This window comes from Cupressus sempervirens, chromosome 4, assembly GCF_028749045.1.
Source record: "Cupressus sempervirens isolate cs-2001-9-10 chromosome 4, ASM2874904v1, whole genome shotgun sequence".
In the NCBI taxonomy this organism is placed as follows: Eukaryota; Viridiplantae; Streptophyta; class Pinopsida; order Cupressales; family Cupressaceae; genus Cupressus; species Cupressus sempervirens.
Genome location: NC_143121.1, coordinates 148245366 through 148317454, shown reverse-complemented (window position 1 = coordinate 148317454; position 72089 = coordinate 148245366). Strand labels below are relative to the sequence as shown.

At 34.6% G+C, this 72089-nt stretch overlaps 1 pseudogene across 1 annotated transcript; it reads left to right on the top strand.

The window, feature by feature from the left end:
* Window positions 1-40331: 40331 nt before the first annotated feature.
* On the top strand, window positions 40332-41964 carry LOC149560396 (isoflavone 2'-hydroxylase-like; annotated as a pseudogene). The gene is made up of 2 exons (XR_016363350.1): window positions 40332-41255; window positions 41344-41964. The product of XR_016363350.1 is annotated as an isoflavone 2'-hydroxylase-like (transcript).
* Window positions 41965-72089: the final 30125 nt, after the last annotated feature.

Sequence of the window (72089 nt, the reverse complement as noted above, 5' to 3'; positions counted from 1 at the left end):
ATTTTGGCAAAGGCTATAGGAATTGAGATTGATTCTTCTCAACCTATTTTGTATCAGCTAGCAAAAGCATTCCAAAAATTTAATGAAGGCATTGATGGACAAGATAAGCTAGTGCATAAGGCTAAAAGAAGTTTTCCAATAAAGTGTTGGAGAACATTGCTTAGAAAATTTCCATTCATCAAGTAGAGCTCTCTACAATTGTGCGCAATTTAGAAACATCATGTTCAAATGTGTCATCACTTTTTGGGAAGCTATGTGATGTTTCTAGTTTTACAAAGGAAATAAAGAACAAATTGCCCAAAATAGATGAAGATCTAAAGGCTAGTGCTCAGCAGCTACAACTTGACCCTAGTTCAAGCTCTACACACTTTAAGAAAATAAGTTTCTTGTCATAAATGCAAGTAGAATTGTTAAGGGAAGAAGCAAGGATCAGATCGACATTGATTGACATATAGAACATGATCCTTCCCAATATGGATGCACTTCAAAAACATATTGCATATTCAAAAACTCTAATCCATGACAATAACTTCTTTATTGCAAACCATATGATAGAATTATCAGCAGAAGTACAAATTCCTACAGGAAAATTGGGATAAAACTTTGACAATCATTCTTAAGGTACACTATGAATTTTTCTCTCATTTCGGTGTTTCTATGTACATAAAATAGAATAAATCTTTGGCATTACTGTCAAAAAGGGTGAGAAAGAATATATTGGAGAAAGCCATATGTTATTGGGGAGTGAGACATATAGAGAGACACATAGTCTGAGGAGAAATATGCTATGGGGGAGAACTTTAAATAAGTAAGAAATAAATAGAAAGAGAACTTGTATATAGCAAGAAGATGTATAGTATACTATATATACCTTACAAAATTAATTTTGAAAAATCCCAAAAATAGTATACTCTACCAAAATAGTATCACATCATGATGGATATAGGGTATTTAGTTTTGGTTGATAAGTGTTTTTGTCACTAATGCCAAAGGGAGAGATTGTTGACATACCAGTCAATTTTGTTATTAGTGACACACACTTATTCAAATTGTATATAGCTACTAAGCTCAATGTACAGCTCATATTGTTTTCCATGTAATTCAGTTGTTCACCAAGTTTTACAATTTCTACCAATCCTTCAGATACATCTCAGTGGTTACCGAGAAGATTCAATCAATGTGAAGACTAGCAATGTAAACCATACATTTTAGTTGATGTCATGTTTATCAATGCTTATCGAGTAGTGTAGTGTTCACCAAGTTCCCAGTGTATGTGATGAGAGTCTACTGTTAATCAAGCTTTTTAGTGTTAACCAAGAGACTCAATTTATATTGAGCTTGAGGTGAGAATGTTTATTGAGTCATATAGTGTAAATCAAGACACTTAGTTTATATGATGAGTTTCCCAATGTCTATTGAGTCACTAGTACAGATCGAGTTTAGGACTACTTAGAAGTGATCTATATGGACCGAACTTCTACGTCTATCAAATACATGCTGATGCCAACTATTGATGGTGGATACCAAGTATTAGAACCTCACTAAGTCAGTTTTCAGGACCCGAATGTCTTCATGTGGGCCAACTTTGTAACATTTGTGGTATCTTGTATGATGGCTGACTTTGTAATTTGTATAATTGGATTGATATATATGTAATGCATTATTTCATATCCAAGAATGTAATGTGTGTGAAATATGAAGATGTGATTGCAAATTACATCAGAGAAGAGTAGGATGAGTGAATTGTAAAGGCTATAACAACATAAGGAGCAATAGAGACATATCTATCATAGAAAGGTGATAAGTACACAAAGGAATCTCATTTAATAAACAAAGTTGCAAATCAAAGATCTACTACTACTTCATCCTAATAGGTGGATTAGTCAAATCCTTTCATAAGGTAGACCTAACAGTATTTTGTAAATCTCTTTATTGAGTGCATATTTAATTGTATATCTGTAAATCCTTTCATAAGGTGGACCTAGTAGTCCTTATTGTTACTAACAAGGCAAATCATCAGAAGTGATCAATGTAAGCTTTAACATGCTAACTTTATACTATAGTACTAAAGTTGTGGGTATCATCTCCACCCTAGTTTTACTTTCTATTTGGAAGGTTTTTGGGTCACCAAATCTTTATGTCTCAGTGTTATGAATGCTTTTTGTTTCTTATGCCTGCAATTAGATCAGAATCTATATGATAGATTAAGTGCTAGTTGAATGGTTGGATTAAAGGTTGTAATTGTTGAAGTTTTAGAAGTTACAGATTCACCCCTCCCCTCTCAATAACTTAGCTTAGTTTTGAATATTTTCAACATCCCTCACCTATCTTGGCCCTATTGTTATTTTATCTAGTTACATAGTAAAGTTAAGGGTAGCCAAACATCCATTATCTATTAGTATAAACATACTTTACCTTCTTCTAATCATAAATTTCAACAATTTCATAGATGCTTAAAGTCTTACTATATCTTCAATCAATTATCTAGTGTATTCATTGGTAAAAAAGGTAGGAGTGACATTAGTTATGTATTCTTCTTTCCAACCATCATTATTGTCATATCAAGACCACTTTTTCTTAAGTGCATTAAATTTTTCTAATTATTATTGTGGAGCCTAATCAGACTTAGAGGTTAATTTTTTCCCACTTTATTCAACATGTTTTCCACCTAAATTATTACTATGAGTCTTTGGGAGCAACTTATTTGACAACTTATTCTAGACCTAATTTTGTAAGCGGCAAAAAATGATTGTATAACATATCTTAGGGTTAGGGAATTCATTATATATGATGAGATTATAGCTTTTTGTGGCAGTATTGAGTTGTAAGGGATTATGGATTATAATAACTCAATAATAATAATATTGGACTTACTTTTGGTGGGTGTAGCCCAAGGATTGAGTGAACCACACTAAATATTTATGTCTTTTGTTCTCTTCTATGTAATTTATTATTTTTTGATATTGGTTATATTTGCATGTTATTATTATTTATGTCCATGGTTAGTCATAACAAGTGGTTTTAGAGCAAGGTGTCATAGGTTTTTTTCCCCTATCCTCTACAAGAAGGTCTTGTAGATGAGTGGTCGTAATAGAAGACTAAGTTAAGTTATAAGTTGAAAAGTTTAATGGGAAGAACCTTTGGTTATGAAAAATGAAAATTGAGGACTATGTTTATGAGAAGGATTTGTGGTGGAAATTGGAAGGAAAAACCAAGAAACGAACCCTATGAAAAATAAGGACTAAAATATTTTGGATAGAAAGACACTTGGCAATATTCATTTATGCCTAGCACAATAGGTGGCATTTAATATTACAAAAGAAAAGGCAATAGAAGTTTTGATGTAAACCTTAGTAAAGTTGTATGAATAGCCCTCCACTTCAAATAAGGTATATGTCATAGAAAAATTATGTAATATAAAGATTGTAGAAGGTAGATTTGTTGTAGATCATTTAAATGAGTTTAATATGGCTACTAGAAAGTTATCTTCTGTAATTGTTAATTTTGCTGAAGAAATTAGGGCTCTCTTGATTGTGTGTTCTTTGCCTAAAAGTTGGAACAGATGTGAGTAATTTTATTTCTAGATATAATACCCTAAAATTTGATGATGTAATTAGTGTTATTCCAAGTGAGGAAACCCATAGGAAAAGATCAAGAATATCTATAGTAGGAAGTATTTTGAACACACAAAACAGAGGTAGAATGACTAAAAAAAGAAGTTCAATTCTAGAAATGATGGGAGAGAGGAAAATCAATCAAAAAGAGGTCTCAATCCAAACGACCAAGAGATTTATGGTACTGCAGAAAATTAAGACATAAGAATAAAGATTGTTGGACTCAAAAGAATAATGAAGGCTACAAACAAGAAGGGAACAAGGAGATAAATGTGGTAAGCGATAATTCTAGAGAGGATGTTTCCATTATTTCTTTAGAAAGTGTTCATGATTCATGGGTTTTAGATTCAAGAGCTTGATTTCATGCTACTCCTCATAGATATTATTTTCTTGATTATGCCCAAGGATATTTTGGCCTAATCTATGTTGGGAATAAAGAATATTGTCAGATTGTTGTAAAGGTAAAAATTAAGGTTGAGTTGTAGAATGTGAATCATTGGCTATTACAAGAGATAAGATATGTTCCATGACTAAGTAGGAATTTAATTTCAGTAGGGAAACTGGGTGGTGAGGGTTGTAGAGTTACTTTTAATGATAAAAAATAGAAGGTTTTAAAAGGTTCCCTTGTAGTAGAAAAAGGTGTGAAATTAGGCACTGTATATCTTTATATATGTCATGATACTATTCCTTCAACTTTAATTGTTTTAGAGAAAATGAGTCTTCAGGAAAATTTGCTAGACTTTAGTAGGGAGAACAAATAATTAATGTATTCTGATACAACACTATGGAACAACAAACTTGGACACATAAGTGAGAAAAGTATGAAATTAATTCATTCAAAGAAATTTTTTTACCTTGTCTAGAATGTGTCAATAAGGATTTCTATAAAAGTTGTGTGTATGGAAAACAAAAGAGAGTGAATTTAGTGAAGAGTGAGAAGGAAAAGAAAAATAAGAAATTGGAGCTTGTGTAAACATATCTATGGGGACCATCTCAAGTATATTTCCTTGGTGTCTCTTATTATTATGTTACATTCATTAATGATGCAACTGAAAAAGTATGTGTTTATTTTCTTAGATAGAAATCTTATGTATTTCTATCCTTTAAGAAATAAAAATGCTTAGTTGAAAATGAGACTGGTAAAAGATTAAAATGTCTCAAATCTGAAAATGCTATCAAGTATTGCACCAAATAATTCAAATATTATTTTTCAACTTATGGTATTCATAGATGGAAAACTATTCCGAAGACCCCATAGGAAAATGGAGTGGCTAAATGCATGAACAAGACAATAATGGATTCTGCAAGGAGTATGAGGTCATATTTTGGGCTTCACTTAAACATGTAGGATGAGTCTATCAGTATTGCTATGTATTTTATTAATAGAGGTCCCTCTAATTTTTTAAATTGTGGTATTCCAGAGGAAGCATGGACTACTAAGAAGGTGAGTGATTATTTTCTTAAAATATTTGGTTGCGAAGCATTTGCACATATAGATTCTAAAAATAGAAGCAAGATGGAAGAAAAATCAAGAAAGGTGTATTGGTTGGATATGAAATTGATAACGTTTCTTGCAGGCTTTGAGATTTTGAAGATCATAAAATTATAAGAAGTGAGGATGTCATATTCAATGAGAAAGTGTCATACAAAGATTTGTTGTGGAAACATTAGAAGAAAGAAAATGATTGTGTAGTTTTGGAAGATACTCTAAAACATGATGTTCCATCGGTCCCTTCTGCTATGCAACAATAAATACAACATACCGTAGTGAATTTTGGATGGTCAACAAGGCTAAGCATACCTCCAAAAAGATATTCTCCTTCTTTGTATTCTATTTTATTAACAGATGCTAGTGAACCTGAATTTTATCATGAAATCTTGCAAGTAGATACAAATATTTAGTGGGAGTCTGCAATGAAAAATGAAGTGGACTCCTTGCTAAAAAATTAGAAATGGGATTTAAGAAAGTTGTCTACATGTAAAAGGGCTTTACAGAACAAATGGGTTTATAGGTTGAAATAAGGGAATGGATGTAAGAAAAGATTTAAAGCCACACTAGTTGGAAATGGATTTATACAACAAAAGGGCATTAATTTTGATGAGATATTTTCCACTATTGTTAAAATGATTTTTATTCACATTTTTTAAAGTATTGTCGCTACTAGAGATTTGCATTAGGAGTAGCTTGAGGTTAAAACAATGTTTCTTCTTCATCATTTTGATTAAGAAATATATATGGTACAACCATAAGGATTTGAGGTCAAAGGTAAGGAGAACTTAGTGTCTAGATTGAAGAAACATTTGTATGGCTTGAAGTAAGCACATCAGCAATGGTACATCTTAAATTTGACAATTTTATGCATGAGTATGGCTATACTCAATATCATTCTGACTATTGTATTTATTTAAGTGGTTAGATGATGACAACTACATTATTATATGTTTATATGTTGATGATATGCTTGCAACTATGTTTAACATGGATCACATTAAGGGTTTAAAAGAATAGTTAGCACATTCATTTTCTATGAAGGATTTGGGAGTGGAAAAACAAATCCTTGGTATGAAAATTTGTAGAGATAGAAAGAAAAAAGAATCTACATTATCTTAGGAAGATTATATCAAGAAGATATTCTAATGTTTCTCTATGAAGAATGTTAAAGGTTTTAGCACACCTTTACCTGGTCATTTGAAATTGACTAAGGCAATGTGTCCAAAGAATCCAGAACTGCAGGCTAAGATATCCAAGGTACCTTATGCCTTAGTTGTAGGAAGTTTAATATATGGTATGATATGTACTAGGATAGATATTTCACATGCAGTGGGAGTTGTTAGCTAGTATATGAGTCATCCTGGGATTGAACATTGGAATGCAGTCAAATGGACTCTTAGATATTTGAGAGGAACATGAAGTGTTTTCATTTTGGGGTTTTTGCTACTAATTTAGAGGACTATGTTGACTCATATTTGGTAAGTGATATTGATACCATTCAGAGTACTATAGGTTATGTATTTAATATTGGTTGGAGAGCAATGACTTGAATTTTTTGAGTGCAAAGGTTAAGGATTTATCCACTATAGAGGTAGGGTATGTTGTTGCTACAGAGCCAACTAAAAAGATGATATGACTTCAATTCATGGTTGAATATTTGGGAAGCTAACATATGGAAAATTATTTTCTTGCAAATAGCCAAAATGCAATTATCTTGCAAAGAAATCTTATCTATATTCAAAGACAAAGAACATATAGTTGTGGTACCATTTTATTTGGTTAGTTTTGGATGATGGATAGTTAAATCTAGAGAAGATACATACAGATGATAATCCAATAGATATCTTTACCAAGACAATAACAAGGGAGAAGTTTAATTCCTCTTTAGCTTTGACTAGTCTTTAGAATAAATAGAATAAAAGAACACCAAATTCAAGGGTCATTTGATATTCTAGTGGGAAATATAGATTCGATGGTGCTACAATCAATCTCTAAGTGGGAGGTTATTGGTTTGGATTATGATTAGTATCCAAGTGGGAGATTTTTGTGATGTGGAGCCTATTCAAAATTGGAGTTTCATTTTTTCCCACTTTGTTTGATGTGATTTCCCCACAGAACATTACTATGGGAGTTTAGGGGAAGAACTCCTAATGTGCTCCCTACTATAGTATAGGGTGGGATCGAGGGGCAACACCCTTGTGGGGACTTTTAGGGGTAGTGCCTATAGAGGCTCAAATAACTTTATGATTGTAAAAGGTAATAGCTACTATTTTCCTATTGGATAACTTATTCTAGCCCTAATTTTTTAAGTGGGAAAAATGATTGTATAAAATGGCTTAAGGTTAGGGATTGCATAATGTATGATGAGATTGTAGCTTCTTGTAGTGGTATTGAGCTGTAAGAGATTACAGATTGTAATCATTGGATAATAATAATAGTGTTCTTGTTTTTGCTGGATGTAGCCTAGGGATTGGGTGAATCGTGTTAAATCTATGTGTCTTGTATTCTCTTTTGTGCAATTTATTATTTTTTGACATTGGTTATATTTGCATGTAATTTTTATTTCAGTTTGTAGTTAACCCTAATAGTTACAATACCTAACTCAGAAATAAAACTATTTTTTTTAATATTATCCACTTTAATAATTAATTTAATTTACCTTATTAGCATATCAAATTCACTATATAGTCATCAATACCTATGAGCATCAAATATCCTCTAGTGGCTATGCCTAATTCATAAACAAAAAAAATATTTTATTGCAATGTCGTTTCTAAGAATTTACACGATTGACAATCATCTAATAAGTTAACCAATCATATTCATGGAAAAGTGGCTATCATGTGCTAATATAAATATATTGTGTAGGGTTATTATTTCCCCAAGTGTAATATCCATAAAATAATTAATTAGCTAAATTAAGGTAATTTTTTTAATAGCCCCAAATTTATTAATGATATCTTATTGGCCCTTTTTATTAATTCCTTATAGAATATCAAGTCTTGTTCGCCCATTTGTGACCCTTCCAAAAGCTTATAAGATCCCTATATAAGGATGAGTTTGGAATTGATATAGGATTTGTCAATATAATACTTCCATGTATTTATGATTCTAATTTAAAATATAGAGTGTTTCTATTTTAGAGGTGAGATGTCCTTCCTATTCTAGAATCTAAACCTTTGGAGGGAGTCATTCCACGCCCTATTCTAGCTATTGGACAAAATATGTGAGTCTCCACTAGGAGGAAAATTTATAATTGTTGGAAATATTCAAGATATGATAGGTTATTGAGAGGGGTGGGGTGAATTAGTAACCTTAAAACTTTTTTATTAATTTACCATACGTCCATCTATGCTATTGCATGCACTAGTTCTGAAACATAAAACAATCATTACACAAGTGAACACAATATTTGGTGACCCAGAAACCTTCCAAGTAGAAAGTAAAACTAGGGTAGGGATGATACCCAAAAAACTTCAATACTATAGTATAAAGCTGGCCTATTGAGGCTTACATTGACCACTTCTAGTGATCTGCCCTGTTAGAAGCACAAAGAACTGCTAGGTCCACCTTGTTAGAGGATTTGCAAACATACAATGAAGTATGCACTCTGTTAGGAGATTTTTACAAAGATTGTTAAGTCTACCTTGTTAAGGGATTTGAAAAATTGATTCCCCTGTTAGGATGAAGTAGTGGATCTACTTGCAACTGATTGTTGACAAGATTCCTTATGCACTGATCACCTCATGTGATGGATATAACTTTTCAGTCTCTGAATTGACCTTGCTTTGTACCTTGAACTACTGTTGATGATCTTTTGCATATACTTCACATTACTTTACAATTCCTTCTCATTCCATGCATCATACATATATCCATCTATTCATTCATACATGATATCTTACAATACATCTTACATATATACCTTTCAAACTTACAAAATTACAAGGTCGGCCAAAATACAAGTAAACAAATACATTATAGAGTTGGCCCAATAGTAAATAACTCGGGTTCACTGAACTGACTTGGTGACCTTTTGATACTCAACATCCACTACATTACTTGACATCGTCATGCACTTGGTAGAAGTGAAGGCTCAGTCCATACTAATCACTCAATGCAGTTCTGAACTCAGTAACCACTGGTGACTCGATAGATGAAGCGTCACTCGGTAGATACTATTCACTAAGTTTACCTTGCTTCACTCGGTAAACACTGAAGACTGAGTTTACCTTGCTTCACTCGGTAAACAATGAATCTTTTCATAATTTAGTTTGCACTGAATCTTTATGACACAAACTATCTGCCCAATAGACACTATGAAGCTTGGTAGACACTACTGGACTTCACATTGTATGTATTTTCTCGGTAGCCACTGTCTGCTTGGTGTAAACCGTTGAATTACTAAGTTTAAAAGTTAACCACTTAATGCTCGGTAAGAATATAGAATAAGTGTTTTCACTAATGACAAAATAATCATAATGCCAACAATCTCCCCCTTTGGCATTACTGACAAAAACACTTATTAATCAAAACTTACATTTTTATTTACTCTGCTATTTAAATATCTTACATATCTCACTCATATATATGGTATGCATAGCTTTTATTTGTACAATGTCTTTCTTATTCCTTATTCATCTTATATTTTCAATAAAAATAATCTTATCTCTTCCTATCAACAATCTTATCTCCCCCTTTTTGACAAAATGCCAAAGAATGTATATACAATGACTTTAAATTGAGACACCTAAATGTGAGAGAAAATCTAAGTGTACCTTGAGAATAAGAGACAATCTCTTACCCCAATTGTCTTCCAAAATCTTGTAGGTGGAGAGAGCCACTTGAACTTCTACAAAAATTTCAATCATATGATCTGCTATTGAAAAATTGTTGTGACAATGTCTATCCCAATTGTCTTGCAAAATCTTGCAGGTGGAGAGAGCCACTTGAACTTCTATAGAAAGTTCAATCATATGATCTGTTATTGAAAAATTGTTGTCATGAATCAATTTTTTTGAATAGCCAATGTGTTTTTGCATTTGATCCATGATTGGAAGAGTCATAGTCTAAATGTTAGTCAGTGTAGACCAAATTCTAGCTTCTTCTCTGAGTAACTCTGCCTACATTTTAGACAAAAATTTCACCTTTGTGTGATGTAATGAGCTTGAACTATGGTCAAGCTGCAACTTTTGAGTGCTATCTTTCATTTTCACATCTAATTTATTCAAATTTTCCTTGACTTCCTTAGTGAACTCGATAACATCACAGAGCTTGCCAAAAAGTGATGTTACATTTGTGAATGCTTGCTCAAGATTGCTCGAAACTGAGGTTAATTCTACCTACTTTATTGCAATGTGCTCAAGCACTTTATTATCAAATTTCTTCTCTGCCTTTTCAATGAGCTTCTCTTGCCCAGAGGTGTCATCGTTGAACTTATTTAAAACCTCTTCTAATTGCAACAAAATGTGTTGAGATGAATCAACATCAACACCAATAGCTTTAGTGATTATATTTTTAGCATTTTCAATTATAGTATATTCTTTATCTCTCTCTTCTATGAGTTGCTTCTACCTTTCCTTTTTCTCTAGAAGCTAACTAACCATTCTCATTTATCTGGCTAAGGCATTGTCCAATTCTATCTTAGGAATAACAATTTCTGTATTCAAATCTATGTCTTCATCAATTTGTTTTCTAGTAAGCGAAAGTTTTAGAGGAGTCTTAGGCTGTACCTATGTGATTACTTCCTTGGATTTAGAAGTCGAAACAACAATTGACATAGATGGACTAGTAAAAAATACTTGAATAGATGCAACTCGAGGAAAGATGAGAGAAGTACTAGCTAAATCCAAAATTGGTGTGCTTCCCAAAAATGATGTACAAACAAGTAGTGTATAGACTAGAATATTCACTATTGGAGTAGACAAAATTGTAGAAAGAACTGTAGAACTTATCGTACATGTAACACAGGAGGTAGACATAGTTGATGCTCCAGTGATTGATTGCTCGGGTGCTAATGAGGAAGGTTGCAGCTCGGTAGATGAAGTAATGGCTACTTCCATAGATGATGCTCAGAGTTGTGGGGAAGTAGGAGTAGATGATGTTTATGATGTGGCCAATCCAACTAAAGTTGTCTCCAACCCTGATGATGTTGTAGTCCTAGGTGGAGAGTGAGGAACAAAAGCAATGACTTTTGTTGCTATCCTGACCGGATCATCTTCATCCTTTTCTTCTTCCACTGTTTCTTCCTCCTTCTCCTCTTCTTCCTTCTCCTTCATCAATTCTTGCATATGGGTATGTGCAAGATCATGGTCTGCCAAAAAGTGGCGATGTGAACAAAAAAAAGTTTGAACACGTATAAAAGTGCTTCAAAATCTGCTTTGAATTTTTTTCACCTATCCAGGTACCAAAACTGGAAAGTAAAGCCCAAGCCTTATCGGATATTCGATATGAGATCAGATATCTGATTTGATATTAGATATCTGATCTCATATCGGATATCTGATCTGAGATTGGATATCCGATACTGGTGGCACAAACACATTGGAGGGAAAAATGAATTTGTGAGTTATATGACTAATTTGAGTTATGAAATATGTAAATATATAATATATAATCTATAAATATATAATATATATATATATGAAATTATATTATATTATATTATTATTATTTAATATAATAACGTAACTATTCATATATAATAATATATTATGTTATTATTGTTATAATAATCTATAAATACAATATAAATTATTATATTATATTATTATTATTTTTACTATATTTCTATTAAATATAATAACGTAATATATATTATATATATGTTATTGATATATATTATTATTATTATTATTATGACCTATGTTATTAATATATAATAATATATTATGTTATTATTATTATTATCTATAAATTATATATATATATATATATATATATATATGATTATTATACTATATTATTATTATTATTTTTATATTATTTCTATTAGAATTGTTTATATGGGCCAAATGAGGTCATAGGTCATTCAACACATTCTATGACGACATATGTCCATAGGGATCCTATGACCCCTAGGGACATATTAGAATAATTTATATGGGTCGAAGGGGGTCACAAGATGATCTATGACCCCTATCGACAAATTCCATGATGACATATTTCTCTAGGGCTCCTACAACCCCTAGGGACATATTCGAATCATTTATATGGGCCAAAAGGGGTCACAAAATGACCTATGACACCTTTTGACACATTCCATGATAACATATGTCCCTAGGGATCCTAAGACCCCTAGGGACATATTAGAATTGTTTATATGGGTCAAATGGGGTCTAAGGATGGCCTATGACTCCTTTCAAAACATTCTATGATGACATATGTCCCTAGGGGTCCTAGGACCCTCAGGGACATATTAGAATCATTTATATGGGTCAAAAGGTGTCATAGGATGACATATGACCCCTTTCGACACATTCCATGATGACATATGTCCCTAGGGGTCTTATGACCCTTAGAGAAATATTAGAATTGTTCATGTGGGTCAAAGGGGGTCATAGGTTGACCTATGACAACATTTGACCCATTAAATGATGACATATGTCCCTAGGGGTCCTATGACTCTGAGGGAGATATTAGAATCATTCTTATGGGTCCAAGGGGGTCATAGGTTGACCTATGAGCCCCTTCAACCCATTAGATAATGACATATGTCCTTAGCAGTCCTAGGACCCCTAGTGACATATTAGAATCATTCATATGAGTCAAAGGGGGTCATAGGTTTACCTATGACGCCCTTCGACCCATTAAATGATGACATATGTCCCTAGGGGTCCTAGAACCCCTAAGGACATATTAGAATCATTCTTATGGGTCCAAGGAGGTCATAGGTTGACCTATGACCCTCTTTGACCCATTACATGATGGCATATGTCCCTAGCGGTCCTAGGACCCCTAGGAACATATTAGAATCATACTTATGGGTCAAAGGGGGTCATAGGGTGACCTATGACCCCCTTTGACCCATTACATAATGACATATGTCCCTAGCGGTCATAAGGCCCCTAGGGACATATTAGAATGCTCCATATGGATCAAACAGGGTCATAGGTTGACCTATGACTCCCTTCGGCCGATTAAATAACAATATATTAGAATTGTTCCTATGGGTCAAAGGGGTTATAAGGTGACCTATGACCCCCTTCGACCCATTACATGATGACATATGTCCGTAGGGGTCCTAGGACCCCTAGGGACATATTAGAATGCTTCATCTGGGTCAAAGAGGGTCATAGGTTGACCTATGACCCCTTTCGATCCATTACATGATGACATATGTCCCTAGGGGTCCTAAGACCCTTAGGAACATATTAGAATTATTCTTATGGGTCAAAGAGGTTCATAAGTTGACTAATAACCCACGTTGACTCATTAAATGATGACATATGTCCCTAGGGGTCCCAGGACCCATAAGGACACATTAGAATCATTTTTATGGGTCAAAGGGGGTCATAGGGTGACCTAGCACCTCATTCAGCCCATTACATGATGACATATGTCTCTAGGGGTCCTAGGACCCCTAGAGACATTTTAGGCTGCTTCATATGGGTCAAAGGGGGTCATAGGTTAACCTATTCACCCTTTGACCCAATAAATGATGACATAAGTTCCTAGGGGTCCTAGGATGCTCACGGTGATATTAGAATCATTCTTATGGGTCAAACGGGTTCATAGATTGACCTATGACCCCCTTCGACCCATTACATGATGACATATGTCCCAATGGGTCCTAGGACCCCTAGGAACATATTAGAATCATTCTCATGGGTCAAAGAGGGTCATAGGGTTACCTATGACCCCCTTCAATCCATTACATGATGACATATGTCCCTAAGGGTCCTAGAGGGTCATAGGGTGACCTATGACCCCCTTTGACCTATGACCCCCTTTGACCCATTACATGATGACATATGTCCCTAGGGGTACTAAGTTTCCTAAGGACATATTAGAATCATTTTTATGGGTCAAAGGGGGTCATAGGGTGACCTATGACCCCCTTTGACTCATTACATGATGACATATGTCCCTAGGGGTCCTAGGACCTCTAGGGACATATTAGAATCATTCTTATTGGTCAAATGGGGTCATAGGTTGACTTATGACCCCCTTTGACCCATTACATGATGACATAAGTCCCTAGGTGTGGCCTAGGACCCTTAGGGACATATTAAAATGTTTCATATGGGTCGAATGGGGTCATAGGGTGACCTATGACTTGTTTCAACCCATTACATGATGGCATATGTCCCTAGGGGTCCTACGACCCCTAGGGACATATTAGAATTTTTTTTATCAGTCAAAGGGGGCCATAGGTCGACCTATGACCCCCTTCAACCCATTACATGATAACATATGTCCTTAGTAGTCTTAAGACCCCTAGTGACATATTAGAATCGTTCTTATGAGTCAAAGGGGGTCATAAGGTGACCTATGACCCCCTTTGACCCATTACATGATGATATATGTCCCTAGGGCTCTTAGGACCCCTAAAGATATATTAGAATCATTCTTATGGGTCAAAGGGGGCCATAGGGTGACGTATGACCCCCTTCAACCCATTACATGATGACATATGTCCCTAGGGGTCATAAAACCCTGAAGGACATATTAGAATACTTCATATTGGTCAAAAGGGTTTATAAGTTGACCTATGACCCCATTCGACCCATTACATGATGACATATGTCCCCAGGGGTCCTAGGACCCCTAGGGACATAATAGAATCATTTTTATGGGTCAAAGCGGGTCATAGGGTGACATATGACCCCCTTTGACCTATTACATGATGACATATGTTCCCAGGGGTCCTAAGACCCCAAGGGACATGTTAGAATCGTTCTTATGGGTCAAAGGGGGTCATAGGTCACCCTATGACCCCCTTCGACCACATGACGATATAGGTCCCTAGGGTTCCTAGGACCCCTAGGGACATATTAGAATAATTTTTATAGGTCAAAAGGGGTTATAGGGTGACGTATGACCCCGTTTGATCCATTATATGATGACATATGTCCCTAGGGCTCCTTGGGACCCTAGGGACATATTAGAATCATTCTTATAGGTCAAAGGGGGTCATAGGTTACCTTATGACCCCCTTCATCCCATTACATGATGACATATGTCCCTAGGGGTCCTAGGACCCCTAGGGACATATTAGAATGCTTTATATGGGTCAAAGTGGGTCATAGGCAGGGATTACTTTAGCAGCAAATCTTTGCCTTTTGGCGATCTCGTCTGATGGGTCGATCGTCATTTGGCAAATATTTATCATATTTGGGTCCAACTGTGTCGCTAGATATTTATCATATTTGGGTCCAATGCTGGGGGTGGTCACCCATTAGTTATTACATGATTGGTCAAAAATATCAGTGTAATCACCAATGCGATATACAGTTTGGATACATTTATTTTAAATATATCACCAGCCTTTGCATGTTGTTTCTTATTGGTCGATGTTATTTTGACATTACTACAACCAAATAAATTATCCCTTGGGTTGGGTGTCACCAACCAATTTACCGACATGTGTCGATCACCCGCCGCATTTAGCCAATTGTTTCCGACTATAGGCTGGCATCGTAAGGTGTATTTCGCCTGCATTTGACATTCCCGCTTGTTAATCCCACCTATATCGCTAACCTAGATTGGACTATAAGAAATTATTATTCTACACAATTCACTATTTTCTGGTCTGGAGACTGGTATTTCTTATTGCTGCCAAACTTTTAGAGTGCTGAGTGCATTGGCCATTGACTCGTGGACCTGGTTTTTGTAAAAGGAAAGTGATTTTTAAATTATTTTGTAAGTGGTACTGGTTATTTTTTTAGTTTCACTATCCATTGTTCGCTGGTGACTGGACATCTCACATGCTAAGATAGCCTATAGGTATAGGTTTGCGAATTATATTGGGTAGTACCGTAGACTGTAGTACTGTAGTAGATTAGTAGTGGTACCCTTTTTTTGAGAATGAATCATATTATTTTTATTATATGTAGTCTGAGTAGTTAAGTCTTTTGTTCAACAACTAAGTTAATATTTATTTACAACCTTTATCAGTTTGCCTTTATCACAAGTTGGAACCTCAGACAGTATTGAAGTTCAAGTTGGTGAACCTGATATCTCAGTCGAGGATGAACTTGAACAAGATTAGGAGGAACTTCCCCCGAGTAGGGAGTCACAAACTAAGACTATAGAGTTGGAGTCAGTCCCCGACCAGTCGGTTGAGAAAACCAAAAATGATTCCATAACTCAGGTTCATACACAAAAGGGGAAAAAAAGAAAACTGGAATCAAAGAAAGATCGATCTCACTGGGATCTGTCCAAAAGGATTTTTTAGTTAGAATGGGTGGAAAAGTATTGGTTCATTGAACTAGTGCTCAATCCAAATGATGGTGAGCCTCCTGCAGAATGAAGATGTAAGATTTGCACAGAGATAACAAAGAAGGAGAAGAGGTTGTAGCTTAAAATTGATACCATAGAAAAGCATGTCGGTAAAGTTTACAAGAAGGAAATTATAGATGGAGTCAAAAAATTTGTGCTAACTTGGAAAACAAAGGAGAATTGCCTGCATATCAGGAATGCCGAAATGTATGAGTTACACCAGCAAATACAGGAGAAGCATTCTACAGTAAAAGGTTCCATTGAACATTTCATTGGGAAAGAAATGAAAGTGAAAAATATGGGAAAATTAGTTCAATTAGGTGTGGTCTTTTATATATTGAGTAGAGGATGCCCTATGATAGACTACCCTATAATGACTGCATTATTGCATCTTTTGAAAACTCAAAACTATCCTAACAGTCACTGGTCAGTAAACAGCAGGTGGGAATGGGCTAAATGTCTTACACAGGTTGAAATAGAAGATATGAAGGAATCTATAAAAAACTCAAATTTCATTGCATTGTCTCTAGATGAAGTTACAGCAATTGATAATACTTCTTGGGTGTGCATGCATGTTTATACTGTAAACAATCTTTGTCGTCAACCATTTCTCCTATCTGTTGCTAAATTGAATCGTAGTGCGACAACTGAAAACTTATATGAATTATTAAAGACTACTCTAATTGAATCTGGAGGTTTGGATAGCATGGAGATTGCCAAAAAGTTGGTGTGTGTTGGAGCAGATGGTGCTTCGATTATGCAAGGTCATAAAGGCGGTCTTTGCAAAAAGATCAAGAATGATTTGGCACCTATGCTATTCCCATTCATTGCATGGCCCATCGAATGAATCTAGCTTTTGGAATTGTCAACAATTTTGGTTGTGTAAGTAAAGTAGAATCTCTAATCAAAGAGATTTACCAATACTTCTGTTGAAGTCCAAAATGAGTCCAGGAATTTCAACACTTTTCTATAGGACTTACTGATGGGAGGAAGCTTCTTAAAGACAATGATACCAGATGGATCTCTTTGGATGGACCAGCGCATCGAGTAATGTTTGAATACCCGTCATTGCTTGGACTAATCCACATTGTGTGAGACAGATTCCCTCGGCTATATTCAAGCCTAACTAATGTTAAGGTACTCTTAACTTTAGCAGCTATTCTCCTCATGCTACAGGACATGAGAAATATTATAAAAAAAGGTTCAACAAAGAGCTATGTACATTGCAGAATATAATAAGCTGCATAAAATGACATGTAGTAGCCTAGATACTTTGTACCGATTATTACCATTAGATGAAACAAAGTTTGCAAAGTGGTTAAAAATCTCAGATTTGAACAATCCTAGGAACTTTTTACATATCGGTACAAATGATGAGGTATATGCCAGGGTACATGGAGTTGACATACCAATGCAGTACTATGCCCACATCAACCCCAACGAAGGAGGAAGCAAAGTTGAATCAGAACCAGAGAAGGTAGTTTCATGTGTTACAAGTGAAGCCTTCAAGAAGATCAAAGACTCGGTCCTTGACTCTGTCAAGCATGTTTGCTACAATCTATCATCAGAAATCATATTCAAATTCCCTCCAGAGGAATTGATGGAAGCAATGTCAATTGTTTTTCCACAATATTGGTCTCTAAATAGTCCAACTGATTTTCAAAGAAGGATGATGACTTTGATTCAGCATTTTTGCACACCTAAAGTAATCAATGGATTCACCATAAATGAAATTTTAGATGAAACTCGACTGAGAGATCAATCATACTCTTTTACAAACATAATGAGGGAACAATATGCTATTATGGAGAACCCAAATGAAGAGGGAGCGGTAACAAAGCTTTGGAAAAACCTTGGTGAGAGCAATCAGTTGAGAGAGGCAATACCAAAATATTTCAAGCTTACCAATTTATGTTTGACAATGATATTGGGTTCAGTGGAGGATGAGGGAGTTTTCAGTACTTTAGGCTTCCTTAAGTCAAAGGTTAGAAACAAATTAGACAAAAATTTGGATAATTGTCTGAGGCTCGATTATCCTAGGTATGAGCTAGAAAGTTTCCCTTATGACAGGGTTGTCAGCATTTGGAGAAAGCGATGTCAAAAAAGAGGGATTGTCAACATTTCAAACACAAGTGGCAGTGGTAGTGGTTCATATCGTGATATTGAAAGTCAAATCAATGAAGATGATGTTGAATTTGGCATTCATATTGAGTCTGACACTGATAGTGAATCTGAAGAAAACACAACAAACAATGAAATGTTGTATGCAATAAATGAGGAGGATTTTGATGATAGTGATGCTGAGCTGATCTAGGCAGAATGGAAACTATAGCGGCTTCTCAACCTTCTGCATGAGTCAAGTAGTAGGCTAGTAGCTTTGATCTAAGACTTTGCCTACTAATTAATTATGTAACTTGTTTGTAGAAGTTAATTTATAGCCTTCATTAACTATCCCTTTATAGATGCTTACTTTTTTTTTTTTTTTTTTTTAACATGATGTTACAAACTTAGTACTTACATGTGGAGATTTCCATTGATTGTATTTTTTTTAAATGTTGAGATTTTCATTGATTCTAGTTTTTTCTTTAAGAAACTGTAACATAATGCATTTAACAGAATAAGCTCCATTTTTAAAAAATTGTATTATAATTTATAATTACAAATCAGCTTGTAATATAATACATTTAAGTTATGATTATCAATTACAAACAATTACAACCCTTTGCAAATGAGTCAATGTCAAATTGCAATGATCGTGAATTCCCTTTTGCAGATACAAGGGAGCAACAATAGCTATACGTCGGTTTGTAATTGTATATATGATCAGATATTATTATGTTGGCTCTTGATTCCTGATATGCCATAGTATGCTACTATGCTAGTGCCTAGTTGCCCAACTATCCTGATATGCTGGCTCTTGATTCCTATAACAATTAACATTAAACAAAGTTAAAATTAAATCCAAAATTTGAAATTAAAGAGCAACAAGTAACAAAATGATTATAGTTCTATCACTTACTAAGTTGTTATAGTGTTACTACTTAGTGCTATCAGCTATGACTACCACTCATAGCAACAGTAACAGTTTGAGAAGATGACCCAACTTCACTGAATTTCTTTAGGGCGCTCCATTCTACATCATTTCGAAGCCCCATTTTTTTGAGGTTGTAGCTAATTAGTTCTAGTCTTGTCAACAAAAAATACTTCTGAGAGATAGAATCATATGATAGGAGGGATCTATCTATAGCATCACTCATTGTTGACGGTGGTTTGATGCAACTTGCAATTCTCTCTGGAGTGAATTCCTCAGGCAATTCCCCTAAATGAGAATTCATCTTTCCCTGCAACTTTTTCATGTAATTTTCATTTCCAATGAATGTGCTTTCTGAGTTAGCAGGATTTGGTAATCCAACATTCAACAAGTTCACTATGGTGTTATTCATCTTCATCAACTCTTTGGAAGCAGAATTGAGTGATTCACCAATTCGCGTTACTTCTTCACAATGTTGAGAGACATTAATGGCCATTACACAGGCATCCAAGCGGTTGTTTATTCCATGGTTTTCCAAATCCCTGTCACTAGATCTCTTTACTTTATTGAGAACTTGGTCAGAAAGATCTTTTAAGGAACTGGTGAAGATTTTTCTTTTACCCTGAAAACCATTTTTTACATTTTCAAAGACAACTCTGAGATTGCTATTTAAATCAAGCCATTCAACCAAACCATCACTGATCGTCATTATTTTGTCCCAAATTTCTTGTTTCATAAGCTTAAGTGTGTTTATTATAGTATCCTTCACATGATGGTCTTTGGAGGAGATCGTTCTATTTTCTACCATTACATTCTCCACCTTTTTCTTCATTTTAGACATCTCTTTTTCACTCTTTTTCTGCATTTCCTCTAGTTTCCTTTGGCAATCAGTTGCTCTCTTCCTCTCATCCTCCAATTTCTTCTTCAAATCTTGGATTTTATTTGCATTAGTTACCTCTTTTTTCTTGTTTTCCTCAAGTTCCCTTTTCAAATCATGGATTGTCTTTGAAGTGGACTCCTCCCTTTTCTTCGCACTGTCCAATTCCTTCTTCAAATCATAGAGACTTTGAGTAGACTCCTCTTTCTTCGTGTTCTCCAATTCCTTTCTCAAATCGAGGTTTTTCTTTGTAGCTGACTCCTCTTTTTTCTTTGTATTCTCCAATTTTCTCTCCTCAATTTGTGGATTGTGTTAGTGCTTGTAGTAACACTAGACTCCATTTTCTTTGCATTCTCCAATTCCTCCTTCAAATCACTGATAGTTTTTGTAGTTGACAACTCTTTTTGTTTCATATTCTCCAATTGGTTATTCAAATTGTGGATTGTGTCTACAGTAGACTCCTATTTTTTCTTCTCATTCCTCAATTCCTTTTGCAAATTAAAAATCATACTTGTCATAGAATCCACTTTGTTTATTTCCTTCTCCCATTCATCCTTCAAAAATTTATTTTCCTTGGCAGTAGATTTCAGCTCAATTTTCAATTGATTCATGACCTGTGCACTACTCTCTACAGACTTGAACAACTGTGTAGTAGACGCTTGTTCATTCTTAAGTCTTTTTTGGCACTCATCCAATTCTTTAGTCAAATGTTACACTTGTTCATTCATCTTTTCTTGCCGAACGATTTCCTCTATAGGAGAAGATTTCTTTATCCTGTTTTGCAATTCTTTGAACCTATTGTCTACTACTTTCTCCTTCGCCTTCACATTATCAAGGTTTGCCTGTAACTTTTCTATTTGCTTTGTAAGCCTTTTGTTTTCCCTCTCTGCTTTCAGAAGTGTAGAGTAGACCATTTTGTTGCTCTCTTTTGATATATTGATTTTGTCAATATTTTTCACTTTTGACAAATCCATTTGAAGACTGGTAACTTGTATATCATTACGATTTATTCAATTTTGTGGTGGATTATTATCTCTATCCAGGGGCATAACAGCCATGAAGTTCATCATTTCATTGTTTGGATCATATGTTGGAAATATTCTGTTAGTAGATCCCTGACATTCGGCAACTGCATCACTTTTCAAAGTCTTCATAATTTGCCTATTTCTTTCCCTTGTCTGTTCAAACTTTGATGCAAACTCTTTCAAACTAAAATTCGAGTTTTCTGACATAATTGAGTGTTTGAAAGGTGAATTATCAACTGTATCATTGAATGTTGATGCTCCTCCATCTCCAGCTAAACTTTCTCAACCTAAAACTATATTTTGAGGATTGCCAACATACTAAAGGTGGCTAATTCCAAATCCTGGCATTTTAGGACTATTTTCAGGGTTTTGTACAGAAGCCACTGGTGCATACATTGCTGAAGTAACCATTGACATTTCTTGCAGTGTAATTGTCATAAGTTTTTGTTTTTTTGCACAAGGTTCATCCATGCTAGTGCCAGTGTTAGTGCTAGTTCCAGTGGGATCAACTACAACTGGATTTGAAGATTTAATAAATAAAGTGTTGGGATGACCTTTAGAAGCAGAAGTATAATGTTTTTTGCCCTTTTTACATGAATCATCTTCAATCTCAGAGCTTCCAATGATTGGTTTACTTCCTCTTTTGGGTGGGTCTGGTACTAGAACTGGATTCCAAATCCCATCACCACTTGCACCAATGGACCCTATACCTGCATAACTCATTTTTTGTATCATAGTTGCTCCTTTACCATATGTTTGTTTAATAGAATCACTCATTTGAAGTTTAATGCTATCTCTACCCCTGGTTGACCTGGAATCCTCAATACCTTGAATGTCAGTATCAGACTGGAGGGCCTCCTGTCTTTGAATATCACTGTCACTACAAGTCTCAAGTTGATATAGTACAGTTGGATGCTCTTTATCCCAATAAGTGCTGAAAAGGTCATCCTCGTCAATTTCCTCAATATTTGATGATGTCTTTGGTTCACCCAAATTTTGCCTCATTTTCCAAAACTCAGTTATCTTGGTTTGACACCACATTTCAGATGTGCATGCCTCTTTAATTGCTTTCGGCATAGACTTCTTAGAAGGTTCACGTGCTTTCTCATAAAAAATTAAGTATGTCAGAGGCCCTAATTCGTGTGACTCTGATATGTGCAATGTCATAATTTGGGATGACAGTTGTTGCATTGAAATATTATTCTCTATTGCATGTTTCTCCATCTCTTTCTTAACCTCATCCCACAAATCCTTGTTTTTTAACATTTCTATCAATGGCATCTCCTGCTGTTGATATTTGCTCCCAGAGTTCCCATTGGCAATAAGTCTTGTTTTTATTATGTTTAGTGGATCATAATTCCAGTGACTAACAAAATGAAAGCCAAAAAAAGTTACCAAATCATTTGCCACTTTGAAAGCCTTTCTCTCAAATGTGAGGCCTCTAATTGCGAAAGGCAAGGAAGTAAATATTGTTTTCTTTTGTTGTCCACTGAAAAGTTCATCTGCGCTCTCCATCTGCCTTACATATTCCAGTGCAAAAACCCTTTCTGTAACATGCATTGGAAGTTTGCAGGGTTTAACCGCTGAACCGTAAAACCTTAAGATAGTGTACTCTTCCATGAAGAACCAGTCAGCCAATTGAATCTAACTTCCCAATTGAATGCAATCTTTACAAGACATAGGCAATCTAGGCATTGTAGTGCCTGTGATTTTCTGGTAAATAGGTGCCAAAAAGAAGTCTACAAAATGGTTGTAGTTTTTATTGTTAGTAGTCATCCTCATCTTATGTGTCCACTCATATACAGGACTTGGTGTCTCTGATTTCTTCTGGGTTTTCTCATCAAACTTATAGACCTCAATATCAAGCTTGTTGTTCTCTGTCTCAAATATTGGGTGATGCTTTGCTAAAAGAAGGTAGCACAAGTAACTTGTGAACCTAAATGTCTTCATCTTGCCTATAACTGTACTTTTTTTATCATTAGTAATTATTGTTGCATAGATTCTACAATGTATCGAACAAAATCATATCTTACTGCTACATTGTCAACTGACTGACCTTGACAATGGATATTATAAATCATTTCAAGAATATTGGCCCCCACTTCCTTGTTACTATCCAATCCTAGGCAAAATGATAACAAAAAAATAGTATTCTGAACCCATGGCACAAAAATATCATACTAATAAGGAGGCTTATGGTCTTTTTCCAGTGTAATAGTAACACTACTAGTGGATGCTGAGGGTATTAAACCCTTAATATATGAATCCTGAAAACTTCTTTCCAGCTTGTCATAAGCCTAAGCTAGCTTATCCAATTCAATGCGCTCATTAGAGCTTTCTATTCTAAACCCTAACCCTAGGTCTAATAGAGTGAAAAATTCAGTCTCAGTTATTGATAAAATTTCCTCCGGAGAGTTTTGGTTTACAATTGCCTTTCTATTTTCATCATAATTTTGAGCGCATAGCATTACAATTTCAGGGCAGGGGAATACTTCGGGTGCAGCGAGGTTTGCTAATCCAGTAACCAAAGCAGCTAGTTTATTTGTATATGCACCAATACTGTTGTTATATTTGTAATAAATTCTCCCCTTCTGGGGATCTTTCCACTTACTAAACAATGAATGTCTAATTGCCATGATTGCAAAATCTCCATGGATAATAGGATCAAAAATATCATGACATTCATTGGTGAAACCTGGGGTTTGTAGCACTTGTCTGAGTTGTATAATGGTGTTCTTTTCCTTTATGGGTGCACTCGTTTGGGAGGTTTTTGACTTTGTTTTGCCCATGCCTGGCTACTACTGGTTATTAGACTTTAGACCCTATTCAAAATAATTGTAAAGTGTAAACCTAAGACAATTAAAATCATTTTTCTATTGTTGCAAATCGCAATGGAATTTTTTTGAAAAAAATAAAATGCAATTGAGATTGGGTAATTGGTGTTGTCGTCTGATACCCAAGTTTCACACTTTCAGTCTTCAGAAACTAGAACATAACTGCCAGTCTTTGAAAATTTAATATTTGAAAACCCTATGACTATTCTATCGGACTCTCGTCTAAGTCGTCTTACATTCCAGAACTCTCAATTTCATACTCTAAAAAGGTAATACTTGAAGTTTAATAGTTAAAATGAAAGTAATAAGAAATTAATGGTTTTAACTTTTATGTACAATGTACATCTAACCGTGGTCTGTAATAAATTGTCAAGACTCAAAATCAATATTAAATAATGTAGTGATGTACATAAGTTACACGTGTCACGATTCTGGGTGCATCTTGGCAGATGGGACAACATTCTCCAAATCGGCCCGAAATTCATCTCGGGCCATCGATCTATAGACTATAAAATGGTTATTAAATGTATTATTGTTACTATATTAATATATAATATTATATTAAATAATATAAAATAATGATAATAATAATGACCATCTCAATCTGATTGATCGAGATTCATCCCGGGTCGTCGATGACTCCATTATTATTATTATTATTATTATATTATACCATATAATATTTATATAATATTATATTATATTATATTATAATATTATTATAATATTATAATAATATTATATTATATTATAATATTATTATTATTATTATATTATACCATATAATATTTATATAATATAATATAATAATAATAATGACTTGAGTCATCGACGAAATTATTATTATTATTATTATTATTTATATAATAATAAATAATAATTATTAATATTTATATAATAATATAATATTTATATTATATAAATAATAATAACAATAATAATAATAATATTTATATTAGATAAATATTAATAATCACATAATATTATATAAATATTAATAAAATAATAATAATAATAATAATTCCATCAATGACTTGAGTCATTATTATTATTATTATTATTATTACATTATATAAATATTATATGGTATAATAATAATAATAATAATAATATTATTATTATTATTATTATTATAAATATTATTATTATGAAGAATAGTTTATAAACAATTATCTGAATTTTCAGTATATGTTAAATTTTAATAATTTATAGAATTGTAACTATAAGATCTAAATAATAAATATGAATAAAAATAGAGCATTTGCAATTATATTTTTAAATTGTAATTATAACCATATCATATACATATAATATAATTAATTATACTATACTGTAATATAATATAATATAATTATAATTTATAACCATATAATATTTATATAATATAATAATAATAACAATGAGTATGTGATGCAAGAGCATCCAGAGGTATAAGGGCAATCTTGTGTCGCCCAAAAAAATGTACTTAGACTTAGTTTCTATTTGATGTGTTTTCATTTTTGGATACCCATTTGGGTCAAATAAAGATTCCAACTCTCACAGTTCAACTATCAGTGTGCTAGAAAATCTCAAAAAAATAGGAGCATGCAATTTGGCAATCATTTTGGTGACCTAGAAGGTGTGAATTGGCTAGATGAATGTAATTGTGATTTAGAGCATTCCAGAAAAAGAATCAGGTCAAAAGGCCCCACGGTTTGAAAGTTATTGCAGTTTTTCGAGTTTTGGAGACCTCCTAAGAATGCTTCAAAGTCAGGTTAGGGGCATTAAATGACCTCAAAAAGGGCCAAAATATGGGGGACGAGAAAAGATGGTCCATAGGACTATAGAGCACTTTGAGAGCTTTTTGAAAATGTAAACGGTTCGTCAATCGGAGCTATGGTTCAAAAGTCATGCCTTCCAGAAGTTTGATTACCGTTTTTGGATTCTTCTAGATTTGCACCGACTTCTACCACAGCTTCTAGAACCTTCTATTTGGTCGGTGGGTGCCTACTAGCACTTTCTAGAATGTACTCCTAGTCCTTAACCCTCCGGGGTCTATTTAAGGAGATTTCTGGCATTGTAAAAGGCAGTTCGGAGTGGAGTTTGAGAGGAGGTACTGAAAGGAGAAATTATCTCCAGATTTATGCTATTGTAAGCCCTTAGGGCATGTTTTGAAGTTTATTTTCTCTGTACTGTTGTATTAGCTTATTTTCTCAGTTAATATATTTCCCCCTTTTCTGTTATGTCCATTCTTTTCTTGGGTTGTGTCCCCATTAGTATGACCATTTCAGATAATCATGGATTTCGTGACACGTGTCACGATTCTGGATGAATCTGAGCAGATGGGAAAAGATTCTCCAAATCAGCCCAAAATTCCTCTCGGGCTGTCGATGACTCGAGTCATTATTATTATTATATTGTATATATATTATATGTTATAGTTATTTATTATATAATAGAACATATACTATAATATAATATAATATAATATAATTATAGTCATATGATATAATCTTAACCATATAATAAAATATAAATATAACTATGTAATATAATATAATAATATAATATAATATAATAATAATAATAAATTTAATAAAATATATAATGACCATCTCAGACAGTAGACTCAATCTGATAGATCGACGGCCCAGGATGAATTTCGGGCCGATTTGAGAAATCTTTTCCCATCTGCCCAGATTCATCCGAAATTGTGACACATGTCACGGAATCCACAATTATCTGAGATGGTCATACTAATTGTTATTATTATATTATATAAATATTATATGGTTATAAATTATAATTATATTATATTATATTACAGTATAATATAATTAATTATATTATATGTATATGATATTGTTATAATTATAATTTAAAAATATAATTGCAAATGCTCTATTTTTATTCATATTTATTATTTAGATCTTATAGTTATAATATCTATAAATTATTAAAATTTAACATATATTGAAAATTCAGATAATTGTTTATAAACTATTCTTCATCATTTAAAAGATTTCATAATGAAAAAAAAGTTAGGAATAGGTGACAAGATAGGTATGAAATAAAAATTTGACACATAAATTTGAAACAAACTTACAAAGTCGTAGACTAAGAAGAACAACGATTTGAGATTCGAGAAGCCAAAAACTATTGTTTTCATTGATAATATTTTAGACTGTACAATGTACATAATACTAATTGATAGCTCACATATTCAAAATCGCTGATTAAATCACTAATCAGCCTGGTTTTACTATTTCGTAATTTACAAAAAAGGGCAGGGCCCAATCCAAAGAAAAATACAAAAATCTTGAAAACATTTTTTTGCCCCAAAGGGCCAAGGGAACAGGGAACACCGAATGGGGAACCAGGGAACCAAGGAGGCTGGAAGCATGAGCGGGCTGAGGGGCCGAGGGATTGAAGCTTTTAATCAGAAAGGTCTTTAGTTCCATCCGTGAGGAATCTATTCGAGAAAATGATGTCACTGAACTTGTCCAGCCATGTGAAGTTTGTCTCGCTGATGTCATCATCCAACAACAACCATTTTCATAGAAAGTCCCTTCCAATCCGCGCCCACTTCCGATGGCGAGTCAGTTACCATTTGTTCATGCCGAGCAAGAAAGGATGCTTATGTATAATGCACCCTATGCCTTCCTCCCAGCACTTGTCTGCTACATCTGCAAAAGGGATGCCAATACTTGGACCCGATACCTGCTCAGCCAATACATTAATTTTGACATCATCTTCAAAAAAATTTCCTTTAAAACATTACGCAGAAGCATCAACATGTCTATTTTCCTGCCTCCAAGGTTGAGAAGAGACGTGAGGAAGCAGGAGGTAATATCCGTAGACACATGGTACCTCTTATCATTTCTCAAGAATTCATGGCCGAGTACCATGCATATAGCATGGTGGATAAAAGGACTTCGGCCATCTACCTTGCAAACCATGGCAAGGATGTCATCAAGCATTTTTCCCAAAAAGGGCTTTTGCAGAGACATATCAGTGCATTTCAGGCGAATTGGCGTATCCATGACTATGATTCAAGAAACTGAAAACTCTGAAAAGTGCAACTACAAACCAAATTCAAATTGAAGAAATTAGAATATGAGAAATGATATTAAAAGAGGAATTGAAGAGCCTATTTATTGGCAAACTGTAATTGCATTTAATTCTTTGGCGTTTGCAATCTTCCATATCTTATCTTTTTGTATTCCTATTAATTTTCAAGTGTGTGAAATGCCAAAATGTGCTGACATTAATGTCAGATAGCCAATAGTTCCTGACATGATTAATGATTTCCATGTAAACTTTTCCACATGTCTCCATTCCAAAAAATTATGTGCGACTCCAAGTCTTTTCAAGCGAGTGGCCCTGAGATGCATCTACTATCGTTGATCTCTAACTAATCAATGGTCAATAAAACTATTGTATTTACTATTAATGTACCAAAAATGACGATAGTCGACTTGGTAATTGTGACACTGACGTAACGATGTTACGACATTATTAATAACACACCTAACACAATACACAAGTTGAAACTTGAAAGTGACTACTCAGCAGTCAATACAGTCACTAACCAATACATGTGCAAATTTCACTTTCAGATTAAACAATTTTTCAGTTTACCACTAAAGATTAGCCACGACCATTATTATTCATTTTTCTACAAAACAAGTAATTCGCCTCTGACATTATTAATTCATTTTTGACAAGTGAAAAAATAGCCATCATTTATATATCTGTCAATGAAAAAAAATATTAATTCGCGACATTTAAAATGATTTTTCCTAGGGAAAGAAACAAATCGCTAACATATAATATTTTATTTCCCTACATGGAACAAAAAAAATTTCCCTCGATATTAAAATTTTCCTGCCCCCAAGATGTTAGATTCGCCAACATTTTAGGCTTTTTTTTCGGGAGGGGTTTCTTAAAGTTATCCCTAGTCATAAGGTGACCTATGACCCCCTTTGACCCAATACATGATGACATATGTCCCTAGGAGTCCTAGGACCCATAGGGACATATTAGAATAATTCTTATGGGTCAAAGGGTGTCATAGGTTGACCTATGACCCCCTTCAACCCATTATATGATGACATATCTCCCTATGGGTCCTAAGACCCTAGGGACATATTTGAATCATTCTTATGGGTCAAAGGGTGGCATAGGTCAACCTATGACCCCCTTCGACTCATTACATGATGATATATGTCCCTAAGGGTCCTAAGACCCCTAGGGACATATTAGAATGCTTCATATGGGTCAAAGAGGGTCATAAGTTGACCTATCACGCCCTTCGACCCATTAAATGACCACATATGTCCCTAGGGGACATATTAGAATCATTCTTATGGGTTAGAGGGGGTCATAGGTTGACCTATGACCCCCTTCAAGCCATTAAATGATAACATATGTCCCTAGGGGTCATAGGACCCCTAAGGACATATTAGAATCATTCTTGTGGGTCAAAGTGGGTCAAAGGTTGACCCATTACATGATGACATATGTCCCTAGGGGTCCTAGGACCCCTAAGGTCATACTAGAATCATTCATATGGGTCAAAGGGGGTCATAGGGTGACCTATGACCCCCTTCGACCCATTACATAATGACATATGTCCCTAGGGGTCCTAGGACCCCTAAGGAGATATTAGAATCATTCTTATGGGTCGAAGGGGGTCATAGGTTGACCTATGACCCACTTTGACCTGTTACATGATAACATATGTCCCTAGGGTTCCTAGGACCCCTAGGGACATATTACAATCATTCTTATGGGTCAAAGTCGACCCATTACATGATGACATATGTCCCTAGGGGTCCTAGGACCCCTAAGGACATATTAGAATCATTCTTATGGGTCAGACGGGGTCATAGTTCTCCCTATGACCCTCTTTGACCCATTACATGATGACATATGTTCATAGGGGTCCTAGGACCCCTAGGGACATATTAGAATGCTTCATATGGGTCAAAGGGGGTCATAAGTTGACCTATGACTCCCTTCAACCCATTACATGATGACATATGTCCCGAGGTGTTCTAGGACCCCTAAGGACATATTAGAATCGTTCATATGGTTCAAAGGGTGTCATAGGTTGATCTATGACCCTCATCGACCCATTACATGATGGCATATATCCCTAGAGGTCGTAGGACCACTAGGGACATATTAGACTCGTTCTTATGGGTCAAAGGGGGTCATAGGGTGACCTATGACCCCCTTCAACCCATTACATGTCAATTTTATATCTAATAATTATATTATATTGTATATTTTAATATAATAATATATTATTATTAGATTATATAATAATAATAATCATATATGTAACTAGATTATAGATTTAATAATAATAATATATATCATATATATCACTATATTATATTTAATAATAATAATCATATATATTAGTATAATGTAATAGTAATTATAATATTAATGTTCAGACATGAAATATATAATTTCTTCTAAAATTGTCTAATGTTATTGTTTTATGTTTGTTTCCCTTTAAATTTGTTTCCCTCCATATTTAAAATTAAAAAAAACTTGCCTTTTGAAATTTCCCACCAAAAAGGGATGGGAAGTCACTAAGCCATATTAAATATCCAATCTCAAATTAGATATTTGATTTGAGATCAGATATCCGATTAGGCCTGGTATTTACGAACCCTACCTGGTCAACCCAAAAAACATGTTTGAGGAGGGTTTTAGTGACACTCAAACTTTAGGTAGCCATCTAACAATGTTATTTTGATCGAAATTGAATGAAACGAAAGAGATTTTTTAATATCGCTCTCAAGATTCCATTGATATTATTGCTATCAAATTCTGAGTTCGATAAGTATTGATTAGTTAATTATCAATAAAGATTATTATAAAGTGTTGATTCACATACTAATTGAAAAATAGTTATAACTTTCAAATGGTATAACATTTTTTTAATTCTAAAAGTTCTGTCACATTATATATGCTTCACCTAGTATAAGAAAAAAAATTAAAAATTAAATTTGGTAAAAATTTCTATTAGTTAAGGTGGTCAGAAACAAGATTTTTTTCGAAAATGTTTTGGTAGAAAATACATATTTAATTATTTATTTGGAATAAAAATATCAAAAAATATATGTCACATCCAGGCATGAGTCTACTTTTTATATCTATAATTATATTAAAAAATATTATCATTTGATTTTGATTAAGGTGGTCAGACATGCACCTACTTTTTATTTTCGCCCTAAAATTTTTATAGTACTGCATTAAAATCCAAACTTTTGACTGGAATCAATTATTTTTTTCCCCTGATAAGGCCTAGTAGTTTAGAAAATACATTCAATTTCCTACAGATTATTTCTTACAAGTTTTTGATATAAAGTCCATAACCACTTTAAAATTATGTGTCAAGTTGACATAACCCCGATTTGCTGATTTTTCACTGACACTTAAGGCCATAGTTTGGTACACCATGATCTTGCATATACCCATATCTTCATTAGTTATTGTGACCGAGGGAGTGTTATCATCTTCCTCATCCTCTTGGTCACTTTCATCATCCTTGATTTCTACAGGATCATCACTGGGCTTTTGCAAATGATAGATGCCCTTCCACATGTTTGTTGCATCATTATGATGTTCAATATCTTTGATTAAAATCAAACATGTATGGAATCTAATCATCATTATTCCTTCATTGTTCTTCATTGATGCCTTTATTTCTACCTTAGTAAGACTTAGTAGAAGATTCTTCAAGGATTGCTCATATATGTCCTTGGGTGCTTGGGTGGCTGACTCCCACCTTGGTTGCAATCTTACCAACAACTCTTTGGAGATTTGAGGGGCAATCTAGTCTGGGGAATACTTCAATTTTCCCATCTTATTAAGTACCAGTTCCTCAATCTACATCTTCTCTACATCAGCCCTTGTTTCAAAGTTTAGAGCTTTGAAATTTGTGATGTCTGCTCCTTCTTCCATCTATTTCAATCTTTCTTTGAAGGTAACTTGGGGCTTATTAAATACCACTTCACCTTTATTCTTACCTTTTCCTCTTCTTGTTAGAATAGTTGTGGAGGCCTTTGAGGGTTTTGTGATGATAACCCTTCCTTTCTTATTGGCTAGCTCTGCCCCTTTCTCTGATTCTTCCTCTTCATTATCTAGTTCTTGCTCCTCCTCTTCATCCTCACCTTTTCCTTTGGTAATCATTAAAGGCTCGATAGTAGTTTTCAAGTTGGCAACCTTTCTCTTACCTTTACTGATTGCTTGGGGAAGTTTGATTTCCAATTCTATTCTGGCTTTAGCCTCATCATAGGTTCCAAAAATTGGTTGCTTGGGATCTACTAGTTCATTTACCAATGCTTCAATAATATCCCTAGTTTCATCAATGTTTACCTCATAAGGTAGAGGTTTTACCCATGCAACTCGGGGCCTGACTGCCTGAATGTATACTATGTCATAGTCAACCATAAAACAAACATCATCTTTGTAATCTTCAACAAGTTTAGGAGGGATTATGAACCTGTTGCTCATTCTCTCCTTGAAGTCCTCAAAATAGTTGTCCATTATACTATCAAAATTGACACCCATTTCTGGTATAAACTCATTAATCTAATATAGAATAGGGACATCCTTTCTCCATACGATAGAACCTTTGGAGGGAAAGAATTTTTGTACATAGAAGAATAAACATGTCAACAAGGAACTGAATTTATAGGGGTTATTCTTGGACGATCTGATACTATCCATGTTCTTGTTTAGTTGCCTTAGCAATTTCTCAGATAGGTCATACTCCAAATTCTTCTTCACAACCTTAAATGCTAGGTTTATGACCTCACACGGTACACTGTTCAAATGACTAGAACTGTAGATATTGTGAGCTATCACATTAATTCCATATCTAAGTTCAACGTTGGTAACTGTGTTAATCTTTAAGCCTCTATCATCCTACTTAGCTAAGGTTTTCTTCTGAAGTTCATCCCGACCTAGGGTTTTGGTAGTTTTGACTTTGCTGAGTATGGGAAGTCCAGTAATCTTGTGAATCATCTTCTTGGTGATTAATATAGGTTCTTCCAACCATAACTGACCATTGTGAACACAACTAAGAATGTATCTGATCCATTTTATTTGGAAGCTTCTTGGCATATGGGAGATGTGGGTCAACCCTTTTGTCTCCAGATTTTTATACTCGGGTTTTAGAGAGCCATCAACACACATTTCTTCTAACACACTATCTATTTCTAGGGTTCCTATTTCTTGAATAGAACATTTGAAATGAGTTTGGATATCACTGATTAAAAGTACCTTTGGTGGAGTTCGCGATTGTGCACCATTAGGGTCGAGTGCCTCTACTACTGCGAGAACAAACTTGAAGTTTGATGCTTCCCATTCTACACCCTTGACCAACATTTCTAATTCACATTTTGCCTTGCTGGTGCTTATTCTTGTGGATGCCATAGTTATTCAGTAAGTGATGGAAATCTTTGAACAAACTTCTTTATCTACAAATTTTCTCGAAATCACTTGAATGCACTTTGAAATCTTCTAGCTCTGAGAATACGATGAAAATGAAGTTGAATTCTTCCCATTTTGATGAAGAGTTCACCAGTAATGCTAGGTACCATGTTGTCATAATGCATGACTGACTATCATCCACTAACCTAACTCGGCATGAGTATCAACTCGGTAGATGAACAAAATTCCTTGACTCCCATCCTTGCTCGATAAATTCTTTAACCACTTTGCTCGGTTAAGTCTGATGCACTCAGTGAAAGATAACTTTTCTATGATCCTGATGTATCTACAATACAAATTGGATCATTTTCTCTCTTTCATTTGGAACTGCTCTAGATATAGCTTAATGATATAGTTCCAGATCTTCCTTTATGAATCTAATTGAAAATGGTGGAGTCACCCACATCTTGAGTGATGTGGCCATCATTTGAATTGTTCTACTTGGTAGATTTAGGAATCCACTATTGTCTCATTTTTAGCTATATGACCGAGTTCAGTGCATGTATAGCACCTTATAGTAGTGTCCTTTCTTAGGTGATGTCTTGCATAATTTATACCAATGTGTCCATATTCTCCACAATAATGGCATCTGCACCAGGTATTGTAGTCCCATCCAAATATTGCTTTAACAAGTTGTTTAGCTAGATTGAATGTTTTGGATCTGCATTGAGATGCCTTGTGACCATGCTTCTTGCATTTGTGACAATTACCTTCAAATTTTGGTTTCTCCTTGCATTCATTGGCTTTGTGACCATGCTAATTACAATTATAGCACTTTCCTCTAAATTTTCCTTTTCCATTATTCTAGCGTTTGTTTGATGTGTGACTAGTTTTTCCACAATGATTGCATGAGGGTTTTAAATTCATTTTTACACCTTGCTTGGAAGATTCACCTTGTTCTTCATCGTATCCAAGTCCTACTTTATCTTTTTTCTTATGAAGATTCTACTCATTTTGCTAAATCAATTGATTCATGTCTTCTTGTGACTTCATCATTCTTTCATTGATTTGCTTTCTAGTATTTAGGTCACTCTTTAATTTTTCAAAAACAAAAATTTCACATCTTAGTTCTCTCAGTATTCTTTCATTAATTTCCCTTTCACTATTTAGATCAGTTCTTGCTCTTTCATTTTGTGCTTTGAGAATCTTGATTTCTTCATTTGCTCCAGAGATTTGATCCATGAGGTCTTCATGCTGATTGGATTGAATATTTCTTGCCTCCAAGTCTTCATTTGCCTTGTTTCTTTTTTCCAAAACTTCACATAGCTTGATTGATTGGATTTCTTGTTCTCTTTTAAGTTTTCTTACTTCTTCCTACAGAGAACTATTCTTTGCTAGGAGTTCCTTGATTGCCTCATTAGCTTCATCTAAACTGCTTAATGGTAAAAGGTCTTCAATCTCTTTTCTTCAACATACTGATGGTCATTCATTTGTCTTGCAAGTTCTTTCCTTCTTTGCAGGGATTGAGAAAGATGCTCCTTTGCTTCTTTGAGTTGAACCATGGCCATTTCCAAAACTAGCTTTTCATTTTCAATTGCCTTGTCAAGTTTGAATATCTCCATCTGTCCTTAGATCTTTGCTCAAGCTGCTAAACTTTTATCCTAAGAACCACAAAGCTTTGATACTAATTGTTGTAAATATTCAGGATATGACAGGTTACTAAGAGGGGAGGGGTGAATCAGTAACCTTAAATTTTTTTATTAATTTACCATATATCATTCTATGCTACTGCATGCATTAGTTCTGAAACATAAAACAATCATTACACAAGTGAACACAATATTTGGTGACCCAAAAACCTTCCAAATAGAAAGTAAAATTGGGGTGGGGATGATACCCACAAAACTTCAATACTATAGTATAAAGTTGGCTTATTAAGGCTTACATTGACCACTTTTGGTGATCTTCCCTGTTAGGAGCACAAAGGACTACTAGGTCCACCTTGTTTGAGGATTGTCAAACATACAATGAAGTATGCACTTTGTTAGGAGATTTGTACAAAGGGTGTTAAGTCTACCTTGTTAGAGGATTTGAAAAACTGATTCACCTATTAGCATGAAGCAGTGGATCTACTCGCAACTGATTGCTGATAAGATTCCTTATGCACTAATCACCTCATGTGATGGATATAACTTTTCAATCTCTAAATTGACCTTGCTGGGTACCTTGAACTAATAGTGGTGATCTTTCGCATATACTTCACATTACTTCGCAATTCCTTCTCATTCCATGCATCATACATATATTCATCTATTCACTCATACATGATATCTTACAACACATTTTACATATATACCTTTCAAACTTACAAAATTACAAGGTTGGCCAAAATACAAGTAAACAAATACATTACAGAGTCAGCCCAATAGTAAATAATGTGCGTTCACTAAACTGACTTGGTGACCTTTTGATACTCGATGTCCACTGCATTACTCAACATCATCGTGCACTCGATAGAAGTGAAGGATCGGTCCATACTAATCACTTGATGCAGTTCTGAACTCGATAACCACTGGTGACTCAATAGATGAAGTGTCACTTGGTAGATATTGTTCACTAAGTTTACCCTGCTTCACTCAATAAACACTGAAGACTGAGTTTACCTTACTTCACTCACTATACACTGAATCTTCCCATCACTTGGTTTGCACTGAATCTTTATGACACAAACTATCTCCTTGATAGACACTATGAAGCACGGTAGGTACTGAGAAGCTCAATATACACTGTTGGACTTCGCATTGTCTGTATTTGCTTGGTAGCCACTGTTTGCTTGGTGTAAACTACTAAACTACTAAGTTTACAAGGTAACCACTTGATACTCGTTAAGCATATAGAATAAGTGTTGTCACTAATGACAAAATAATCATAATGCCAACAATAATCATTGAGGATATTCATATTATATAAAATTATAGTTAAATTTATTTGGTAACAAGATCACTATTGTTATATTCTTGTATCAAATTTGTTTATTTTCATAATAATAACATATCCATGTCTATAGAAGACAATGATTGAAAATGGAAAAAGCACATAAAATTAGAAGATTAGTATATTTTATTCACTTTTCTTCATTGGAACTCCCAATAATTCCACCTATCATCCTTTCACAGTGGAATTATTTTAGTTTTTTTAAATGAAAAACCATTCTTGTCATCTAAAATAAATAAATAGTAACCCTACTCTTCAAATTCCCTTTTTTTGATGTCTTGACATTATTTTTTCGTTTTTTTACATTGACAACTTTTTGTTGATGTGATATTTTTTCATCAACTTGACAATATGCCCCCAAAACTTGATGATTAACCCTTTTACATTCCACAATGAAGAATTTTATTCCTATTACCTCATTTCTACTCATTTTGGATACAATTGAGTGATTTGATGATGTTTGAGACTATTAGTGCCTTATAGGTCTTCAATGCACAAACTACTTTAAATGGCTTACAAGATTATTTGAATTCATTTCATGTGGCCTTTCATAATTTACTCAACCCTAAAATAACATTAAAAAAATACAAATATTTTTCATGATTAATTGAAATAAATAGGTGCTCATGTACTAGAGAGGACATAACCCAAGAAACTCAACAATTTTCTCATCATATTATGGAGCATATCTCCAATAATATTAACTCCCCCTAACTCACTCCACATAGTAAGAATATTTTTAATTAACACATAAAAAATCTATGGTAAGATTAGAGAAGAAACATGCTTCCCATTAGTAATGATTTTCATTCATTCTCTTTAGTAATACTTTTATTCTTTTCTTTCTCTTCAATAATACATTTTTCTTTTCTTTCTCTTTAGTACAATTTGAAACACTCCAAAATGTAGCTTGAACCTATCTAGATGCATTTATATGATTTTTTCTTTTTTTTAGTAGATGAAGGAACCTCTATAGAATTTTTTTTCCATTTTTGTGTTCTTATCTTTATCTTTCCTTTCATTAGTAGAAATTGATAATTCTTCCACAACATGAATTCTTCTAGTAGTAGTGTTTGAATATTGATCATTTTAAAATTATTTTCATACATTTTTTATCAGATGACCCTTAGCAAAGGCACATTATGGCATCATTAGATCATCTATAATATCTTAATCACACCTTCATGGCATAAATTTACCTACAAAGAAGACTTGTGATCCACATCCATAGAATAACCATGAAGGTTGGGAGACAAAAAGATAAAATAAATAGAAGAAGACAAAGGGACGCTCTCAAAGCCCACATGATGAAAAACCCACCCCATAAAAGAGGGGAAAAAACCATTAAGAAAAAATAAATCAATATAGAAACTACTTCAATAGATATGGGAGCTACCAAAATACTATGATGAGAGACAAAATATCTCTTCTAATGAAAATTGAGAGTCAAAAATAGGCCCCAACCAAATTAAGGCCAATGATATATTTTTGGCTCACAAGGGGCATTAGTAGGAAAGAGATGGTAAAGAAAAAAATATGGGTTTATACATTAAGGCCAACTATATTAACTTGAATGTTATTTTCAATACATCTTTAAAAAATTAAAATATAATTCAATTAGATGGTAGAATTTTTTTTTAAAACTAGATTATAGCTTAACATGATATGATAATTAAATAAATGAATGGTTGACAGAAAACAAGATTTTTTTTGAAAAAAAAAAAGAGAGTGTGTTAGAATATAATGTTTCATCCTTTTATCTAGGGGCCTTGGTAACAAATTGGCTATTTTTTATATTTGAATCACAAATACAAGATAAATATTACATCAAAGATATATATATGTATATATATATATCTCAAAAAGTTAAATTTTTGTTTATTTGTACAAATAATTATTAGCAATTAATCTAGCACTACTATTACGATATTATTGTCTAACATTTAATTCTAATAACTCAAATTGATTTAGCCTTAGTTTATGTTTAATATAGCATTTCTTTGATTTTGTGCACCTATTTCTTGTGAATATGGGATTTAATCAATCAACTTTAGATGGAGAGCGGAAAGCTGGCTATCGTCAAACCTTTACGTTATGCCTACTCGACTTTCGATTTATTCGCAGTACTTTTATTTTATTTCATGCTTAATAAAATTATTATATTCTTATAATTTAATTAGCATATTAATTGACATAATATATTATATTACTCAAAAGGTGAAATTGTTACGATTTTCATTTTTAGAATTTCAATTTCAAGTATATTTCTATAAATTTTACTAGTGATTGAAAATTAATCAAGCAAGTTTTTAAAAATTATCTACAAATTATTTCTTCGTCAATACTCTATACATATTTATTTTATTAAACAAACTCAACACTAATATAATGAATAGTTTCCTTATCCAATTGCATGCCTAGTGAACTCAGGGTGATGTGTGTGTATGCACGCGCATGTGCATGTGCATGTGCATGTGTGCCTACTATAGCTTCATCTTGATACTAAGAACCTTTAAAACATATACTATTTATTAACCTAGTATAGCTAATATAGTAAAATATTAGTTATTACTATTCTTGAGGTCATTGATGACATCTTATTATTTGTCCTATATCATATCCTTGTAAGATGTCACTCTGTTGGATAATAATCCAACAATACTATGTAATGAGAGAAATATATTGGATATTAAAAAAATTATAATAGACCTTAAAACGTTTTGACCATGTCAATATATTATAAGAACCATTTAAAAACTCTCAAAAAAATCTTATATTCAATTATAACACAAAAAGAAAGAAAAAGACCTCAATTTAATCTATAATATTTAGTCTTTTACCAACTAAGAGTCTAAATAGGATGAATAAAAAAATTATTATAATAAAAACTTTACTAATTACGATTCTAGAATGTCAAGACTTCCATCTTATCTGTGTCTTATATTCCTTTAAACAATAACTCATTAGCATAAATATATTAAAATTTTAATAATATTCAAGACACCATCACATCAATTGAACTTTTTCCCCCTCACTTTCCAAAATACCATTACAGAACTTGAACTTTTTTCCCCTTTACCACTTGTCATAGCTGAGCTATAATCTTTTTATGACTTAGAGCTTTGATAGCCCATGGTTTTCATTTTCTTGGATCATTGGTGACATTATAGAATAGTATTTAGTCATATGTTATTTTTGATAGGGCAAAGAAAGAAAAAGTACAACTTATGTAATATTTTTGATTAAAATTAATTTGATGGAGATTAGACTAGGATGCTAGAGTCCAGATTAGAAGTAACTAAGCTTCATATTAATATGTATCCTTGACTAAATTTTAAAATACAAAATACAGTAGATTTCAGATTTAAGGCAGATATGAAAAAGAAAATAATTCACAGTTTTTAATCTTATATGGATTTTTAGCAGGGCCGTCCAAATCAACAAGCTAATCCATTGGAACGTGTAGTAAAAACAAGAAAGGCTATTCTTTAAAAATGCAGAGAGAGAAGTATATATTTTCTGTTCCGGCCAAGTTCTTTCAAAAAGAGTAAAGCGTGCCTTTGCAGAAGGATAACTGGGGAGCTATGGCGCTTGAGGCAGTTTCCATTCTCGTCGTTACTATAGTCCTGACTTCACTAATTTTGTCAATTGCAATCTCTGTCAGACGTAGACTTAATTATACGGCAAAGACAAAGCCACCGCAGCCTCCATCATGGTCAATAATTGGACATCTCCCTCTCCTAAGTACAAGCAAACAGCCCACTCACAGATTTATATCCTCTCTTTCACAGACCTATGGCCCCATAATGCGTCTCCAACTTGGAGTACGCCCAGTTTTGGTTGTCTTCTCTTCAGATCTTGCAAAAGAATGCTTCACAACAAATGACAAACCCTTTGCATCGTGCCCACCTTTCTATGAAGCAAAGCATTTGGGGTACAACTTCAAAATTCTGAGCTTTGCTCCTTACGGTTCCTACTGGAGAAACATCAGAAAAATTTGCAGCCTCCAGCTCTTCACTGCACACAGAATCGAATCCTTCAGGGAAGTCCGCACAGAGGAGATTTCCGGTCTCATCCGTTCCCTGTTGGAGAGTTCTCAGCGAGGGACCAATCCAGTTAATATCAAGTCAAGGCTCTCGGATCTCACTTTTAATATCATTGTGCGAATGGTTGCCAGCAAGAGTCGATTCTCCCCAGATCTCTGTTCGGACGATTTTAAACAGGTGCGGCAGTTCAGGGAGGTGATCGAAGAAACTTTCTTGCTAGCTGGATCATTTGATATCTGCTACTACCTGCCTTTCCTAAAGTGGCTTGACCTGCATGGAATAATGTCCGCCATGAAGAATCTGCAGAAGAAGAGAGAGAGTTTTATGATTAAATTGCTGCAGGAGCACCGAGAGAAGAGAGGGGTCCACGCTCGAGACTTGATCGATGTTCTCATCTCTGCAACAGACAACCATGAAATTCAGTCAGACAATAACGAAGATGTGGTCAAAGCCACCGCCCTTGTATGTTCTCATTTCCCCAAATTTGTTGATGGTGTTAGGGATACACAAGCTTTTTAAGTTCTTTTAAGATTTGTCTTTGGTTTTGCAGACCTTGATAAGCGCAGGTACTGAAACATCCTCTGTGACCATCTAGTGGGCACTGTCAGCTCTGATGAATCACCCGGACATTTTGCGCAAAGCCCAGCAAGAGATCGACACACATGTTGGACGGGAGCGATTAGTCGAGGAATCAGATGTGCACAAGCTGATATATTTGGAGGCCATTGTGAAAGAAACTCTCAGGCTTTATTCCCCGGAACCTCTTCTGCTTCCTCATGAATCTATCGAGGCGTGCACTGTTGGGGAATACCATGTTCCCGCAGGAACACAACTGTTAGTCAATGCGTGGGCGATTCACCGGGACCCGGCTTTGTGGGAGCGCCCCACGGGATTCATTCCTTATCGTTATCTCAACGGTGACAAAGAGATGGAAATGAAAGGGCGCAACTTTGAATTGATTCGGTTTGGTTCAGGGAGAAGAATTTGCCCCGGGATGTCTTTGGCGTTGATTATTGTGAGCCATACATTGGCTCGGCTGCTTCAGAGCTTCGAGTGGACTGCTCCAGAGGGAGCTGAAATTGATATGACAGAAGGGCTTGAGCTGACAATGCCCGAATTAATTCCATTGGAGGTAATTATAAAACCTCGCCTTCCCCTCCATCTATACTGATATGAGTGCAGAAAAAGAGTTTTACCCCTGACCATAGATCATGTATTTTAATCTTCATGTTACCCGTTCAATGAAAACAAATTTGCTTTGCTTATTCAAGGAGTAGGTTATATGTTTTATGGTTTTGATGATTTGAAGTGAACTGAATTTGATTGGTTAAAATAAATAGTTAATTTTGATTATATCGTTTAAGAAGGAACTACTAGTTCAGGAGGCTGATATGTTGTAAAAATAAGGAAAATGCTAATTGTTTTTCATATGATTCCTAATAAAAATTATCTATTCTAAGGAATATGAATATGTAGCTTTAGTTCTTTCAACAGTTCACAAAGTCTATATAAGATTTGAAGAAAGTTTTCCATCTTGTGATATTGCTATTAGAGTTTAATTATATAGCTTTTAAATTTGACTCAAAAATTACACATTTAAATTCTGATAGGAGTATCACAATTTATCAGTTTTCAATCTTACTTCCCATTTTACACAATTAAAATAAAACTACTTTATTCACGAACTAGGTTATATGTTGTGATGATATTAGATCAATTGAATTGGATTAATTAAAATAAATAATTGATTTTGGTTATATCTTTGTAGCAGGATTTAGCAGTTTAGAATGCTGATTTTTCTTTTGCTAAAGAAGTTGCAGGATATGTAAAGCAAGATCTTTGCTCAAAACAAGGCAAACATCAACTGTTTACAAGAATGAACGGGTGCTCTCTCTTCGCTATTAAAATTATACGTTTTATGGAATGTGCTCAAAAAGTCACACACAAGGCCGAAAGGAACATTTTCAGACTTGTTCTCCATTTTACAAAACTCTCATCACAAGTGTAACCAATAGCATGTAATACATAATAGTGCAGATCATTACAAAGTTTACATCAGTGGCATTGGATGAATTCTATTTAAAATGTAAAGCATGGGGCTCATGTCGCAGATAAGGATCAAAAGAAAAATTAATTTTTTATAATCAAGCGACATAAATAAAAGTGCAATGGAGTTTTGCCACATACCTAAAATAAAAGCGGCTAAGATTGAATGCATCAAAAGTAAATTTTTTTTTTCAAATTTGTGAAAATACAATCTTCTAGATCAAATACACCAAAAGTCAAAAAAAATCAGATTTCTAAAAATATAAATGATCTTTCTTCAATATTTTTTTGGGAGGATAGCGTCCAAAATAAAATAGACACCAACCACAAACTAAAGTTTCAAAGAGATACTAAGTGAGAAGCAAAATGAACTCGAGCTCTGCTAGGGTTTGTACAACCTCTGTCTGAATCCTTGCCAATTTCCATTGCTTGTCATATCGCATTTACTATGGGAATAAGCTTTCATTTATAATGAGTTTGGCTTTCTCCAGTCTAGCAATTGCTACTGGTGTTGGAGTTGTTGTTGCTACTGGACATAATGGCTTCATCGACCAAATGCCTATGCAAGTTTGTTCCCAAGGTGTTTCACGAGGTTATTCCTCTCTTGATATTATTTTGAATGTCAAGGAATTTGATAGTGCATGCACATGGTTAGAGCAGCAAACCCTTATTGGATATTTTGTGGGTCGTACTCCTTCTGAAAGCATGCTGCAGGAATGGGTTACCAAGATTTGGACACCTCAAGGTGTTCACCTTGAAGGCGTTCAAAGCCTTACCAAAGACTTTTTTCTTTTTAGTGTTAGCAATGTTGGCCAAGCTGAACATGTTTTTATACAAGGGCCCTAGACTATTAGGTCATCCCTCTTGATTTTTCAACGTTGGTTAAGCAATTTTTTTATTTTCGATGATTGGAAGCTTAAGGTGCCCGTCTGGGTGAAATTTCCTATGCTTACCATTCCTTGCTGGTCTTTTTTGCCCACTATTGTGCAAACCGTCAGCAATTTTGTGTGTCTTGAACTGGACAAGTTTTACAACACTCATCCCAAGCGTAGGGTTTGCATTGAGTTCGACCTGTGTAGGGACCTCAAAGATTCTATGGATATCTAGATAGGTGGTACCACCTTTACTCAGAAGGTTCTATACCTCAACCTTCCAAATACCTGCTATCGGTACCAGCCAGTTGAGCATAAGATTAGGGATTGTCCCTTCCTAGAATGTAACCAACCCTTGGCTACAAAAATAAAGCCTGCTCCTACTACTAAAAAAGATGAATGAACTTCAGTGGTGAAAAAAGGAAAGGGCTCAATAGCGGCTAAGGAAAGTTCTCTTCCTGTGGATCATGGTAAACCTAGCTCAAGCCAGATACCAAATGATTCCTCCATTCCATTTCTCCCTTCGCCTCCTATTTCAAACCTTAGAGGTTAGGGGATAATGGGGGTTCCTTCCCTATCTCTGCGTCCTCTATGGACTCGCACACCACAAGCAATGTTGATGATTTCCCAACAGAAGTTACGTCAGTCTCATAGCCCAGATGGTCACAAGGAGTTCTTTTACAATGGGGAGAAACTTCAAAGGGTCATAGCTGTTGATGACTCCTCTTTTGAGCCTCCCTCTTTTTGGCATAACAAGTTTTCCTCTCTTGGAGATGATATGTAAGCTAGTCTACCATGAATTTTCTTTCATGGAATGTGTGGGGGCTAAAAAACCTCCTTAGAAAATATTTTGTTCGTGATACCAAGCATCATTTTGATCTTGATGTTCTTTGTCTCCAAGAAGTTAAAGTTGCTAGATTTCTTCTCTCCTCAGCTTGTCATTTTATTTGGCCAATTAATGTAATTTTTACTTCTCAACATGAAGCTAGTCAAGGGGTTGTTGTTACTTTTCTATCCCCTCAATTAATTTCATCTGTTATTTCTCATAGTCCTAACCCTTTTCAGAGAGTGATTTGGATCCTACTATCTTTTCAAAATTATTCTTTTGGTATTGTTCAAATTTATGATCTAAATAATGTTGTTGAGCGTTCACATCTATGGTGTTGGTTGGTGGATCATTTACCACCTATGACATGGGTCTTTTGTGGGAACTTCAACATGGTTGAGTTGGCTCCTAAAAAAGAAGGCCTTCTGCCATTTAGATGGATAGCTGGCAAATGGGAGGCCTGGTTTTACATGTGAAACAAATTAGGCCTTTTCTATCCTAATGTTACTTCTTGCCACCTAGATGGGATTTGCACACTTCGTCCAATTTTCAAGCTGGGTCAGACAGAGTTTTAAGGAGACTTGACAAGGCTATCATTTATGCACAGTCCTTTTTTTCTTTTTCTCAAAAGCATGCCTTTCCTGTCACTCCCCTACCTAACGTGACATTGTCATACCACTCCCCCATCCTCTTTTCTATCACCTAGGAGATAGCTCAACCTCGCCTAAGTAAAACCCAATTTTACCTCAACACCACTTTGTTGGCTCATCTACCAATTATTGCTCACATTCTTTGTGTCTAGAATCTTGAGCCTCAACCCCACAAACATTTTGGATGGATTCAATGGTGGAATGATATTATCCTGTGTACTATGAGGTTTCTTTCCATTTATGATAGATAGCCAGCTATGTACCATAGGAGATCTTATGAAGCCACTACTCTCGATCTGCGTATGGCCTATGAGGCTCTTGCCATGAATCTATTTAACATGGATCTCCAAGTTTGGCTTGCCAACCTTCGACACTAGAAATAGGTTGCAGATAGTTATGCTACTTTGGGAGCTTAGATCAAGACCCATCTCCACTAGTTAGAGGTCACGGATCAGGTTTTAGAGGAATTTTTTAATGCTTTGAAGGCTCGACATTCTTTAGTGGGTATTAAATGCATCTGAGAAGATCAACAGGTTTTCACTGACCTGCCATATATTCTCTAGGCTTTTGTGTGTCATTATGAGCAAGTTTTTACAACTCAAGGGCCCTCTATTATGTGTGATCAAGCGCTATGAGCATGCCTTGATGTTACTCCTAATAGGTTTTCCCCTAAGAAATATGCCTTTTGTAAACAAAAGATAACACTTACAAATCTCAAGGAAGATATCCTCTCCATGGCTGATGAAAAAGCCCCTAGATGTGATGGCTTCCCCTTTGAGTTCTACAAGGTGCTTTGGGAAGACATTGGACCTGATTCACTTCATATTTATCACAAAGCATACATATCAAAGTCATTAGGAAATATTATTAACAAAGGGAATATTAAATTTGTAAGAATTTTCCTTAGGGAAAAATAACACCAAGATCAAGAACCTCAAGCACTAGCACAATATGGACCAATAATGGATGATTAGAATAACAATAACAAGAATATCACATGAGTACATACACACTAGAAGTGCTTTTATATAAAGGCCTCTAGAATGACTAGGAGTTAGCAAAGTGATAAGCCTCAAAACTAAGCACATGTCCACAAAGAGTGGATTATCCTCCATTGAACACAAGAGTTTGTGTGATGATGAGAGGAGGTGTATCTAGTAAAGAGATCTTGTAGACACCATGTGCTTAATTAGAGTGCAAACAACTATGTTATCTACATGACAACTCAGATAAATATGCAAACTCCTATATTGTCAAGAAGACAACTCATCTAACTATGCATACTCCTAGGTGTTTATATGATAAATAATAAAATAATGCATTTAACCTAGATAAACTTAAGTAAAGTGTAATAATAATTATTTGTTTACACTAACGATCCCTCCCATAAGAAAGAAGAGAGAAGTCAAGGGACTCCCCTTTCTAAAATATCTTACACCCCCACGAGATCTTGCAAATGAAGATACTTGACCTCAGTGAAGAGTTTGGTGAAGATATCTGCAACTTGCTCTATTGTAGGACAATATTGTAATGCAATGACTTGCTCATGTATCAGTTCTCTAATGTTGTACATATGAACCTCAATGTGTTTGGTTTGCTAATGTTGAACTAGATGTTTTGAGATTTCAATAGCACTTTGACTATCACAATGAATGACTGTGGGTTTAGGTATGTGAAATCCAAACTCCTTCAAAACATGCTATAACCAAATAGCATCTATAGCCACAATGACAACTCCTTGATACTCAGCCTTAGTTGAATACAGAGCGATAATATTTTGCTTCTAACTTTGCCAACAAATGGGGGCAGAACCAAGGTGAAACATGTAACCTAAAGTAGACTTGTGAGACTCAAGATCCCCTACATAGTCTGAGTCTGTATAACCAACCAACTAAAGTCCATTACCTACTACATAGTGTATCTCATGTATATGTGTACCTTGTATGTAGCACAAGATGCATTTGGCGGCCTTCTAATGAAGCTCATATGGCTCTTGCATGAAGCAAGAAACCATGCCAACTACAAAAGCTATGTCACAGAGTGTATGTGTCAAGTAGATGAGACTCCCAACCAACTATCTTTACAATGTAGCATCAACAAGTGAAGTGGAACACTTGGCCTCTAACTTAACACCAGAAATAAAGGGACTAAGTGTAGGCTTGCAATCACTCATGCAAAAGAAAGAAAGTAAATCAAGAGCATACTTGGGTTGAGAAAGTGTGATCCCAGGTAAAGACTGTGTGATCTCAATACCAAGGAAATAATTAAGAAACCCAAGTCTGTCATAGCAAATATATCTTGCAAAGAAGTCTTGACATTGACAATGATGGATGAAGTACTTCTTGTAATGATCAAGTCATCTACATAAAGTGTGATTCATCCCTCTAATGAATGTAGACCAAATTAGAATGACACCTAGAAAATACTGCTAAGAGTAGGAAGGAATCCATCTTGGCATACCAAGCCCGAGGAGCCTAATTAAGACCATAGATAGACTTCTTCAATCTACAAACCAAAGTAGTGTCCTAAATGAAACCTTGTGGCTGCTCCATATAAATCTCCTCAAGAAGATCACCATTCAAGAATGCACTCTTCACATCTATCTAATGAACAACCCAACCATGAGCTGCAACAATAGCTGGTGTCAAATGAATGGAGTTAATCTTAGTTACTAGTGAAAAGGTCTTAGTATAGTCAATATCAAGAACCTGTAAGAAACCTTTGGCAACAATTCTATCCTTATGCTTATCCACACTTCCATTCGCTGAAAACTTGGTCTAATAGATCCACTTACACTGAACTAACTTTCTTCCCTTGGGAAAAGGAACTATGTCCCAAGTGTTGTTTTTCATTAAACAGTTGTATTGTTCCTCCATGTCTCATTCAGGAAACCCTGATGCTTCCTTAAATGACTATGGATAAAAAGAAATGGCAATATAAGCATGTGGAAATGATTTGTGTTTTGACCTTGTCCTCCTAATATCTAAAGGATTCCCCACCAATGAACCTAATGAATCAAGTGTTTATTTTGCCCAATGAGGTCTAGTGGAAGAAGAAGAAGGAATATCCTCAATCATTTGTGGACCCTACGAAGGTGGTGTCCTATGACTCAAAGTTGATGCAATATCATCTTCCAAGTCACTATCATCACTGTCGTCACTTTCCATGAAGGAGGAAGAAGGAATTGAAGGAGCCAAACTTTGACAAGTCTCTTCAAAGTGAACGCTCCTTTCAAAGAATATTTCATGTATCTCTAGATCCATGAGTTTGTATGCCTTAATGTGGTTAGAATATCAAATAAATATACAAGGTTTTCTTTGAGGTTCCAATGCCTTTCATCTTTTTGGAGTTATCCTTTCCCATTTGGAACAACCAAAATTTTTAAAGTGTATTAGCCTTGGTTTTCTACCACGCCAAGCCTCAAAAGGTGTAATTCCATATAAGGCCTTATGGGGACTTTTTTTTTGGATGTAATTGGCACAAAGCATGGCTTCAACCCAAAAAACTTTATCTAGAGACTTATGTTGTAGCATACAAATGGTCATCTCCTTAAGGGTTATAATCTTCCGTTCAGCAACACCATTTTGTTGTGGAGTGTATGCAATTGAATGTTGAAGATCAATACCCTCATGAGTAAAAAAGTCTATAAGCCTTGGGTTCACATATTTCCTTCCATTATGTGTTTGTAGAATCTTGATGGTTTTCCCTGATTGCTTCTTAACTTGAGCTTTGAAGGTGATAAACTTATCAAACACTTTACTCTTATGAGCAAAAAAGAAGACCCAAGTGTACCATGAAAAGTCATAAATGAAGGTGAGAACATAGCAAACCTCTCCAAATGATGGTACTAGAAATGGGCCAGCTACATCACTATGAATCAATTCAAGAAAAATATTAGCTCTCCAAGACTTCCCCTTGCCAAACTTCTCTTCAGGATGCTTGTCTACTTCACAAGCTATACATACACTCTCTAAATACTTGACTTGAGGTAGAATTATGACCATATCCTGATTGCTAAGTTGTTGAAGGTAGCAGTAATTGAGATGTCCAAACCTCTCATGTAATAGTTTACTTTGTGAATTTGAGTGGGTCATCAAGGAAAGGGAAGTGGACTTAGGCACAAAATGAGAAAAAGAATAAAGTCTTGTCTCATGATTAGCCTTTCTAGTTGCCACCATAGAATCGTCCTGTAGATTTTTTACCACAAATGAATCAAGAAGGAAGTCCACTTTGTTGCCACATCCATAGTGAGTTATTTGGTAGATTCAAAGAAGGTTGGTGCTAAGGTTGGGAACATGAAAAACATCCTTGAAGATGTCATTGTCCAACTCAACATTCCTATTTCCTTCAACTTCCACATGTGTCATTTCCGACATAGATGTAAGGTACATGTGATGGTTCCAAAGAGGAAAAATGCTCCCTTCAAGCACCCATATGATGTGTGGCTATTGAATCAAGAACCTATTCCTTAGAATTGTTTGTACTTGCTACCAAAGCTTGCCCTTATCTTCTGAAGTGGTTGAAGATCCCTTATCCTTATAGGCATTTGGTACATCAATTTTATATTTCCTTATTAAGTTTAGCAACACATCAATTTTCTTATCCTTACACTCATGTTCATCATGACCATTCTTCTTACAATAGGCACAAGTTTTCTTCTCCTTTTTGTTCAAGTTGTTCCCCTTCTTATTATTTTTAGAAAAATACTTTCCTTGTTGTGAAGAAGATTTTTGTGTGGAGGAAGATTGTTGCATAGAGGAATATTGTTGTGTGTCATCTTGTGGCTTAGCCTTCCACTACTTTTTCTTCTTATTGGAATTTTTACCACCTTGATTTCATTGATTAGCTAGCAAGGCTTTGGTCTTGGAAGACTGGACAATTCCCATACTCACTAAATTGTCATGTTCTAAGATTAGCATTCCTTTAAATGACTTGAATGAAGGCTTAGAGAAGGCACTACCCATTGTTAACTTGTGAGTATTATAACTTGAAACAAAAGTTACATATTTAGGAGGAAGATGAGTCATCACATGTTTGATCAACTTTCCATCCTTGATGGGTTCACCACAATCCTTAACATGTCTACTTAGGTAAGATAGTCTTTGATGGTGTCAAAATTCTTAGGATCCAATTTGTCCTTAATGTTGTAGGCCATGGCTTCATCTACTACCCTATATAATGCTTCACGTTTATCCCAGACTTCTATTGTATTGTTAGAGTTCTTAATGTGATATTTGACAAGATCTGAGATAGTCTTTGACAAGGTTCCTAGGGTCATTTCTTTTTTTGATGCCCAGTCTTCTTTACGAGACTCATTAGCATCATCATTAGGTTTCTTTGTTGCACTAGTTACATAACACAATAAAAATTTTTCAACCAATGGTTCCTTTATCTTTTCTTTCCAAGTAGCATAAATATGTGGTGTTAACTTAGAAAATGAAACAATAATGCAAAAGAGAGAGCACAATATCAAGGAAACAGAAGAACACAAGACACACACCCCCTTTTCACTCAATCAAAGAACCCCCCCAAAGGAATACATTTTGCACTTTATACGTAGTGCCTTTACAATAGGCCACTTGTCAAGATGGACAAAAGTGGACTTCTGATTTTGTTGTTTACAACCTCCTCTTGGAGTTCAAATGTGTTACTTAGACATGTAGCTTAGATATTCAACAATTTTGAATTTTAATCAAACCAATACAATGAAAGAAAAGGACCTATTTCTAAAAGTTGTATTTCTATCACACAATCCTATAATGTGATTGCAGATCTAGAAAGTAGATGAAAAATTATTCACTTTCAAAAAAAATGGAACCTGAATATATGTGTAGATGAGCCCAAACTAAGCCTTTGAAGCTACAAAAATTGGGATTTGCAATTTGTAGAAACATTCAGGAACAAAGATCTTAAACATCTTGCACCAATGTATAGATCACAAAATTCTACCCCAAAACAAAAAAATTGCTCAAAAAAAGGAGTCCGTATGAGGGAGATATCATTGTTTGAAAATCATCTCTGTAATTATTTTTCCTGAATCGCTGTCGTTGCACCTCCAAAAATCAATTGACCCTAGATTTCACCTAAGATGTCCAATTTTGATGAAACAAAAGTTGATTTGGTAGTTTTTTGACCTTCCAAATATGATGCCAATATCTTATTTGCTCCAACAAGCTCCAATCTTTTCTTACAAAAAAATCTCTCCTACTGGCCTAAAAGGCCAATTTTTTCACAAAATTTCAGAAATAAAATGCAAATTCAAAAAGCAAAAATGTAGAGATACAAAAATATTCAGATCAAAAAAATAAATTACATAGATCTAAATATATCATACCAATTTTGCAAATCGGGCCTTCAGGATCCAGTTTGTAAAAAAAGATTCCTCAGATTTGACTATGGCCTAGGGTGGGAAAATTTAAAGTCAAAATTCATCAAATCAATCCTTTGGATGCAACAATAAGGTCCACTTTGGCTCTAGATGCTCCCAATAGTTGCAAATACTCCAGATCTAAATTGTGGCCCTCCAAGAGGTGAAGCAAAAATGGTCTTCAATGGCTATGTGAAGAGATCTCCTATCACTCTGATACCATGGAAGAATTTTCCTTAGGGAAAAATAATACCAAGATCAAGAAGCTCAAACACTAGCACAACATAGTCCACTAATGTATGATCAAAATAACAATAATGACAATATCATATGTGTACATACACAGTAGAAGTGCCCATATTAAAGGCCTCTAGAATGACTAGGAGTTAGCAAAGTGATAAGCCTCACAACTAAGCATATGTCCACCAAGAGTGGATTATCCTCCATTGAGCATAGGAGTTTTTGCAATGATGAGAGGATAAGCTTACACAACTATATCTTGTAAGAGATGTTGTAGACACCATGTGCTTGATTAGAGTGCAAAAAACTATGTTGTCTACATGAAAACTCAGATGAATATGCAAACTCTTGTGTTGTCAACAAGAAAACTCATCTAACTATGCAGAATCCAAGGTGTCTATATGATAAATAATAAAATAATGCATTTAACCTAAGTAAAGTGTAATAATGATTAATTATTTACACTAACAAAATTCATACCTAAAGCTTCGGATCCTAAAGAAATTTGTAATTGGAAGCCCATTACATTGCTGAATGTCTCCTACAAAATCATTACCAAGGCTCTCTCTCTTAGAATTTTGCATTTTCTCCCTCAAATTGATCAACCTGAACAAACCAATTTTATTAAGACCTGGTATATCTTAGACAATTTTATTGTTGTCTAGGAAGGGATGGAATGGGCCAAACATTCCAAATAGTAGGCCCTATTCTTGAAGATTGATTTTGCCAATGCATATGATCGAATTGAATGGCCCTTTATTTTAGCTATGCTTCAAGCTCTAGGCTTTGGCCCAATATTTTGTTAGTCGATGCAGATGCTTTTTGGGAATGCCTCTACTTGCATCACCATTAATGGATGTTAGTCTGAAACCTTTGGGATTTTCATATCTATCTGGCAAGGTTGTCCTCTTGCACCTTCCCTCTATGTTTTGGTAGTTGAGGGCTTTGGCTACCTGCTAGCCAATGCCATTTCCCAAGGGTTGGTAAGTGGTATTTCTTTATCAAAGTTGATCACTCAACTAGTCAATGGTCATTTTTGTAGATGATTATTTCCTTGCTTTGATAGAGGATGAGGAGAATATTGCCAATTCTTTGCAATGTTTGGATACCTTTTGCCTTGCTTCAGGCTCTGCTATCCAGTGGCACAAAACTCTTTCCTCCTGCTAGTATTTTTTCCCTAGGTCTCACTAGTTATAGTAGTATGAATGGAAATGGGTCCAACATGGTGAAATATTTAGGTTTTTGGGCATTCCATTTTATTTTCAAGAATCTTCTGTGGAGCTATGAAACTTTGTGTTTTCTCAAATTGAGAAGAAGTTGGAGTATTAGATTACTAAGCCCCTCTCTCTTGCGGGGAATTTTTAATTCTGCTCCAAAGTACTTGTTGCTACTCATGTGTATTATTCTTCTTGTTGGGCTCCCTCTAAAGTCTTGTACCTTAAGCTCGAAGATCTTCTCAAGGACTTTCGATGGGCCTTTGATGCTATGCATCATGGCTTTTATAGAGTTTCTTGGGACTTCTATTGTTTTCCCAAAGATTCTAGTGGCCTTAGGTTACTCTCCATCAACAAGTAGGGGATAACCCCATGTGCCAAGTGGGTCATATAGGCTCTTTCAAGGGATGAAGCCTGGAAACTTTTGCTACACCACTGCATTTCTCTGGGCTTTATGGTTAACTATCTAGCCTAGAAGGGGATTAGTCTTCAAACCCTTCTTGTGACCTCTGAACCTATTCATGTTCAAGGCACTTTTGTTGCTAAGAGAATTTGGAAGTCTTGGGAAACTCTCAAACCTTGACTTTTCTAGGTTGGTAATGGATTTAGTGATAAGCTCTAAATGAATCATCAAAACCTTTGGTGGTTGCCCTTATTTCCCATGCAAGGTGTACCTTTAGCCAAAATTCAAGGAGCCGATGCTTTGTAATTATTTTGTAGGGGTATTAGAACTCCTAGAGATTTATTCTCTTGGGTTACTATGAGCCTTCACTCGTGGGAGGATCTACAGGTCTAGTATAAGATTATCTATCCAGATCGACAAACAATTGATCTTCTAGTTTTTGTGGTTCTTCCCAATTTGTTGCACAAGTTGGGAATTCACTCATCATGCCCATGGTGGAAATATTGGAAGTGGTATCTTACCAATCTAATGACTAGTTATAAGCTCAGGCTAGGGTATTGGTGGCTGGTGACTCATCTTCCGATGGTTGACACTCTCAACCAGCATTGGCATTTGCATTCTTCGCATAAGACTTGGAGTCTTTGATTTACGACTATTTGGCATACCATCACAGAGTTTAAGATTTCTCTCTTTTCCTAGTGTCTCCTCTTCCAAGGTTTTCCTTTGGGCCCTCGGCTTCACCATTTGGGAGTCCTAGATCCTAGATGCCTTTTTTATGGCTAGCCTGATAGCTTTCTATATATTTTTTGGTTCTATAAAAGAGTTTAGAATTATTGGCTTTGGATTTATGATTTTTTTAGGACTTTTCATCCAAAGGTCTTCACTTGCTATATGATACTTCTAGGTGATGCTCCTAGACTCCCTTTTAGATATGTCCAGATTTGGCATGCTTTTATAATTTCGATATTGTTTGTGATCTGGAAAGATCCTAATGTTGTTTTATTCTCTCACAACTTTCTTAATGTTTATGTTGAAATGTACTCTAAAGCACATGTATGGAATAATGTCATGTTGCAAATTCAAGTAGAAACTAACAAGGTTACATTGGAAGTGGCTCACCTATAGGAGCTACTTGCTCACTGGGAAGTACCCCTTGTATGGTTGATCAAGTACCTCTAGATACTTTTCCCTATGATGACACTCCTCCCCATGTTTGCTTGTAAGGTTGGAGTAGTTATGCTCATTGCTCATTGACCCCCAAGTCATAGCCTCATCGTTGCTCTCACAATGGTGGGTTTTAAAGTCAACAATGCTTGGTCTCACCTCCTTCGAGGTTGGGCTTAGGCTGGTTCTCGGTTGCTCCCCATGCTGCTAATGATGCAAGTTGGTCATCTGCTCCTCATCACCCCAAGTGGGCTTTCCCTCAACTGGATCTTGCCATTTCTCCTCCTAGGGTTGATGAAGAAAAAGAAGCTGATAAATATATTGTTGCTACTAACGGTTAGGCTCCTCCTGAGCCAACCACTGACCCCAAGGATTTTTGGAGTTCTAATGATAAAGACCCTCCTTCAGCTAGCAATGCTCTTGTAGCTTGAAGTTTCTTGTTTTTGCTTATTTGAGTTTTTTGATGAATAGTTGATTTACGGCCTTGGGCCATTTGAACTCACGAGGTGACCTTGTATCCCCTGACCCATTTTTTGTGAACATATATCTTTAATATTTTAATTAATGGAAAGGTTTATTCATCAAAAATGTTTCAAAGACTAATTTATTATTTTTGAGTAGACAAAAACATAAAAAATAATATTACCCAAAGTTTTATTTTTCATTTTTTAAAGGTAATAAATATTGGATGTTTTGAAATGTTACACCATGCAAGATATAACAATTTTTAAGCTTAGAATTTGTATTTGAAGATTCAATTTGCAGGTAACTCTTAACATTTTATCAATAACTCTACTTTATAACTCTATTTTTAACACTTTTTATGGCTGAGTCTACATGTTTATTATTGAATGGTAAAAAGTAAAGTTACCTATAACTATAAAAAATTTATAATATAATAGTGAATAGATTGATTCAGTTGTAGTAAGATAATAAGTGAATTTTTTAATAATAGTCATTTATGTTAATATAAATTTAAAAAGGCAATAATCACAAAAAATTGTAGGGAAATATGATATCAGTCATCAAGAGGCAAATAGGTAGAATGCCAAGAAATAAATAGACATATGAACAAACAAGTAGAAACACAAGCTAACCAAGAGATCAAACAACACACAAAAAGATACTAAGCACCAAGAGCACTAGTTTAAGGTGGTAGAGGACGATATTTGTAATTTTTTAAAAATTATCCATCATTGGGATTAGGATTAGCATCTATAAGGGATAACTATTCTTTAGTTGCAACCTCCTTTATATCCATATCTTCATCGCTCTAAGGGGAGAAATAGCTAGTTCCAAATGCAACCACCACTTGGAATTGTTGAGTCACCTATTGTCATAGTTTAAATTTGGATAGTTAAAATGAAGACCACAATAAGGATTCATAAAAATCTTGGACACCACCCAAAGTGTAAATGCCTACATAGAAGAGAGGTGTAGTGCCACCTTTAAATGTGACACGACAGGGTCCCAAAGTGATGCAATAAGAGACTATGGTAGCACTAGTGACAATGAGAAGAGATTGATCACATGATGTAATAATGGTCTAGAGATGATTTAACAAATATGTATGGAGCATTTCCCTAATGCTCTAATAGCTTATTCATTCAAATTGGTTCCAATACAACATTAATGGATTTTACTTGAATCTAAAGCATCATACTATAACCTATGCATGTTATTATAAAAATTGAGCTATAAGAAAATAAGACAACATTTCTATCTTTTCAATGTGAAGAGGATTTATATCCTCAAATTGTCCCAAGTCTATGTAGTTAGAAAGGGATTCAAGGGTAATCCCTTAGAATAACTAGGCCAAGAAAAAGTATTAGGTTTAAACTGTCAAAAGAAATTATGAACCATCAAAATAATCATGCACCTCATTTAAAATGTGTTCAACACAATAGTAAAACTAGAAAAAGTGTTTGAATTTTTTTTATGACTTCAAACATAAGAACACAAATCTAGAAAATCCAAATACCTTGGAACTATGAGTTAAATGGAAAGCCTTGTAACTATGATGCATGAGTATCTTGGATCAATGGGAAATCTTGCATCAACTAGAAATATTGCCTTATTTTCCATACCAGTTTGTTGTTTTGGAGCAGCCATTTTTACTTGTGTTGGATAATTGAGGGAAGGGGGGGTGTAGCACGAATCATTTATAACTGATTATCCTACTGGCCTTAAAACCACTTTTATTCCAATTCAAACACTTTAAATTTTTAGACCAATAACTCAATAACCAGATCTAACATCATAACTTAAACTAATATCATCTTTGCATCACACTACGAACTTAATATACATGAACATATTGAGTATTAGAGTAAACTTTCAGCTTATATCAAGTTGTAGCCATAAATAGAAAACATGAGATAACCATACAATGCAACAAGCATCCACACAAATATCTAATTTGGAAACCCTATAAAGAGAAAAAACACCTAAAAACTAGCAACCCAAATATTTCACTCTTTTTAAGTAAGCTCTATTAGGAGCCAACATTGTTAAAGGTTACATGCACATTGTTAGAGGATTTTCACCAAAGATCATCGAGATCTTTTTCCTTCTTTGACACTTCTAAAGAATGGATTTCTCTAAAGAACTTATAAAACAATCAAAAAAGTGTTACAATATAGGATTTCAAAAGATTGTTAGGCCCACTTGGTTAAGATATTTCTTGCTACAATGATTAGAGAGTAGCAATGAAATGAGCTGTAAGGTTTGGCACTATCATGCTTGTATAGATCTTTGTGTTGCTCAATCTTTGTGTAATCCCTTTTTGGTTGATTCACATGCTCCACATATCAATTTGGCACTTCCTTTACTTGATATTCACAATAGTGTTCTACTTGGTTCTCCTCATTCCTTCATAAACTTGGTCAACTCAATTAGAAAAAAAAACATCAATAAAAATTTTGTTCATCCTTTAAATAAAAATTATATTTCATTTCTCTAGAATCTTCTAGTTTTTTTTGCTTAGTCATAGTCATTTGATCTTCATTAGGTTCATATTCATCAAATCTAGACATACAGAAAACATACTTTTGCATTGGACTTTGTGCTCCATTCAAAATTGTTAAATCTCCTTCATTAGATATGTTGGAAATGTAATGAAAAATAAGTGACTGGGAGGGCGGGAGGGGGTGAATTAGTAACCACTTGAACTTTTTACGCTTAGAATAATTTTTATTTACTTATTTAGATTATCTAATCTATTGTTATGCATGAACATAAAGTAATAAAGAAATCAACACCATAACACTTTGACACAATATTTGGTAACCCAAAAACCCTCCAAGAAGAAGGTGAAACTAGGGTAGAGATGACAGTCACAATGCTTCACTATTGTGGTAATAATGTTGGCCTGTTAGGGATTACAAATGATCACTTCTAGTGATCTACTATGTTAGGAGTATGAAGGATTGTTAGGTCTACCACTTGTGAAAGGATTTTACAATATAATGAAGTATGTACTCTATTGAGAGATTCAACAAATGACTATAAGGTCCAACTTGTTAGAGAATTTCATCAATGCACTTATTAGGATGAATCAATAGGTTACTCTTTGCTTTACAACTCTGTTTTTTAAAATATATCCTTTGAATAACATAATCTTTTGGTTGTGATAGATATGTCTCTACATTTCCCTTTATACTACTTTGTATCCTACTTACTCAATCTACTATATATTCTCTTCTTATCTTTATGTTTTCCATATATTCCATCTTAGACAACTAATTTACCTTCCTTATATAGTCATCAAATAATAACTTTATACCAAGTTAGCTGACACGGGATATAACTCCATACTAACCAAATTATACCTTCAAGTTGGCCAAATATTCATATTCAAGTCTCACTATGCATTTCAGGTTTTTTATGCTCAAGCAATACAGTGAGATCAGGTAATATTGGATGCTCAAGCATCAGTTTGGCACTTGAGTGATATTGGAGCATACTGACTTGAACATGTTGGTCAGATTTTTTACATATTAATCTTTCTTAGAATCATGGTCAAAAAATAAAATGTGAGTTATTTTGTTAGGTCCTAGGGTTTTAGGTTTTGGTCTCATTTTTTTGATATCTTTTAAAATCTGTGTAAAACCCTAGGTCTTGCCTTTTAAATCTTATTTTGGTGTGAAAGTCTTAACAGCAACTGAATTTTCTTTTCCCACCTGCTTTGAGGTCATTGTTGCGTCCTTTTGAAAAAGGTTTTATCCTACCGTTGGATCTTATTTAAATCCACAGTTGTCGCATACTCGCTATAGCAAGATGCTCAAAGATTATGCATAGTGAGCTAGTGAGCATTAGAGAACTATGTTCTGATACTGAAATATGAAGTTTGGCTTTGAGAAATGTGTGTTAACATGAAGACATTATGACCACATGCTATGTCCCAAGATTGTCAGTATTAAGAACACATGTGGAAACACTCGCAAATGGTGTCACTGAAGTTAAAGTTTCTTCGGTAATTCACTAAATTGCTATCAAAAAAATCCATGCAACTTGTCGGTGGTGACGTAGCTAGTGCTCAGATTTTACAAAAGGTAGTAACCTATTTAAGGTTGATGTGACCACAAAAATTCCCATGCAATCTTATAAATGTGCATGACTACCTTCTTTGACACTAGTTTTAATTGGTGAAGTCTCAATCAATGTATCTTTTGTTATTCGTCACCAAAATTGTGAATCTGACAGAGGTCACTATATCAATAGCTGGAAAAACACCAATTTTTTGGTAGTAACATAGTGAGGGAATGGTCATTGCAAATGACGGCGTTCTTTTAAAATAAGAAATGATTTTGAGGATCCTAAGGAAAATAATATGCAAGCTTCGCTTTTATTTCTATGCAAGTTCTGTCACTCATAGTTTTATTTCCTGGCATCAATTTTGATGGTTATTGGAAAGTCGCTACATCACTAGCCAGATAGTTGGTAATTTTGCTAGTAGCAATGTAGTGATTAGTCAGAAGGTTGTGATATAATAGAAAATCCTCAAAGGTGGGCCCCAAATGAGTGACTTGACAAAACTAAGTTATGTAGATCAAACGACATGGTGGCCTCCTACTAAGCATCTCTAAGCCAATAATTTTGAATTTGTCGAAACTCGCTATATCACTAGCTGGATAGTTAGTAATTTTGCCAGTAGCAATGTAGCAACCAGTCTAGAAATAACAAACATAGCAAGGCCAAGTATGTGTGATGTCACTAAAGGTTTAAAAAAATATATATATGTGATTACATATTAAACCAGCTCAGCACCAGTGGTAACTTGAACCCACTCCCCATGTATATAACATGCAAAGAATTCTTATCATCAGATCAAGCATGGATCAATGATACTCATTAACTTGCTATGGAAAGATGTATGAGGATTATATATAGTGAGTTAGCAAATGAGGGACCCACAATTTTTCTCTTAAAGAGTTGTATCAAATGTCTACCATAGGATCAAAGAAAAATCAGTGGTTATCACTAGCTCTCTATAGAAAGGTGCTTGAAAGTTATGTATAGCGAGGTAGCAAGTTGATGACATGTGTCCTAATTCATCTATCGGCCCATATTGAAATGCTAGCATTGAAGGAAAGGTAAAAATGGAGGTAGTTTATTGGTTTGACTACCAACATGCTAAGAAGAAAAGTGATTCAGCCTAGTTTTTATCCCTAGATCATAGGATTTTTGAAGGATCGATGGCACAAAATTTAAAAGGAAGTATGGTGCCACTCTGTTTCTCTATTTTGTGCATTTATGATGAATGAAAGCTTTGCATGTGAGAAAAATAGAGTATAATATAGGACATTTCATCACTTCCAGTCTCACTCAAACAAAGATTTCACATTTTCTGAGCACAAGAGCCTGTTGATTGTGTTGTGTTAAGCCTAGTAAAGATGTGAAGTGATTCCTCATTTGTTTGAGAGAAATTGTAGAGGTTTAAAGAATATCAAGTTTGACAAATCAAGTAAGTACTCATATTACAACCTCTATAGCATTCTAGTTCCTTTCATTATGATCAAGATGCCTCCTAAGAAAGAATTTTCTAGGCAAATTAATTATATGGGTAGGAATGTTCATGATGACTTGTTAGAATTACACCCAAAATCCACCACTGAACATACACAAGTTAAAAAATTGATTTCCTTAAACCCTAGGCTTAAAATTGTTGATGGCTTAAATGACAAGGGCAACTGGGTTAGGGATGCAACAACTACTCAAACTAGTCATTTGTTATGGGCAAGGACAAATGAGGAGCTGGTAAAAGTACAATTATTTTATAATGATGTAAAGAAAAATCTTGTTGATATAGAGGCAGTTGCAAATTCTTTAATAATTGTATAAAGAGAGGTTCTAAATTTGATTGGCCGGAGGAGACTAGTTACAATGAATGGAAAGATAAATTTATTTCTATGGAGCAAATGGAAGAGGATGATGAAGCAGAAGATGAGGAGGAGGAAGAGGGTGCAAAACTAAAAGTTACCATTATAGTTAATGATGAAGACAAGGAAAATCCTTAGGTTAAAGTGAGTGTGCAGGTAATGAGAGATGACTCATCACTTTCAAACTTGATGCCCACTTAGTCTAAGGAATCAGAGTAATCAAAGAATTAGATGGTAACACTTTTGTCTGTTCAGGTAGAATAATAGAAAAGGGACCCACAAAGGAATGTTCAATGTATTAGCCTTTCTATTATTTTCCTTTTGTCTTTTTGTTATAGGTGTATGTAAATATCTTTTTGAGGGACACATGTCAATCACATTTGCCCTTTTCTTGTTGCAACTCATGCCTTTATAAATGAATTTTCAAGGCAATGTGATGGTTTAAAAACTTGTAGAATTTTTGTTTTCTTTCAAGAAAATTATAGATAGTCGGTCCAATAGTATGCAAGTGTTTTGAGTTTGCTTCCAATTGTACTCTCTAATAACATGTTGAAATGACAGAAATAGCAATCTATTCTGGGCTTTCAATTGATTTCTATTGGTCATTGTATTAGTCATCTAAAAGGATAATACAAAGGGGTATTTACACTATATTTGTGTCATCAATTTCTATCTCCATTTTATGGGTTTGTCTACTTTGAGGTCATTTTAAATAATGTTTAACTTGGCTAAATGTAATCTAGATAGGTTGTATGTTGATATCATTGTTGCTTTTAATTCAAGGAATTATAGAAATGCTTCAATGAATCAGTAGGGTTTATGAGTTTATAGAAAGGATACTTCATAAGAATGGAAATGGGTGATTACAATTGATTAACTCATTTACAAGTTATTTGAATTAGATCTCCCACCAATAGTTAATTTTCTGCCCAATGGATAAGGCACTGGTAACATAAGTCAGAAGTGAGAAAGGGTGAATTCGGTTGCTGCATATCAAATCTTTTTTTTTTTAAATTAAAAAACTTTTCATTCCATTTTGTTTAAAGTTACAAATGCTAGTTACCATTCATTTGCATAGAGTTTTTTGAGTCTTAGATAGTCGCTAATTCCAGGAGTACTTATCAACTATAGGAGATTTATAACCAGATCTGCTTATAGGGGATGCATATAGATTTGAGAAAACTGATAAACTATGTATGTGCCTGAGGGTAAAAGATGAGAATCAGAATGAAACTAAGATAATTTCATACCACATTTTGCATTAGAATCATCCCTAGGTATACTCACCTTGATTTAGCAGAGCCTAAAGAGTAGAAAAAACCATTTTTGGTTTTGTTGAAGTTGGGTTAAAGTGGTTTATTCATGTAATTGCTACTAGGAATTGGCTAATCCTTAGATTGTGTGAGTAATTTCACAATGATATTGAGCATTTTGTTGCTCAGTAGTTTCAAACATCAACAAAATGGTGACTCTACTAGGGAGTTACACTTAGTGTTGTCATAAATAGTGAATTATTAGAGATCTGTGTCCCCTTGGGTAGAGTTGCAGATATTTCATGAGAAGATTCCCAAGGGTTTGAAAGTTGTTTACATTTTTCTTGAGACTATTAAGTGAAGTAATTGTGATTATCCACTCAACAAATTCATTCCCATTTTGATAGGGTGGGTGGTGACTCAAATGGTTAACTAGTGTCAGTTTTTGAAAATTGTTGTCCCAAATTATGGAGAATAAAAGAAATATATAGGAAAATGTGAGCAAAACCCTAGGAATCAAATTACAAACTGATCTCCCTCCTAGAGGAAGATAGAATTGGGCTATGAAGGGAAATTAGATGCAGAAAGGAAGCTATTCATAGGAGCAACTAGTAGGGAAAGATAACATTCACCATTCTATTGTTGAAAAGGTGCCTTTCTCCAAAGGTCTGAGATCTCACCCAATTTTGTCTAATGATGATTTCTATAATACCCCTAAAATGATATGTCAGGAAAAGGTTGTGCAACCACTTGTATTTAGTTCGGAGGATAGGACTAGTAACAATATTTTCCAGCATAGTACAAACCTTTTCATGTTAGATTCTTCCCCTGAAAAGGTTAGATCTAGACACTTAGAACTTGAAAGTTTTAATGATGAGAAAACATCCGGGTCTAAATTCACTATCCCTAATCCTCATGAGAATGAAATTTTGAAAGCATAGCTTGCTGAGAAAGAACCTATTAATAGGAGATTTTGAAAGGAAAGGGAAGAGAAGATCATGAAGGAATATGAAGAAAAGCAAGAATTACTTAGGCAAATTGCTGCTCTAAAGAAGAAAAATGAGATAACAGCTAGTGCCTGGCAGCCTGAGATTGTGGGACAAGTTGAACAGCTTAAGAGGAAAGAGTAGAATTTGTTGGAAACTCAAAAAAAGAATATAAAGGGACCTGTAATATAGAAAATTAGGAACTATACTACTCTAGAAGTTGATAACAATAGAGTAAAGAATGCAGAACTTGTTGTAGGTGCTAAGGACAAGGGAAAGCAAAAGGAGATTGGTATTAAGATCAATGAGCTAGTGAAGACAGTTCATATCCATGATTCTATGTCACTCTCTAATATTGAATTGGAAAAGAGAAGGAAAGAAAGAGATGCTTTAGCTAAGAGATTGGAGATTGCAGAAAGTGAGGCTACTATAGCTAAGATGAGCAATAAGATCAAATTCTTGCAAAATACCAAAAAGCAGTCTATAGCTATGCCTAAAAATGATGATGGATCTAATGATGCAAATCAGAATACTACTAAGGTACCTATTTCTTTCTTTTCTTCATCTTCACTAAAAGTAGATTTTAACAAATCTGTTGGTGATGCTAGCACTAGTAATACTATGAATAATACTAAGAAAGATAGTGCTAATCACCCCAAGATTGATTTACAAAGAAGACCTGTTCAATTAGAAGACTATAGAAAAATATGTTTTGATGGAATCCCTTGTTTTCCAAATCCTATCCCACAAGAAATGAGAAAAAGATTGCCTAGATTTGATGGAAATAATGCTATTTCTTGTGAGCACCATTTGCGAAGTTTTCTTTATATGATGAGTGATTATGAGGTTGAAGCTGAAGATGTCATTATGAAGTTGTTTGTGCAATCATTAACTGAATATGCTAGAGAGTGCTTCAAGAGACTTCCTAAATTGTCTATTGTTGATTGGAAAGATATTGATTATTTTTTCAAAGAGCAATATGGTGACAAGAAAAATTAGAGCTATATTTTGAGTGAATTCAATAATATCAAGAGGTTGCCTAATGAATCTGTACAAGCTAATCCAAGCCATGCGAATTGATGACAAGGTATGTCTGATCACTTATTTGAATGCTTTCAATGGTAAAATGGCATACCAGCTTAGGGATAAAGAGCCTAGGACCTTAAGAGATGCTTTCAGGATTGCCATTAATATAGAAAATAATTTGAGGATTTCAAGGAGATTAGAAAGTAAAAGAGATGATCCTAGGTTATTTGGGAATAAGGGAAATAGAAAGGAAGAAAATAAAGCCATAGGAGGAAAAAAGCAAGACCCTAGTGAAATGAGTTAAATTCTAAATGCTATAAAAGGTATGAACCTTCCTTAGATGAAGAATGATAGGAACTCCATTGATAATAGAGCCCCCTATCAATCAAATTTCAATAGACAAAATAGGCTGCAAAACTTCCCTTATAACACTACTTGGAAGGATGGTCAGCCTAGTGTCCCTCCTCCCAAGAACAACAACAATAAAGTGACCCCCGATCCTTTGTCAAAAAAATTTGTAAATTTGGTAGATGATCTTGAGTTTGTTGTTGAACCTACATGGTGCTTTGCATGTCAATTACCCCATTCCCCTAAATCTTGTGCAGTAGCATTGTCATTCCTAGGAAATCAAACTATAGTAGAAAAGTGTCATGAGTAGGAAGAAAATAATGATAATGTAGGATGCAATATGTTTGAATCACATTATTTTGACTATGAGGATTATGACAGAGATGTGTATGACCAAAGATAGTTTCATAATGTCATACAATAACAAGTATTTTCTGGTGAAAGTGATGTGGAGGACAATGTGTGTAACATGGTAAATGCAAAGGAAGAAGTAACACTAAAAAAACCTTCTAGGGAAGAAATTGATCAAATTATTGCCAATATGATAGCTCAAGTTCAGACTAGAAACATGGCTTAGAAAGATGAAAGTAATAAGGTAGCTAGTATCTTCATAAAGGGTGTTGATCCTAAGAAGGGGGAAATTGTGAAACCTAATGAAGCTCCTACTGTGAAGGTTAAAATTACTAATAGAAGGTGGGAACAAAAGAAAGGAGGAAATCCTAAAGATGTGGAATTCTCAAATAATGTTCCCAGAAAAATAGATGAGAAGGTATCAAAGATTATCATAAAAAATGATAAGAAACATCAAAATACTCTGAACATTGTGGATAAAATAGATGAGAAAAGGAATGTGACTAATGATGATCCTCTTGGTTCTTCCATAGATATGCTTACTATTTTGTCTCAGATTACTATTAAGGTTCCACTGTCTGAACTGCTAAGAATCCCTAAACACCGAAATAAAGCTATAGCATGGTTGGGAAATACTAATGTAAGGCTAAGTTAGGATTGTAATGGAAATCACAGTCCCAAAGAAAGCACTAAAGAAGAAGTAAAGGAGAATGAAGCTGAAGGAGTTGTCTCTCAAATTCCTCAAATGTTTTTGGATAATTCTGTCAATTAGTGTTTGGGAGATGTTGAACCATTTTTCTTGAGCATTTTAGTAAATGGTAAAACATTAAAAAATTACATGATTGATTCTGGTGCTTCCAACACTATGATGCCTTTTGAAATAATGAAGGAATTAGGCTTAAAAGTGGATACAACTCAAGGAAGATGTTGTGCTATGGATAAAAGAGAAGTGATAGTCATAGGCACTATAAACTCTTTTCCATATAGATTAATAGCCTGCCTTGACAAAGAACTTACTATGAGTGTATTGGTTGTTGACATTCCACCTAAGTATGTCATGTTATTATCAAGAAAATGGAGTGCTGCTATGGGTGGGAGTCTAAAGTGTGATTTGTCATTTCCTACTTTTAATATTGAGGGTAATTTAATAAAAGTCAATATGGAGCCTAAGAGTATATACATGATAGAGGAAGATGTAGAAGACAACATGAAAAATTTAGTGGATATAGATATTAATGCATTTAGTGCTGAGGTCCTGATTTTGAAAAAATCTAAGCATAAAACTCAGATGGAAAAAATAGATAAGGTTGATTTATGGACTATGTTTTTTGATGGTGCATGTTGCAAAGAGGGATCTAGTGCAGGTATTTTCTTGATATCTCCAACAAGGGTAACATATAAATTTTCCTCTACTTTAAGTTTCCCTTGTACTAACAATATAGTAGAGTATGAGGCTTTATTTTTAGGTCTTAGATTAGCTCATAAGCATGGCATAAAGTGTTTACATGTTGTAGGAGATTCTGAATTGGTGGTATCCCAAGTAAGAAATGCTTGTATCAAAGAATAAAAGATTAAAATAGTATAGAAATGCAATGTGGGACATGATTGAATGTTTTGATGCATTTGGAATAATTTGGAAAGATAAGACAAATAATAAAATTGCAAATTTACTAGAAAATATAGCAATAAAGCCTGATGATATTACATTTGCTGGTGTGTCCAAAATTGAGATTCGAACTAGACCCTTTGTCCCTGATAATGTTCAGAATTGGCAAGTGTTTGAAGATGATAAGGATATCCTAAGATTTTTGAATTGTGAGCATATGTTGTCAAGACAAGAAATTGATTATGTAGCTTATGTAAAGAATATAGACAGAAAAGATATTGTTTTTGGGCAGGAAGTTGTACAATTGAAGAAAAATAAAATTCCAAAGGGTCTAGTTGTTTTAGAAACTATTTTTGACAACCAAGATAGGTCAAAAATGGACACTAATGAATATAATGTTAAGGATTTAGTGGAGGTGAACTTGAAAACTCAAGAAACACCTAAAAAGGTATATATTGATAAGAAATTGCCTCCTAAAATAAGGAAAGATCTAATAAACCTACTAAGGAAGTACATGCATGTATTTGAATGGTCATATGATGACCTAAAGGCCTATAGGGAAGATCTCTTTCAATATGAAGTCCCTTTGAAACTAGATGCTAAGCCTTTCAGACAAAAACAAAGGCCAATAAATCCAACCTTAGCTCCCAAAATGAAAGAACAATTGATCAACTTAAGAGATGATGGGATTATAAAGCCTATTAGACATTCTTCTTGGGTATCCAATCTAGTACCAGGAAGAAAGAAAAATGGAGATATAAGGTTATGTGTTGATTTTAGAAATCTTCATATATCTTCCTTAAAAGATAATTGTGGATTGCCAAATATGGAAGCCATGTTGCAAAGGGTCACTGGTTTAGAGATTATGTCAATGATGGATGGGTTTTCAAGTTATAATCAAGTTGTTGTTAAAGAATCAAAACAGTTTAAAACTACTTTCACTACTCCATGGGGTAGTTATGTTTATGTCAGGATGCCTTTTGGGCTTACTAATGCTGGAGCTACTTTTCAAAGGGCCATGGATGTGGCTTTTGCTGATATTATTGACAAATTTCTAGTTGTGTATCAGGATGACCTTACTGCTTACTCTAAGGATGAAAATGATCATTGCATGCACCTAGAAAAGGTATTTATTAGAGCCCTTAAATATCGAATATCTTTAAATCCAAGGAAATGTAACTTTGGTGTCACTGAAGGAAAATTGTTAGGACATCTAGTTGGCAAGCATGGAGTAAGGGTTAACCCTGAAAAGGTAGAATAAATAGATAAGATTTAGAAACCCATGAGTGTTAAAGGCATCCAGTCATTCTTTGGACAGATAAATTTTCTAAGGAGATTTGTGAGAAATTTTGCGGAGATTAGTAGGCTTATACCAAGAATGCTAAAGAAAGGATCTAAGATAAAATGGGATGGTGAACCTAGTATTGCATTTCAAAAAATTAAGCAAGCTATTAAAGATTCCCTTGTTCTTAGAGCTCCTAGTTATGACAAACCAATGCATATATTTTCTTTTTCCTCATTTCACACTATTGTTGCAGTACTATTACAGAAAAATGAAGAAGGTTATGAGCAACCTATTGCATTCTTCAACAAGTCTTTAAAAGCAACAGAGCTCAAGTATGACATCAATGAAAAATAGGGATATGCGCTGGTGAAAGGAGTTAAGGCTTTTAGATGTTACTTAATGGGAGCTACTTTCATTGCCTTTGTTCCTACTACTGTTGTGAAGGACATTTTTTTCACAACAAGAGGTGTCTAGCAGGAGATGTAGGTGGATTAATAGGATACAAGAGTTCAACATTGATATTCAAATTACTAAATTGGTTAGGGGTCAAGGTTTGGCCAAGTTGATGATAGAAGCAAATCTAGAGGCAAACCAAATTAATCAATTGGATGATAATTGCAGAGAAGACCTCTATGATATGGACATCTCTTATTGGTGCAAAGATGTAATCTATTATTTGCAAACTATGAAATCTCCATCAGAGTTAACTGATAATCAAAAGAGATCGCTTAAGTTACATGCTATAAGATATGTTATAGTCCAAGGATAGTTGTGGAGGAGAAGCATGGAAGGAGTTCTCTTAAAATGTGTGGATGAAACCGAGTCTAGAAAATTTTTGAAAGATATGCATGAAGGTGTATGTGGTGGTCACTATATGGCTAAAACTACTGCTCATAAGATTTTGAGGGCTGGGTTTTGGTGGCAAACACTTTTAAAGATGCTCATAACTTTGTGAAATTATGTGATACTTGTCAAAGATTCAGTGAGAAGTTGAAGTTTTATGGAAATCTACCCTTAAGACCTATTGAGGTGCAAGCACCTTTCCAACAATGGGGAATTGATTTTATAGGCAAAATCACAAATAAGTCCAGTGGAGGTCATTCTTGGATCTTGGTGGCTACGAATTATTTCACCAAGTGGGTTGAGGCAATCCCTACTAGGAATGCAACAAGCAAGGTGGTGATTAATTTCATCCTGAATAATATTATAATTAGGTTTGGATGCCCACAAAAGATTTTAATAGATAATGTTGTGTGTTTCAAATCAGAGGACTATAAAAAAAATTGCAAGAAATATGGCATTACAGAGTACACATCATCACCCTATCATCCTCAAGGGAATGGTCAGGTATAATCAAGCAATGAGAGTATACTAGAGGTTATCAAAAGAATTCTAGGGGAAAACAAGAAGGTGTGGGCTTCAAAATTGTCTTTAGCTCTATGGGCTAACAGGGTTACTGTGAAAAAGGCCATTGGATGTGCCCCATTTGATCTGGTTTATGGTATATAGGCTAGACTTCCACAAAATAACCTAAAGGAGATGTATAAATTTGTTCAACTATCTAAAGATGACATCATTGATGAGATGCAACTCAGAATGGATGATATTTTGCAACTAGAAGAAGCAAGGAGAGAGTCTTTTGTTCAACATACCAAGTTACAATCACAAACGAAGCATTTGTATGACAAAAGAGCCAGTGATAGGAAATTTGAGATAGGTGACATGATACTAATGTGGAATGCTAGACTAGAAGATAAAGGAAAGCATGGTAAATTTGACCCAATCTGGCTTGGCCCATACAACATTTGTGATAAAAATGGAGAAGATTCATATTTTTTGAAGGATTTAACTGGAGGTATTCTTGAATTGCCAGTTCATGGACAATTTTTGAAGAGGTACTTTTCTTAAAAGTATCTGTTTTCCATGAACAATAGTTTTAGGGTTCTTGGTTTTCCTGTACATTATGTATATTTTGTAAATCCCTATAAATAGTCTCTCTATACAATTTGGTTTCTTGTTTCTTGTTTCTATGTGTTGCTCTATGCTATCTGAAAAAGTTGTAATCCTTGTACCAAGTATGTGGTCTGCTCTCCCAAAAATTTTGAATTCTTGCATAGACTCAAGTAGTCTATCATCCCGACATAGAGCCACTATTGGTCTGATTTTTTACATATTAATTTTTCTTAGAATCATGGTGAAAAAATCAGATGTGAGTTCTTTTATTAGGTCCTAGGGTTTTAGGTTTTGGTCTCATTTTTTTGATATCTTTTAAAATCTGTGTAAAACTCTAGGTCTTACCTTTTAAATCTTATTTTGGCTTGAAAGTCTTAACAGAAACTAAATTTTCTTTTCCCACCTGCTTTGAGGTCGTTGTTGAGTCCTTCTGAAAAAGGTTTTATCCTACTGTTGGATCTTATTTGAATCGACGGTTGTCACATACTCACTATAGCAAGATGCTCGAAGATTACACATAGCGAGGTAGTGACCATCGGAGAACTATGGTGTGATACTAAAAAATGAAGTCTAGCACCAAGAAATGTGTGTTAACATGAAGACATTATGACCACATGTTATGTCCTAGGCTTATCAGTATTAAGAAAAAAACACATCGAAAAACTCACAAATAGTGTCACTGCAGTTCAAGTTTCTACGTCAATTCGCTAAGTCACTATCGAAAAATCCATGCAACTTTCTAGTGGCGACGTAGTGAGTGCCTGGTTTTTGCAAAAGGTAGTAACCTATTTAAGGTTGATGTGATCATGGAAATTCCCATGTAGTCTTATAAATGTGCACGACTACCTTCTCTGACACCAGTTTTAATTGGTGAAGTCTCAATCGATGTATCTTTTGTTATCTATCACCAAAATTGTGAATTTGATGGAGGTCGCTATATTGCTAGCTAAAAAAACACCAATTTTTTAGTAGTGACATAGCGAGGGCCCAATAATTGCAAATGATGACTTTCTTTTAAAATAAGATATGATTTTGAGGATCCTAAGGAAAATGTTGTGCAAGCTTCACTTTAATTTCTGTGTAAGTTGTGTCACTCATAGTTTTATTTCCTAGCGTTAGTTTTGATGGTTACCAGAAAGTCACTATATCACTAGCCGGATAGTTGGTAATTTTTTTGGTAGCGATGTAGTGACTAGTCAAAAAGTTGTGATATAATAGAAAATCTTCAAAGGTGTGCCTTGAATGAGTGACTTGACAAAGCGAAGTTGTGCAAATCAAATGACACGGTGGCCTCCTACTGAGCATCTATAAGCCAAAAATTTTGAATTCATTGGAACTCGCTATATTGCTAGCTAAATAGTAATTTTTCCAATAGCGATGTAGTGACCCACCTAAAAATAACAAACACAACAAGGCCAAGGATGTGTAATGTCACTAAAGGTTTAAAACAATATATGTATGTGATTACATTTTAAACCAACTTGACGCCAGTGGTAACCTAGACCCACTCCCCATGTATAAAACATGCAAAGACCTCTAATCATTAGATCAAGCATGGATAAATGATACTCGTTAACTCACTATGGAAAGATGTGCAAAGATTATGTATAGTGAGTTAGTGAATGAGGGACCTGCCATTGTTCTCTTAAAGAGTTGTATCAAATGTCTGCCACAGGATCAAAGTAAAATCAGTGGTTATTGCTAGCTCACTATAGAAAGGTTCTTGAAAGTTATGTATAGTGAGGCAATGAGTTGATGACACGTGTCCTCAGTCATCCATGGGCCCAGATTGAAATTCCAACATTGAAGGAAAAGTATAGATGGAGGTATTTTATTGGTTTGACTGCTAGCATGCTAAGAAGAAAAGTGAGTCAGCCTAGTTTTCATTCCTGGATCATAGGATTATTTAAGGATCATTGACACAAATTTAAAAGGAAGTATGGTGCCACTATATTTCTCTATTTTGTGCATTTATGATGAATGAAATCTTTGCATGTGAGAAAAATAGAGTATAATATAGGAGATTTCATCACTTCTAGTCTTACTTAAACAAAGATTTCATGTTTTCTAAGCACAAGAGCCTATTGATTGTATAGTGTTAAGCCTGGTAAAGATGTGAAGTGATTCCTCATTTGTTTGAGAGCAATTGTAGAGGTTCAGAGAAGAACAAGTTTGGAAAATCAAGTAAGTACTCATATTACAACCTCTTTAGCATTCCAGTTCCTTTCATTACGATCAAGATGCCTCGTAAGAAAGTATTTTCTAGGCAAGTTAATTATATGGGTAGGAATGTTCATGATGATTTGTTAGATTTGCACAAGTTAAA